Source organism: Eulemur rufifrons, chromosome 26 (assembly GCF_041146395.1).
Source record: "Eulemur rufifrons isolate Redbay chromosome 26, OSU_ERuf_1, whole genome shotgun sequence".
Classification (NCBI taxonomy): domain Eukaryota; kingdom Metazoa; phylum Chordata; class Mammalia; order Primates; family Lemuridae; genus Eulemur; species Eulemur rufifrons.
Genome location: NC_091008.1, coordinates 286,469 through 343,408, shown reverse-complemented (window position 1 = coordinate 343,408; position 56,940 = coordinate 286,469). Strand labels below are relative to the sequence as shown.

The 56,940-nt window shown below is 42.9% G+C and overlaps 1 protein-coding gene across 1 annotated transcript; it reads right to left on the bottom strand.

The window, feature by feature from the left end:
* Window positions 1-6,550: 6,550 nt before the first annotated feature.
* Window positions 6,551-36,171, bottom strand: NDNF (neuron derived neurotrophic factor). Its single transcript, XM_069459182.1, has 4 exons — window positions 36,115-36,171; window positions 13,427-13,615; window positions 9,720-9,844; window positions 6,551-8,047 (listed from the first exon to the last, which is right to left on the bottom strand). The coding sequence occupies exons 2-4, from the start codon at window positions 13,612-13,614 to the stop codon at window positions 6,654-6,656; spliced, it is 1,707 nt and encodes a 568-aa protein (XP_069315283.1). The 5' UTR covers window position 13,615; window positions 36,115-36,171; the 3' UTR covers window positions 6,551-6,653.
* Window positions 36,172-56,940: the final 20,769 nt, after the last annotated feature.

The following is a 56,940-nucleotide window of genomic DNA, read 5'->3' as shown; positions in this document are numbered from 1 at the left end:
TCTATTCTGGCGAAATTCTAGTCCGCTAACCGGCACTCGAGTTCACAACCATGCAGGTGGACACAGAGACGTGCAAACATTTGGAGCCAGATGGAACTGAGTTTAAATTCCAGCTCCACCTTGTATTAACTTTTTGAGCACATTTTATAATTTCTTTGTTCTTTGGATTCCTTGTCTGTTCAATGAGAATACAATGATGTCTTCATCTCATGGTTGTTACGAGGAGTGACTACCTGCATCTCACATGCCTGGCACTCAGGATGTGCTTAACGGTTGCTGGTTTCCCTGCCTTTCCCAAAAGGAATCTTAGAGATCATCACCCTCCTCATTTTACAAATGAGAAAACACAGGTCCACTGAAGTTTTTTAAAAAAAGCCAAACGTCCCATTTCTGCAGTCTATCCATTGCTGTCTTTCTCTTATTAGCTTGCTTAACTTCAGTAAAGAAGAAAAAGTGGCATAAAAAGGATTCTTTTCCTCTTTTCAATATTGGTAAGCCACCAAGAGACCTTTAAAGTAGGAGTGAGTTTCATGAAAGGTAATAAGTAGTCTAAGAACTGTTTTAAATCCTCAGAGATATTAGAAACAGAAGGTCTGTTCTTCCAAGATTTCCATGGCAGAACATAAGTATTCTGTATGCTTTGGCAACAAAAACTCCAGAGCTGAGTGTTTATCTGCGCATTTTAACTCGGGCCTCCCGGAATGCCTGCCCGTGGAGTTGGCAAAGGAGCCGGCCTTCGGTGTTTAGAGCAGTCGGCTCTGCTCAGCACACAGCTGCACTGGAAGGACAGCTCTCTGGGTCAACCGAACTTGCACAAAACGCGATTTCAACGCAAACGCTGTGATTTTTACCCTGCTTTCGTATCTCTGTCTTCTTTTTCCATCCCTGAGGATGACCCAGGCACAGCCCGGGAGAAGCTGTGCTGTGTGCACGGCTCGGCCTCTGTAGCTGAGGAAGCCTGACAGGTCCACTCCGCAGGAAGGAGACATCCCACGCTGCCATTTTAACATGGTCCACCAAAAGCTTCTGTTATTTCTTTAAAAACTTGTTTTTAAAATGACATTTCACCGTAATAAAACTGGTTGAATTTTATTGGGCTATTTAAAACATGTGTATATGCCTGTTTGTCTCTCTCATTCGAAGTTCTTACTATACCCAGGGAAAGCAAGAAGCATCGGCTCCCTGTGGCTGCTGTGATACTCGGACACTCAGCCTCATTTGTGACCACACCAGTTGCTCTCACTCAGTTGCTCAGAAAGCAGCCGGTGCCTGTTGTCATAGCTACGGAACTGTTAAGCCACAATCCGGTTACTTCAGCCATGAGGACCTGCAGAGGCGTGTGGACCGGGCCAGACAAATCAGAACCACTCGCCTGTGGTTCTCCAGGGTAGCACCATGCTTCTAGCAACCGCGTGTTGGTCAGGTACCGTGGAAACGTCCCAGCCTGCCCGGTGACGGTGACTGATGTACTAATCCTGTCGCATAGGCCTGAGTTCATTTTATAGGAAGGGAGGAGACGGAAGAGTCAAACTTCTAACGCCTGTCATGGATTCATGTACTTGCTTCTGTTTGTTATAAACCATTTTTCTCAGAAGCAAAATTCTGTCTGAGTTATAATTAAATTTGTGCATTTTGGGTTTTTGTCAAGTATACCTTAGAACAACTGTATATGTGATTCTGTTCTGCCCTCTTTACACCAGTTGGAAGGATTATACCAAAAGGCAATTACAAACGAGAACTAGATCTTTGCTCATTTCCAAATCATGGCAATTTGGTGGGATATCAATGTCGGCAGGTACACACAGAAGGGAGAGACAGGAACATTTTTAAACTGTCCGTTAAAACTTATCAGTTTCAGATAATGCTGGACTCAAAAACAAAACAACACATTTATCACATCTCTTAGTTGTAAGACGGTTATTTTCTTCTAGATTGTTCTGCCTGGATCTCACCACCCATAACCAGAATGGATCTTCTCTGACCCCTGTTTTGAACCTTTGTTTCAGTTCAAAAAATTATTACCCATGGTGAAGTCTTCAAGCACGGCTACATCCTGAGCGGCTGATGTAGGCCTGGCTCAAAGCCTCTAGACTACATTCCTAGCAAGTTTCAGGAAAACCTTACACTTTCCTGAATGTTCTCCTCTGTAGCACAAAGGGATGATGAGTTACCTTCCGGGACTTCACTCTTATTTCTCTGTTTTAATGGTCTTTCACTAGGACTCAGTGTCCTTCCCTGCCCCGCCCCCCTCCCATCCCCCCTGGGATGGCTGACCCGCCCTGTCTCCCTGAGGACCTGTATAATGGCTACATGACACGGAACTGTGCCTAAGACTTGAACTCTTCAGGCCTGAACCAATTATTTTTCTGTGATGGAGATCGACAGCCTTTTATTACCTTTGCCCTTTGAAAGAATTTTTAAAAACATCTTTGAAAGAGGTCTAAGAGTGATCTGGGCAGCCACTCTGAATGACTTTCTAAACTTTGATTGCTAAGTTTGCTCCACAGAGGTTGGGAAGGAGGAATGTAGAGAGACATGAAGGAAATCTTACCCAGATGCATGACCAATGTCTGTCAGTGGGATACGATTTTAATAGGTCAAGTGTTTCCGTGTACGGTTGCGTGTAGGGCAGAATCCAAAACCTCCGTGAAATCTGGCTGCATCAGATCTCTCACTTCTCTTGACCTCTCCGAGCAAGAAATTAGATGAAACTACACTTCTCTCCACAGTCCACACCCTTGCCCTGCTCTCCTTTTTCCCACTTCCCACTTTCTAAATAAAGGTCCAAATCCAAGCTGCTGTATGTTTTCCTGTCCAGAACCCTCTGGAGAAACACAATGGTGAGTGTGCCCCGATGCCCCCAGGTCCCCTGGGCACCTACAAACGCAGGACAGCTGAGGTCTGGGTGGCCACTCAGCTTGGCCCGGGGGAGGGACCCAAAAGGTCAGTTCCCGGCCCACTTCCTCTCTGTCCCACCGTGTCTACGTGGGGAAGCAAGTGGCTGGGGAGGCTCCAGCTGACCTTCTTGTCCATATAAGATGCTAGTTTTTGTTTTGCTTCTCTCCGCAGCCAACCAGCGAACTGAGACGGAAAAGTACTCTGAGTGAATCGTTGCAGGCTTTCTAGAGTGAAGCAGCGCTCAGAATGACGTCCTAGGTGAATGTTAAACTGGGAGTAAAGGAATCTGTGTTCAAATCTTAATTGAACCTCAATTTCTCATCTGTAAAATGAGATAGAACTAGATGATCTCCAGAACGGAGTGAGAATGTATTGGAAGGGATTGCTGGGCTGGGCTCAGGCCCAGCGAACCCTTGAATTGTATGCAAAACTGTGTGTGTGCATGCATGTATATGCATGTGTATGCATGTATATGCATGTGTATGCATGTATATGCGTGTATATAGTTTCACTGAGAATCACACCATTAAGAATCGTTAACCTTTTCCAAACTCTGAAGTTCACCTGTGTAATTTTTTAAAAATTGAAGTCTCTTCATTTGACTCTTCGGGATACCACAATTGTAATTTTTCACGTTATGAGTAATGAAAATAAATGCTTTCAGCACTAATCCTTCAATACATGTTTAAAAAATCAATCTAAGCATTGATTATGAAGTAATTTTACCAAGAAAATAATCTGCTATAATTTTTTATAGATTCTGAATAGTTTTAGATTTTAAAAAACCAGGGCTTAAATCATTAAAGCAACTGACTAATAATTGTACAGCCTCAAGTCTGTGTGTGCATGCAAACCTAGGTCAGAAATACTTTGTGCCTCTAAAAATAACAAAATGACCAAAACCAAAACATTTCTATCCCCGTAATATCCTGAAATTAAAAACAAAAAAAGAATTTAAAGTGGTACAGCCACCCTGGAGAAATAAATAACTAAAAAATAGACACTCCTACAACCATCATGGCAGATGAAAAAGATTTTCTTGAAAGTTTGAAGTGGTCAGTTATGGGTAATACACATTCTTAGGAAAACCTGATATGGTCTTGGAGAATAAGTTACTTTGAAATATTAAGCAACACAAAAAGTTTACATCTTTTTGAAAAATAATCCACAAGTGACCTTTTAGATCAAGAATTGGTGATTTATATTCTGGTCAGGATTTTGGAGGCTATTTAGCTGTTTCAACTATGAAAATATTTTTCTTCTCATTTCTCTAGTCTTTAATTTCTTTTTTGTACCTGAAAAATAAAGATAGTAAACTAAATGTCCTCAAAGAGCCTTCCGTCCCCAGTGATATACGCCCATATTGGGACTGTAAAGGCCCTGCCCTCAATACAGCTGTCCTGGCACTTAATGTACACGAGGTGGCACTTTCATACTATAATGGCTCCTTTCTAGTTCTTTTGTTGGTTAAGAACAAGGTTTTCTTTTTTTTTGTCCCCACTTTAATTGAATGCTCCTAAAATCTAAACACATTAGTAAATGAGAGAGCTTTATTTTTAACAGCTTTTCCCTTTTCTTTACGAGTGATAAAAGTTTCACAATGTGTATTTCATTTTTTCTACATAATTTTAAAAAGGCAAATTTCACTGGGGCCATGAAAGAATTCTTGCATTTATCCAGACTATGTAGAAACCACCACCATAGTTGGCTAAAAAGTAAAAGCTTGGTTCCACTGACCTGGCCTGGATCCCAGGCATTAAGCAGTATCTGAGAGTTCAGGCTGTCACTTTCCGAAGCTGCAGTAACTCTTTGATTCACTACAGTCCCATCTAGCACCTCGTTCTGCAATAATATATGTGCAAGTATTAATACCACGAGAAAGCCGATTCTCCTTCACAGGCACCACACTCATAACTCAGGATAGAACATCTCTGGGGTGTTGCCAACCTCAGTCTCTCTTTCTAAGTCGGTTAGTTACGTGATCACTGGGTACCTATTATTTATCTTTTAGAAATTTCTTTCGGGTGTCGTTACTGTTTTGCACCGATGGAGTCGGTTTTGTTTAGACATGTTCACACTGAGGAGCTGGATGCTATGCTTTGACGGGGAACATTTAAGGGGGATAAGGCAACAGAGCACGTTTCGTAAGGACCACCACTTACACCACCTTCGCTGTCGCGACTCTGTACCCCACAGGAATGCCACCACATGGAACATGGCGCCAGCATCCAGGGGACAGTAGAGAGGCTATGGGACTACACCTGTCCCCACTTGTAGTCACAGTACTTTATAATCTAGAGTCATAGAGTTTTACAAAGGAACAGCCTCTTACAATGGAAGGCGTCTAACGATGTCATCTTATCCAACTCTGTTGCCACCTAGTTTTATAGATGGGAAAGAGAGGTGATAAGAGGTAACAGGTTTTCTTAAAGTCATATTGTTTTAAGTGATTATAAATTCCAGACTTCTCTGAATCCTGGTCCGATGTTCTCGCGACACTTCATGATTGATGCATAGAACCTATGGAGAAAGAAACTACCTAAAATTGCTCTTTTTATAGTCTCTGATAGATTCTGTCATTACTTGCCTCAATTGTTTCTTACATCTAAATTATTTTTTTAAAAAAAAATCCATGAAAAGTCAACATCACAAATAGAAGACTGTTAATTTTATAAAACAGCAGCTTTTGTAGCTTTCTTGGAGTCGATCGAAGTCCTAACTGGTGGTTGCTACGTGGCTTCAGCTGGAGATTAAAATAAATATTTTGCTAACATTCAAGCAGATGGAAAATACTTGGACTGTCTCAATATTTCCCTGAATATAAATGCTTAAAGTGGGACCCATTTTAGGTTGCTGAGGACGATGTGTTGAACACCTACAGAGTTACAGCGTTGGCCTGTCCTATTCTTTCCCAAAGTCCATCATAACTCTCCCAGTCTCAGCAGAGCTGGCTTCTGGTCAGTGTTGAAATACAGATTTTAACAACTGTTTCTAAAGCCAAAGGAACTTTCGAGAGATGCAGTATTCCTTTTTAACTATTAAAAAAGGGTCCATGTTGGTGCCGAATGACAGAAAGGTGCAGTTTCAGGGACAGATTAGAAATCGAACACACCAAGGTAGCTGCTTGGGAAAACGAACAGTATATAATCTAATATCTTTAATTTTATGTACATGAATATAATGTATGCGACTTTGTACATGAGATACATACAGCATTTAAACATTTGACTCAACAAATAAGAATTTACAAATAGCAATACAGCTGACTAAAGGGCTGTCCACTTAATAATACTTAGGTTAGATCTGTGCTTTAACGGGAAAAGAATTTAATAGTTTACAATCATAGAAACGACATTCAAAACAAGACTTTATAAAATAATTTATATATATTCTAGCATCTATAGAGAGGAATGATTTGCATTTATGGATGTGTGCAAGGAATGGCATATTTTAGACTTTTAGGTAATAAAATAATTTAGGAGCGGTTCATGCAAGTGGTCAAAGCAAGGGACGGCAGTTCTTTCCAGAAGCCTCTCTGACGCCAGCAGCCTCAGACGCACACTCGGTGCCACATCGGAATGAGCCTCCTCCAACAGTGACGTCCACAAACAGCCGTGCACACGCACTGGTGTCCTGCCCCCCAGAGCACAAGCACAGGTCACAACTCCTCTCAGCGGTGGAGCAGTCAGTTCATGCCTAAAGTGATTTCACGTCCCTCCGGGAGGTCCACGCAATGCATCTCTGGAACAGGGTGACTAGCAGAACTTCCTGGTTTTCACCACCTTGCCCTGGTACTTCACAGAATGCCCGCCGTGGCCTACGACATAAACATCCAGCAAGTACGACCTGCCGGGCTGAAGACCTCGGATCGTTTCCGTGGTCACTGCTTTCTGCAGGTTTTGACTGTGGAAATATTTACAGAGGACCTTTTCCGATTTCTTCCTGGTGTCGGGTCCTAGGCATTGGTTTTGCTCTCTTTTCTTCTGGTCTTCGTTGTAGCTCTCGTCCACTTCTTTTTTGTAGATGCAAAATTTATTCCTTTCCTGAGTGCCCAGCCAAGCCACGGTGGCCGAGGAGCAGGTGCGGAGCTTGTCAAAGGCTTTGATGCGGGTGTCTTCGGGAAGGGAGGGAAATGCCTGCTTGCCGGGCCTGGTGGTGGCCAGCATCTTCAACACAGATGCTCCCTTCTTGTTCCCCTTCAGCCGGATGAGATACTTGGCTTTAGGTTTTCCTCTCAGCTGGAACTGCCGGATGCCTTCCACGTTCTGAGACAGAAGGAGCTTCCCATCTCTTCTCACTTGGATCTGGACCGTGTCCAGACAGGAGTGAACAAAGAAGGTGACTTTCTGGTGAGAAGAGACTGGAGCAAACCGCAGAAACTTTGCTCCCTTCCTTTTAACAAATACATCTGCGACTTTCCCATCTTTTAGCTCCACTGTCTTCTGTTTAGCTTCTTCCTTGGTCCTGGCGAAGGTGCCCACGTACGCAGTGCTCGTGTTGCTGTGGCTGTTGACCACAAAGACGTCAAAGTAGTGCTGCGTGTCGGGCTTCAGGTCAGAGACGGTGAAGATGTTCTTGTTTCCTATGCAGATTTTCTGAATGTCTGCCTTGGGCCGCGAGTAGAGCTGACGCCCCAGCTTCGGAGACGGCTTTGCTAGGAAGCTGCGTTCTTTGCCCGAACTATCCGACGGAAACCCAAAGTGGGCAAAGTCAAAGGGGCTGAAGTCCAGACCAGGTTTTGGTGCCAGCATGAAAGCGTCGTCCGCGCTCAGTTTTGCGTCCACAGCACAGAGACTTTTGAAATTGTGCTCTTTGTTGATGACCACGCAGTACTGGATGGGCTGTTTCAGCAGAGAGGCCGTGGGGCTCGGCTTCCAGGCCAGCGTGACCGTGGTGCGCCCCAGGGAGGTGACATCCACTCTCGGGTCGTACGGCAGTTCGGGGTACGGCTGGTCGGACTCTGGCGTCGTGGTGGCATAGACTTTGAAATGTGTGTCTTTCTCTGTGGAAAGAAGCTCTAGCTGATACAAGCCAGACGGGGAGCTAGAAGATATAAAATACTCAACGTCATTGCCTTTGTAGGAGAATAGCTCGGTGCCTTTCTCTGGAATGATCTGCTGCTTCTGCTGCTCCAGAGGCTCCGGGTCACCTGGAAGACACAAGAGAAGCACAGGCTACGGGTCAGCACACACTGTGCTCGCCAGCCTTCAGTCGCGGTTCGAGTTTATCTTACTTTTTCCCATTATAAAAATAATCCATGTTCCTAGCAGAAAACTGGGAAATACAGGAAAATTAACAAGATAAAAAAATTATCCATTAATTCATTATCCAGAGACCGTCCTTTATTAACACTTTGTTTCCATCCAGTCTTTTCCTTTACCCATGTTCTGTGCAATTGATATTATTTTCTCTCATTTTTCTCTGTAACTTAGTAACATTTGTTCCCAAGCATGTCTGTACCTAGATAAACTTCCAGTATTTGAATCCTGTTTTTCTTAGCTAATATTATAACATAAAAATAATCCTGTTAGCCAATTTTTGACCATTATAAATAATGCTCTTATATATGTGTAAAGATTTTCCCAGAATCCAATTTGTGGAAATTTTAGGTCAAAGATTGTCAACTTTTTAGAAATTGTTAGTCCTGTCGATCTGCTTACCAAAAGGATGCTATCAGTCTGCATTTTGATAGGTATCCACTTCACTAATTTCACTATTGTTGGGCAGACTAGAAAATCTGACTAAAATACAGATTCTAAAGCATCAGTAAGAATGTCTAATGTTCAGCATCCAGACTACGTGCCCAGGGGTAACACAGGGAAAGCACTGAAGCCAAACCAGTGTTTTCCGTTTTTGTCACTGTTCACGTCAGATATCACACTGATGTCAGTGTGAAGGTAAGTTTCTAAGCCCAGGTGAAGGATGGCAGCCAGTTGGGGACAAACCTTTTCCAGCCTGTCACTGCAGACCGAAAGTGAGATGTGTGGAAGTTTATATTCCCAAACACAATCATCACACGGCCATGCTAACATCAGGACTCATTTTCTATAGCTCAGTCTCATCACCCCACACAGGACTCCCACCATTTCTCCATGCGGATGCCCACTCTTCCCCGTGAGCACTGGAGCTTGCCAGCATCCTTCCAGGGCGAAGCTCTTAAGTCACCAAGCCTTTGCCTTTCAGCTACGACGCCCTTGACGGGAACAGCCCCGCGCCAGGGCCCACACAGACTCTTTCGTTCCCTTTGTATCTTGTTTCTTCGCTCTCCATCACCTGCATCTTCTTTAAAACCTTAGCCCACTCTGCCTACTGACTGTCTTTTCTGCTAAATGCCTCTCTGCTTCTGTTCCCACCCTTGGAGTTGTGACAGCACAGACTTTGAAATGTGTGTCTTTTCTCTGTCTAGAGGTCAGAGGTCATAACCTTGGCTGCACATTAGTATCACCAGGGGGGACAAAAATCCCAGTGTCCAGCCCACACCCCACGGCAATCAAATCAGCAGCTCTAAGGGCATCAGCAGCAATTCTGAAAGCCCTCGACGTGGTCTGACTGTTCAGGCCAGACTAGAAACCACGGCCACAGAGACTAGTCCAAACCTCCCTTTCCCCTCAGCCCTCAGTCCCCCTGCCTGTCTCTCTTAACTTTTCACTACACCAAGATCAATGTCATCGGACGCTGTCTCCCCATCACCCACTACATCATCTCCACCTCAAAATCGCTGGCTTCACCTGGGCACCCGTGCTGGTTTTCTTATTACCAGAAGGTGTATGTTTCACAAGCCTTTTAACCATCCACTCAGGGGTCTGGCCCCATCTGTGTACCTGAGCCCTCCCCGCTCGTCTCCTCCGGCAGCTCCTGCAGGCTCAGCCTCCACTCCAAGGGCGCGTCGCAGGGCGTCACCGTGACCGACAGCGGAGTGTTGTCTTCTTCAACCACAAAGAAATACCTGTGGGAAAGCGAACTCCATTCAGACCAAATGTTAGTAATTCTTTCTAACATTTACAATCCAGACATAGTGGAAAAATCATTTGGTTTTCATTTTCATAAAACTTTCATAAAATTCCATTTTATTTTCATTTCACAGAGACTGAAACTTGCTGTTTGGCACAAAACGTGATACGTATAGCACTAATCGTGCAAGTCCAGCAGCTCAGGGTTCTGCAGCCAGATTTCTCACCAGCAAACACAGTGTGAAATAATCAAAAGACACTGAACCAAAAGTATTTTCACTTAAAAATCAACCCTCACCAGTGTCTGGGTGTTATTTAACATAGGCCCTGCCGTTGCAAAGTAAGCCACTATCAAGGAAATCTCCAGGTTTGTTGCTGTGTTTTCCATAATTTTGGTGATAAATTTGTACGTTACACTGAGGCTACTCTGACATAGTCACAACTATTTCGAAACATCATCTTCACAGCAACCTAGTTCTGAAATGTACGTTGATCTCTGGCAAAACAACATTGTATTCACATTTTTACATTAGTGACTTTTATTCACAGCTTTGCTATTCTGTATCTTTTTCAATAGCAGTATCTAATCACCATCTGAGAAATATTTTTAAAAAGTAAAGACCACTGTGTCAGTCAGTGGAAAGATACATTTGCCTATCACTTCTCTATCACCAAGAGTTTCTGTTGAATTAATACGTTGATGGTTTTTTAAAATTTAAAAGATTCAAAATATTCTGCTCTATGCTTTCTCCTCAGACTTTGTGATTTCTCAAAAGACTTTTTAAAATGCATGAAATATTGCTTATCTATAAAAATATTAATACTGTATATTCTTACTCCAAGTGACTTAGATGATTTCACTTAATTATATTTCAAAGCCTATAATCTTGCAAATGAGGAAACGGTGATTTTAGTTCTAGCAAGCCCGGAGTTGTTCGCTGATTCCATGGCAAAGAAAAGCAGGTTTTGCCTCCTATAGACTGAACCTCCTGGGCATCTCTTCTCTCTCTGCTCTCTCCGTATCCGAGACCAACACGCTCTCCCAACTGACCACCGCAGCCGTCCGCGCCTGCAGTCTCCCCTGGGGGCAGCCTCTCGCCTTCCCACACTCCCACTCCTGGCGTGCACCATGGGCCTGTGCTCGGAGCATTCCTCATTCATCTGTGCTCACGCCTTGCGTGACCTCACCAGGCTCGTGGCTTTAACCTCCGGTATGTTAATTACCCCCAAACTTAAAACCTCGGCCTGAACTCTGGCCTAAAAATTCCAGTTACAACTATCTTCTTGCCCTCTTCACTTAGCTGTTAAGGGAATTTCACACTTAAGCTATCTAACCCAAATTTCAGATGATTTCCCCCAAGTCAGCTTCTCCTGCAGTCTGTCCCTTCTCAGCAGATGACCACGCCACCCTTGAAGTCACGTAGGACAAACACTGTGGGGTCATTGGTGACTTCCTCTTCCACTTAACAAACTATGAATGAGCAGACAGCTTTGGCCTCACTTTTAAAATATACCCAGAATCTGGCTCTTTGTCCTGCTCCACCTGTTACCACCTGATACGAGCCACCACTACCTCTCGCCTGGGCACTGCAGCAGCCTCCTGAATGAACTTCCTGCTTCCACCTGGACCCCTCAGTTCACTCCCCCCACTCCAGGCAGGCGGAGGGGTCCTAGTGAACCTACGTCAAACACACCACACCCCCTTGCTCAAAACCCTCCAAGAGCTTCTCATTTCCTGCAGGGTAAGAACTTGCAATGTCTTACAAGCAAATATCTAAACCCTTCTCCTCCCCCCCTCCACTCAGCGCCTTGCTCCCTTTGGAACACGCAGACTCCTGCCCCAGCCTCTCACCTGAGATCCTCCTCCTCCTGCCCGCTCATCCCCTCCCCAGCTCTCTCCTCCAGCTCCATCCTGTATAGAACCACTCTGACCCCTGGTGTAAAACATCACCTTCCTGCCCATGAAGCTCCCTTTCACTCCATTTTTCGTCAGACCACTTACCACTACCTGACATGCTATATCTTTTTTTTTTTTTTTTCATCTTCCCCAACTAGAATGATAGCTACGAGAGAGCAGGGCAATCTCAGTACACGTCTGTTGAATGAATTAATGAACAGCTGTTTCCTACACATCTACTTTCACTACCTCTAAATCATTCTTCACACTGCAGCAAGAGTAATCTCCTAAAAAAAAAGTGTAATTTTTAAGACAACTTTTAGAACCAAAACTTACTTAACTTTTCAGGGAGTGGAAAACTAAAGGAGATAAACGATTTGATTGAGTGATATGATTACATAATGTGGAATGCTGTGTTTAAAGAATACTGCAGAAAAAGCAGTACACAAGTACATTCGGGAAATGAAAGTAACTTCCAAAGAAAAATTTTGATTTGATCTGACATACTCAAAAATTTCAAGGGACAAAATAATATGAAAAGCAAACTGTACTCAGTGAAAACTCAGTTAACAGTAAAGGTTAACTTGAAGTGCTAGGACTGCTTTGTATTCCCTTTCCTGTTTGCGCAGACTTGAGTCTTAGCAAGGACTAGCACGGCAAGTTCCTTCTGTGTGATCATCCTTTCATTTTGTGCCTCCCTCTCCTGAATGTCGTCTAAAGACTCATGACAACTCAGCTCCTGGTCCATTGCATTCACTCATATAAATAATGTCACTCGGGCAGTGCTGAAGTGATACCTAAACAACAGTTCACTTCAGTCAAAGTGGGAAAACTCATCCCTGAGCATCGTCCAGACTGACCAGACAGTGGTATCCTTGGGCCAGAAATGGAAGGGATTCCTAGCGTCACCTTCTCTTACTCTTGATCAAAATAGAAAGATGACCCAATGGTGGGAGATACCTCAGTCTTTGGAGAATGGCTTATTGACTGTGTGAGACAGTTTTATCCTTTGGAATGCCAATGTGCCCCAGGTTAAAAGGAGAAATTGGGTTGGAAATATAATTCTCCAAAGAGCAACCATGTGTTCTGCAAGTGTAGAGAGGGGTTTGAGCACTGCAAAATAAGTAACTTTATTTAATTTGTAAAACATATTTTATTTATATGATAGGTCTATAATTTTTAGAAGTCAAAATATTCAGAAACATATGCGAGCCCAATTTGTGGATGTTGGCATAAAGGTGAATGAACAATGCCAGTTTTTCATCACTGGCTTGATTCCCTCGGGATCTGATCAGATTTGTCAAAGAAATATCGTCCATATAAAACTTAATGCAGACCCTTGAAGAATCATATATTCAATTAATTTCATCTTTGTCCTACAGGGGCCTTCTTAGAAATTTCCTACTGTCCTCAAAATAAGAAAATAATCATTCTAAAATGCAAGAAATGCAAGGATTGCCTCCTCTTCCCAAAAGGAGATCACAATCAGCAAGAACCAAACAGCTCCATTTAATGATTAGAAGTTGCATTGCCATTTGTTTTTTTCTTACTTAGAGAAAATAAGTAATGCCATTCATAGGTTGATTTGCAAATTCCCTAAACTAAGTCTAAAAGGTTACTTTCTTTTTTGGAAGCATCCTTTATGAGATTTTTGATAAAGAAAGCACTGCAGGGAGAATACCTTTTAAGCGTATCTCTAAAGAGATAACTGCTGATTTCAGCCCCATCTGGAATTACTGATGAATCATGAAAAAACGCCTTGTCCCGGATCTGCATCTGGAAAAGCTCCTCGTCTCGGGTGGGCAACTTCTGGGTCCTGGAGCCGACGGGCAGGAGGAGCCACAGCAGACACCAGCGGAGCAGCACCATCCTGAGCAGCAGAAGGGATCGTCTGTGTTAGTTCTGCAGGCAAAACTCACTAAAGCGTTCACATTATTTTAGTTTTGATGGAAACTTAGGGACGTGTCACAGATTTTGAATACATGCACATGATCTTGAAGGCAACTCTCCTATTCTTTTTCTTCAAACTGTTTTACGAGGTTGAGAATGAATTCGCCAGAATTTCAGACATTACAGAGATGTTGAAATGGAAGGATGTTTGGCGCCTTAACTTCCCTGGGTATTCGGAGAAAACCCTCACTTCACTGAGGCGGAAGCCGACACAGACATTAATGGATAAAGTTTCATCGATGTGTCAAAGCTTACGCTGAAACGGTGACTTAGGGCGGGTTCTTCCAGCTGCTATAAAAGCCCTGGCGGTGGCTGGCCGGCACCACTGCTCAGCAGTCAAGCTGCTACCTGCTGTCACCTGAACCACTGCCTTCAACACAATTCACAGAAACCCAAGAGCCAGAAAATTATCCCTGTACAGTCATTTTTATTCTTCCTTAAAATTGGACTAAGGATTATACATGTATAGTACTATGCTTATTCCAAGACCAAATTTCACACATCAGAGATTTTTAGAGATTATCAAGTTCAGCTCCCTCATACGTTAAGCAATTCGTCCCAAATCACAAGGTGAGTTACTTGCTGACATCTGGATGTCACAGAGTCCCAGACTCTTGAACACGACACTGACACACACACGCCTACAACATGAGAACGTGGGCTTGGCTCCCACTTGCAGATCAAGTCAGATCTTTGGAAAGGCATGTATTTAGACCCTTTGTGTTAACCTCTAGCGGAGCATTTTCACTGAGTGGCATTTTGGCATTTGCCACTGACTTTCATCAAAACCCTGTAAGTGATTATGGACGGCCCTGCTGCACACGGCCGTGGGGACGTTGTCAGACGCCGGCTTCCACGTGTCTCAGGTGCACAGGTGCTTGGCACGGCAGGAGCCAGGGAAAGGCTGTGCCTTCCGGATCATTCGGTACAAGTTCTCCTCACAGGAAGAGCCATGTATGGAATTGTGTTCCCTCACCTTTTTCACTTTACCTACATCAGGGATTTCAAGCATTACAGAAATATAGTGTTTTCACATTTAAGTACTTTAAATAGTGAGAAAGCCAAATGCAAACATCTGTGATTATTCAAGATGAGGTGGATGCCGGTTTTATTTCTAAATAGACAGTATTACAGATATGAATAATTAAAAATCTCTACTTAAAACATCATTGGACTTTAATTTCATCTTTCTTGGAGTGCTATCAAAAATAGATCGGGACAACTAAAAATATGTTTGAAAGGAATAAAACTGTTTCTTTTTTATAATGAAGATGTGAGGAGTAGTTTTTGCACCGTGAGCTTGCTGAGAAAGTATTACACTTCTTTTTTCCAAATATTTTTCCTGCCCTGTGTCCCCCGAGTCACGTTCGTTCTTCCAGCATCCATGAAACTGTGGCAGACATTTACCAGCTTGCAAGTGGGATACAATCTCACACTCTTCACAGTTCTTGACACTAAGCTTTTCCTTACATATTTTACTGGTTTACCTACTTTATTGGCTCAGGTAGACATTTTAATTTAGGCGACCACCAATAGAGAACAGATTCAACTTTATCTTTTGTTTTATCAAAAGATCGTATTTTCCCAACTAAAATTCTGTCAGGTCACAATTTTTGTTTCTGAAACAGTTTTAACCATCTGCCACGCCAATTATGGACAAAACAGATATTTTTCAGAAAAGTGTTTAAAATTAGTATGGTCCCAAAATGCAAGAATTTATATTGTCTGTTTATGGTTTTCAAGATGTTCTCTATTAATAATAACATTCAACTACGATTGGGGAAAAACTTGGATATTAGGAAGCATTAATCATTTGTTCAATTTGATGAGGTTACAGGCAGAATTTTTTTTAACACGATGTATTTAAAATATGCAGTGACTATAGCTGATCAAAAAACTACTGTGCAGATACATTGTGCATATTTTTACAACTTATATTCACTGATCAAAAATTGAACCTTTACATAAACATTGTTTACACCGTAGTTTTAAGATTTTACAGATTTTTTTCCCTTACTATAAAATATTCTCTCTCAGACATTTAGTTTAAGAATTACTCACTTTAAATAAACATCTGAAAATTCATTCTTAAACATAAGTCTTGGTTAAGTCAGTTGATAAGAACAGACTTCTCTCTAAGATTACGAAAGTGCCCTCTAATGGCATAACTTTTCCTCTCATTTCTTTTTGCTATTTCTAGGTATCCAGAGCTTATTTAGATTTAATGTTCCAATTAAATAACATTAATCCAAATTTCACGTTCAGCACTACTTCTTTTTTCATGGCCATCTGGTGGGTAGTGTAGGAAATGTGTCTGTACAGCAAGAAATCTTGCATCTTTCCAGTATTGAGGCTCTAGTTCAAACACTAGTAGCAAGTTCCTAGGGTAATTCCAAATTATATTTATTTTACTATGCAGCTCCGTCAATTTGGTTGCACAATTATTCACAACCCAGAAAAACTAGGTGGTGTTATCCTATTACTGAGGAGATTAACTTTGTCTCAATCGAAATGTTCTGATGAATCAAGCACACAGACACTAATCTGAAACTCGGACATTGTTCATGTTGCCAAAAGCCTTCTTCACATTTGGCCCATGCCCTCCGATCCTGCCAAAACTGAAATGAGAAAAGAAAAATGACCTAAAGATTTGATACACCTCAATCTTCGCAAAATAGATTATTGTGACATGAGATAGTTTCATTCTTTGGAATGTCCATGTGTCCTAGATTAAAAGGAGAAATTATTTCTGAAATATAATTAGAGATTATTAGTGTGTTTTCTACTTATGAAGGTAGAGATGGGTTTGGGTACTGCAAAGTAAATAAATATATACGTATGTAGACATACATATTTTTTCGGTCAAAATATTTAGAAACACTATGAATCCAATTAGTTGATGCTGGAGTAAAGGTACATGAGTAGTAGTCCCCAAAGAAGCATCATTTCAATATAAAAACAGAATGTGTGCTGCCCCTCTCTGGTAAGCAGATAAGCACTACAGCGTAAGACACATATGTGGAGAACGGTTTTCTTTTCAATATTTGAGGACTTTGATGATGGGAGCTGTTTTCCCCCTCAACTCGCTCAGTTTTAAAAGAAATGCCAATGAATAGATATACAGCATTTGCGTTGTTCTGCAAGGAGTGGGGAGTCGAGCAAATGACGGATAACTAAAAATGTACAAATAATTCCAAGACATAATGTTCACCATCAGTTTCAACTTCTTATTCTATGGAGGAGCCTTCAGTGTAGTTAAATGGTCAAACTGACCTGGCATAGCCTTTTTCCACAAACCTGTGGGGATGCCTGTGAATCGTAAAATGGCCAATGGTAAGCAAAACAAAACATTAAAAGGAGCTTGGATAATTTGCCATTGTATCAATTAAATACCCAGGATGGCCACAAGAAGCACAGTGTACGTAAAAGACAATTAAACTTGCCCCAGGGTACCTGCGGCGGTTTCACCACTGTCATTTTGCAAAATTTATCTGCAATTACGTACGATCAACTAGTCAATTTACCAATCTTGGTTAAACCACAGGTTCACTTAGCGAACATACACATTTATTATTTGAAATTGTATAAATAACGATAATAAGTAAATAAGCCTGGTTAATTTTTTACTACTTAAAAATACATTAAATGGATTTAACCACAAATAACAATTGAGAATCCTGTCTTAGGAGTAAGGAAACATTTCAAACCGCTAGAAAGCTTGCCTTTAATATTTATAGACTGTTGCTTAGTTATGCTAGCTCACCAGTGCAAGGAATTTGCAAATTTAGTAAATGAAAGGTTCCTTTGGGTTTTCATATAATTGTGCAAGGCTCTCTGAATAGAAGGTATGATATATACGAAGTCATTATGACCTTTCTCAGCACTGTAGGCTCCTCAGAACAGCAGCCAACAGTCCTGCCTACCTGCGACAATACGTCAAAGCACATTCCCCCATCCCCTCCCCCCACCAACCACCACGGTCCCGTCAGTCACTTGCAGAAACATGAGCTTATTTGTCAAAGCTCTTATAGACATCACATATTATAAAACTTAAAATCAGATTCATCTGTATAAATACAACACAAAGGACACAATTAAAAAAAAAAAAAACATAGCATCATTAAGATTCACTTAAAAACTACCCAATGTGCCTAATCATGTGGAGGCTACAAAACTGAAATAAATTCACGATGGCCAAAAAGAAGGATGGGAATTCTGATTTACTTGGAGCAAATGCATCTGGAATAAATGAAATCCACTGTTTAATTACAGAGAGTGGAAAGTGCATGATTATAATTTAGTGAGAATAATTTCAAGGAATGGTCCGCCACAGAGATTTCTGTTACTTTCTTTTCCTTTTTAAGTGCAAATATTTAGTCTTTAGAATTTCTAATTTTAAACTCGAGGGCGTTTGTTTTTGTTTGGATCATTCATGCCACATCTGATAATAACTCTGAAGCATTTGATCTAACTGCAAAGAAGAAGAATGTAGCTTTGGTAGCAGGCGGGGTCCCTGGGTCCCCGTGTTTGCCGAGACTTGGCACTTTCCCCTTGGAATGCCCACCATTCGCCAGCTTGGACAAACAGAATCCCTCTAGGCAAAAATGCAGCAATAGAAAAAGCTGGATTCCCAAAAGTTGTTTTATCCTGTTGTCTTTTGCAAACAATGAAAATGTTGACTGAAGTTAGCTGGATGTTCTTAAAAATCCAAAAACCCCCTGATACAGTTAAAAATTTGAGAGAAATATATCGTATTCTGATCTTTCCATATTGAAAAGGGAGAAATAAAGCAGGTAGAAGTAAAGGGCTCTTGGTCTGCCCTAAGGAGTGGTTTCCGGCTCGTGCTAGGTGAGCCCTCATTGCCCCAGGTGAGCCGCGGAAAGACACCGACTTCCACCCAGCCCAGCGAGGGAGAGCTGACCTGACACACAGAACCCATGAGCTAACGCTCTCTAAATGCAGGCTGCCAGTACGTGATGGCGTGATTAGGAAGGGTTTTCGGGTTCATTATGCCAATAATCTGCGGATTGGGGGTTTCCACATGCATTTCAACCGCAATGACTCCAGCCTTCTCCAGCACTTCCCTAAATGGCTGCCAACTTTCATTCTGGAAGGAAATTAAATTAATATAAAAAAACATGAAATTAAAACATGCCAAGGAGCTGGATAAACTTTCCATTCTGTCATCCACTCCTCCCGACCCTCCCGGTGCAGAGTTCACGACAGGGCTGAGGTCAGGGGTCATCCTGTTTCAAAGGCTGGCCAAGCCTGCAGAAGGAGATCACTCGAAAGAGGATCAGACTTTCAAGTAAGTACCTTGGACTCCCACCATAACTCCTGCCCAAAGAACAATGAGTAACAGCAATGGCCAAAACAAATGCACCACAGATAGGAACAGTCTTTAATCCAGAAAGCCAGACCCACTGTATTTAAAGGAAGGAGTAGATCTCCCAAAATGCACCTGATAGGTGATTAGAAGATATCAAAAACAATGTATAAAATAACGCAAAGAAAAACGGGCACAAAATGCTGAATACCTTCTTCCTATCAAAATGCCATGTGACAAATGACGTAGCTGGGATAACTTCCACTGTCTTGGGAGAAACTGGTGACTGCTGGAAAAATGAAAGGCCCTCAGGGAACAATAATATGCTTGGATGCTTTCTTAGTTTGGCAACTAAGCCTTATTTCCTGTTGACCTGCCACAAAATGGAAATGCCTTCCTGTGCAATGTTCCCCAAAGCGGTTCACAAACTGCACACCTCATTCTCTACCGAAACCCAGCTACAACGGAGCATGGCACATGCCACAGCATTTAGCAACAGCACACACCACCCTGGAAGGCAACGCATGAATTGCCATGGCCAACAAACACTGAGTCCTCGCTGTACGTAGCACCTATAAATTAGATTTTTATAGTCATGTTAGCCAAGAATTGAATGACTCCATAGATTCCTTCGGATACCAAGAGCTAAATATGGCCCAAAGAGCTAACATCAAGAGAGTAACAGTTTGCCGAGAAATGACTCCGTACTTTAAACAGAAGTGGGCGATATGAGGGCTCAGAAGAAATATCTTAGCAATTTATAATCTGCTTATAAAGACAAAACTTATATATCCAGGTAGCAGAATCCAATAATGTCAGTATATTCACTCATTCATTATTTTTTCCTTCAAAGTCTGTGTAATGAGTCCCTGCTACACGCCAGGCACGCTTCTGGGGACAGCGATGACCTCATGAGGGGGACATTCTAGTGGGAGTGAGAGACAACACATAAACAGATACACAAATACGAAAACACTGGTAGCTGGTAGCTATGCAAAAATTAAAATAGGCTTGTGTGAAAGAGTGTGTGATTTCTTGGAGGAAATGACATTTATGCTAAGATCTGAATGACAACAGGAAGCCAGTGAAGCAAACGTATGGCAAAGAGCATTCTGGGGAGAGAAACGGCGGGTGCAAAGGCCCTGGGGTGGCACTAAGCTTGGGGTATTAACAAAAGGAAAAGGCATCAGAGAACAGAGTGGGAGAGAGGGAGAGGGAAAGGTAAAGTGCAGACCACATAGAGCCTTGCAACCATATTAAGGAGGCTGGATTATATTCTGAGTGTGATGGAAAGCCCTCGAATCCCAGCAGGGCCATGATACGATCTATGTTTCTTTAAGAATAACTTTGTCTATGGTGTAGAAAATGGATTTCAGGGAAACTGCAGAAATAAAAAACAACCTCATCTTTGTAAAAGCAAAAAGATCAGATGACGGCCACTGCAGTTGTGCAAGGTAGAGATGGTGGTGGCTTGGAGTTTGCAGAGGAGATGGAAACAATGCAGAGACCTGGGATGTGTTTTTCAGATGGCGGCCCAGAGCATGCAGGTGAGCTGTCGGCAGAAAGCGAGGAAAAGAGAGGAATCAAAAATAACACACTGACTATGGGAACACACATACAATAAAGTGATAAGACATAATGGAAGAAATCAGAGAGAAATAAAATTTGTCAGGCAGAATTTCCAGGTGGCATCAAATAAATTACGAATAGCGGGCCATTTTAGATGCCGTTTTACAAACTAGTTATTATACTTAATAAGGTGTCGGAGCAGAGGAGCAAAGAGGAAGGCGGTCTCTCCGTGTGATGAGAAACACAGAGCAGGAAAGGCCAAGGTGGAAAGTAGTAAGATGTGTGGTTAGAAAAATGAAAGTACTGACTCCCATTGTCACGGCGGGACATGGGCTTTGCCAGACGCAGGGAGGGCTGGTGTGACACACTGGAAACAGGCGGCAAGTACATCCCTGCCCCCCAAACCTGCTTCCTGGAACTTACGTTTCAAATGCAAGAATGCACAGTATTAGAGGCCAACTAATCTGTCAAGAGTACCTGGAGGAGGAATAAGTTCAAAGCCATATTTTAGTTCTGGAAAGTGGTAGTTTATAGCAAGTAAGAAGGAAACAGCATAAGAGAGACATACAGAAGTTATGAAGAAAATCTGACAAGAAAGTATTACTATTTGGCATACGTGACTGGGCATATTCATAAGCCGTGTCCAAATAAGATGATTAAAACCCGTGAGCCTTCCGACAAACACACACCTGCCAAAGTCATATAACTTAGGCTTCTAGGCACGTTTTGGGGAAGCAGCAGCATCCGTGGAGGAATCCTAAAGTCAACGGAATAATCGGGACTGCGGGGGGCTGCCCAGGCCTGAGCCACGAAGATGCAGACGGGGAGTTCACGGAGTGGACCAGACAGGCGAGAAACACGGGCTGAAGGAGAAAAGAAGTGACGGGCAGTGTCCTTAGATGGAAGCCACGCTGGGAAGTATCTCACCCTGAAGGAGAAAAATCAACAATCTCTTCATACATTTTATAGTACACACGTTAAGCGCTCATTAAATACGGATGAACTAATGGGCCAAACTGAATAATCACTCTATCTTCTGCCCTGAGATCATTACTGATTTTGTGTGTTAGTGACAGCAAGGATGAAACTGAAAACCAAAACCAGAATACTACAGCAGGAAAAAAAGTTTCTAAAAAACTGCCCAACTTTCCACTCTCCCATCAGCAACAACCTTGAATTTTTATACACTTCCCACCTATCTCGAGTCCTACGTACTGTCCTCTCAAAGGATCTTAAAAATTCAAAAGGCCGTTCTAGGTCTACTTACCACATTAACAAAACAAGGCACTTAAATGATTCAAGCTCGAAGATATTCCTGTTCTTAAGACAAATCTGGTTTTAAAAACTGCCTTGGCGGTTCTGCCAGTTCTGTCTGCTAAACATCTGGGCTGCACCCTCCCTAAAGTCTGGATCAAAGAAATCTTTTATAACCTAGTTCCTAGTGACGTAACAAGCAGCGATACCACCAGGGAGGCAGTGACAGCAGAAGCTTTTCAAAGAGCCGGCATGGCGGGACGGGAGAGCTCACGGCTGACGCGGCAACTGTTGCCAGCAAACAACACGTGTGCAGATCGTGAGCCTGCAGAGCCTGTGCTCGTGGGTTAGAGACATGATGGACAAGCAAACAAGGAAATGCAGTTGATATACTGATTCCAGAGAGCAGTGAGCACCATAAGGAAAACCACACTGGCTGAGAGGCTGGAGGGGAATCACGGAGACAGGGTGGGCTGGGGGAGAAGGAGCTCTTCTAGGCCAAGTGGTCAGAGACAGCCTCTCCGAGGAAGCAACATTTCAGCAGAGACTCGGATAAAAAGTGAGCCCTCCAGAGCCGCAGGATGTTAGAACCAGAGGGGTCGTTTCACAGTTGAGGACACTGAGGACGAGAGAGGGGAAGGACAGGGTCCAGGCCTGGGAAGCTGCCTCACCTGTGGGCTAACCGCAACCATCAGCCGTGAGGAGGGTCACACTGCCAAGCCGCAGGGACCAGGACACGGGCACCGGCTCAGTGTGGCCTGGCAGTGGCGTGCCGTGAGGGACAACCAGCCGGTGCTCGGCCCAGGGAGGATGGCAGAGGCTTGGAGGCTCCTCGTCAGATGAGAGACGTACCAGAGATCCGGCCCAGCTGGTCCTAGTGTCCAGCATGGCTTTCGAGGGATGGAGGCCGAGCTCGGCAAGGCAGAGACTTACCTAGCCAGGCCGTTACACCGAGGGACGGAGCTTGAAAGTGGGGGGGGGGGGGGACGGTGTCCCGACAGAGGAAGGATGCTCCCTACTTTCCCAAGTGACAAACAACAAAAAAAGAGTGCCATAAAATCTCCGGGGAGAGTCTTACCAGGATTGTGGCAGGGTGGTGTTTACTTAGACGATATGTTATCTGAGCTCTCCCTGGACACTGTCAGCAAGTCAACTGGCGTTTACCAAGTGCCCACTGCGAGTCCCCTGGAAGCCCCCGGAGGCCGATAAGGTGGAATCAGAGTCCTCTGGTGAAACCTGAGACTTTGTTTCTTATGGTACTTCATCTTATTTGAATTATATTTTTTTAAGTACATTTTTTCTCGTGCCTATAGAGAAGATCTCCACGAGGCTTACATGACATAAGTTTAGGAGCAGAAATTACTCTTCACCTAACTTTAGGTCACCTATGCAGCTGTTTTTAGTCTCCTAGCATAAAGTAGGCACCAGGTAAATATTTGCTGAATTATACTGCTTTCAAGAAGCTACTAGCAGAGAGCAAAAGCAGTCTGACATACGGTATAAGGATGCCTCTTTTCCTGGTATGGATAAACACGGGGCATTACTCAGGAGGGGCTCCTCCCTCTGAAAACGTGTAAATTTTGACCTGGTTGGGATACATTCTGATCTGAGAGCAGGCATGGTATAGAATAGTGCTTCTCAACCCTTAAGGCGCACACAAATCACCCAGTTTTTCCATTAAAATGCAGGTTCTTGTTCCATGGGTCTGGGGTGGGTCTTGAAAACGGTCCCTTTCTGACAAGCGCCTGGGAGACGTGGACCCGACAGTTCACGGACTGCACTTGGAATAGCCGGGTTATATGGCTTTGCCGCTTCCAACCCTAGTATTCTCATGCATTTTTATTTTCAAACTCCCCAAATACTAAGACCTATCACCTGATAGTAGCAGCACTACGATTTTCACCTCCAGCACTTCGGTTGTTCAAACATTCCGATCTCTAATTTTCATTCATTACCAACGTTTAATATTTAATATTTTAGACATCTATTTAGGGAGAGGAGTGGATGAAATAGAGATTGTCCGTATCCTTTCTTCCTTTTTTTAAGAGAACTATTATTATGGCCACATTATTTCACAGTGATCTCTTTTCTCTACCTTATTTACATAAAAGAGAAGTCCATTCCCTCTGAGTAGTTCGTGTTTCTCTTAAAGCCCAGTAATGGACCAGTGGACCATTCAAGAGACAAGATTCAAAGTTACACCAAAGTTTCTAACTTGTTCACATACTTCACGGAGTTTGGAAAAACACTAATAAATAAAATGCTATCAAGAAGACACCATTCATTACTACCACAGAATAACAAATACCACAGATTAAAAAAGCGATGCTTCATTCCATGGGCCTAATCTCATATTTTCCCAAATAGCTGATGGTTCTTAAGCTTCACCTTCTCCAAGAAGTTTTTCTGATGTGTCAGCACTAAAGCCTGTCTATCACCAAAGAGAATTTGTGGTGGCTTCCAGTGCCAAAGCACATGACATAACCAAAGTAGTAATTTAAAAATAACTATAATAAAGGTAATATGATCTATAGATAGATGAGTGAGTAGATACACCAGGGATCTTAAATAGTTAAAATGGTTAAACCCTTTCCATGCCCTAGAAATATTCTTATTTCCAGAAAAAAAAAAAAAGAAGAAAAAAGGAGAAGGTATACAAGTATGTAGTGGTTATGTTTTAGCAAAAAGAAATAATTTAAAATTCAAATATGTATTTATTCTACCAGCCCTCTTATCTAAGCACCGCCCCCCCCCCAAAAACAAACAAAGACACATCTTTGGAAAGATTAGATAATATTCTCCAAAGACACTGGTTCCTAACAATCTAGTAATTTGGAGAACCCAGCAGAAAGCATAGTTAACACATCACTTCCCTTTTTATTCCCTCTCATTCTCTCCTAGCTCATGTGTCTCAAGGTCTCAGGTGAGCTCTTCCCACATCTTAGCTTCCTGTCAATTCAGGATTGAATGTTCTTGCCAACACCTGAATTTAATTTTTGGTCTGCTCTTCACTCTTTTCCATCCTCTACTATCAAGCAATTTTTATTTTTTTCATTCATTCATTCAAATTTTGGTACAGGTAAAAGGCTGTCAAAGCAAAACAAAAAAAGATCACTTAGAGTAAGAAGATCTGAGTTGAAGAAGTCCTTATCAAACCATTATCGCATTATCTGCTTTTGTACTTTGAGTGAGTCTTTTAATCTCTTTCAATCTCAATTACCTCATCTACAAAATGAAGACAATTATTCCCAGGATTGTTATAAGATTAAATGAAATAATGATGTGAGTGCTCTTTTAAAACTAAAAAGGTTCTATTTATCTTCAAATGGTGTAGGCCAGTTTCTCAAACTGGTTGCAAAATTTTATTCAACAGCAAAAGACATGTTTCGACTTGCTCTTAAAACGGAGATAGGAGTTCCAGCATCAGATTATTCTATCCTTATTCACCTAACCGCTAAGGTGAGAGGTTAGGACCCTATTCAAGTAGAGACTGACTAGAAAGAACAACAAAGGAAAGGCCACGATGTTGGATTTTTAAAAACAATCACATCAACAACAGTCAACTCTTAATATTTTTTAGCTTTGCTACACTGTATCTGAAGACATCAGTGTTGTTTAATAAGCAGAACTGGATTAGAACTGGTTCAAAGGTGAGCCCGCTCAGGCTCCTTAGGCGCTTTCTAGTGAAGGATTTCAGAGGCACGTGTTGAGATTAACGCACGGAGGATCAGCATCAGCTCCTGGGTTGTTCTGCATTATTATCTCTGGATTAAGAGATGATGAAAGAAAAGGACACTTTCAAAAGGCAGACGGTGAAGACAGACCCCACAGTCATTTTTAATAATGCGTTTACAGCAAATTATGATGAAATGATACAAGCAATATAAACCTACAGCAATTACAGAGATGACAAACCACAAACACTGACCTAGTGTGGGAATTCAGACCCACAATTATATCATCCTTCTCCCCGCAAGGAAGTAAGATACACAGTTAGGTGTGGTTTGTTTTGTTTTGTTTTTTTTAAAAGAAGCGCTAAGGAAAAAGTTGCAGCTGGTGAGTGTTGGGGTCCATAGTGTTCCATGGTCGTTACACAAAATAGAGGCTGCTGCCAAGAGAAAAAGAGGTTTTAAAACTGCCTGGTTGTTGTCATTGCTTTGCAAATGTGTGAATAAACTTTAAATGTAGAGATTTTTTTTTTTTTTAAATTACAGATTGAATTTGGTGGCTGGAGTATTAATACAGGTGTATAAATACTTTTACGGTCTGAACTTATTTTTTCTTATATTTTAAAGGGCTTTAAGCTTTTAGAATATTTGGAATATCCTTGTATATATGTCTATGATAGTTCCCCTTATGTCACTGAAACATACAGTTTCATTCAATATTTTGAAATAATCCATTTTAAAAATCTTAGGCTGATCTAACTTCACCTCTTACCTCTCGAGAATGCCATATAATTAATGGAATAATGTAATAACTGTGTAGGTGAATTACCACTAATTATTACTAATTTCAAAAGGGATTCTGCAACTCATTGATTTTTCAGTGATACAGCTACCACACGTAATTGGAATATGTTTAAATATCATGGGTTATGGGTCTGTAATAAACTTATAACTTACTTTTTTAATCCCCAATTTTCTTATTAGGCTCTACTTACTGACGAAAATGTTTTTATTTTTTCTTTTATCAGGTAACTTGTTTCCAAGGTATGGTAAAGGCTCTATTACATGTGTGTGCAGAAAGAGAGAGAGCTCAAACTCAACACACAGCATATCCTAGAACATTTTAACACCCAGATTTGAATGGCTGGTCAGTCGGACTAATCAAGAGGGCTAAAGAAAGAAAAAGGGATTTGATTTCAAGAGATGATCTCATAGCTATAAGTAGGCTTAAGAAAGCAAACTGATAATCGAGCTTGCCTTTTATGATTGGAGCAGAATTTGTGCGAATGGCGGCAGGGGCTGTGGGGAGGCCTGGGGAGGTTTACGTCAGAACCTACACACATTCCAAGATGGAAACTCTATTATACTTTCCATGATTTCTCTACTGAAAAAGACTAACCTTCTGGAAGGACAGATGTGAGGCATTGTCTGTTTATCACTGGTAGCCCTTAGCGCCATTTAGAACTAGAGTGTTTTTACTCTCAAAGAGAAATTGTTTCTGCTTCACCCTTAAATAATGATTTAAAAGTGGAAAAGTTTAATGGTTTCCTCTAAAAATTCTCTATTAGCTAACTATTACCTAAAAACAAACAGTGCACAGGAAGCCTAGAATTATGGTCTTGTGGATGAAGGCTACATAAATGATACTCAGAATCATTAAATTGCAAAAAACATTCTAAGCAAATTGGGTCCATGCAAATGAATTTGGCAATTAATCTCAACTTAAAATTTTTAGAAATTTTCATCAATTTTGCTTCTGAAACCAAAAACTTATGACTTTATTTAAAAAGTTTCTGCAAGTTTAGGTAAGTCTCTTCACTAAAATGTAGTGCCAGGTTTCTCAGGAGGAGGAGGACACAACATCTTCCTCACTGGCTTGCTCTGAGGATTAAGGAAAATGATGGATGTGGAAGACCTATAACAATCGATGGTTATATAAAGTTACAATATTATTAAAAGTCATTTCCATTTCTGTTATAAAATTCAAAGCACAGAAACAACTTTAACATCAGTTAATAACTAACTTAACTGAAAAGCAATAAGATTTCAAAGAAAAACTTTAAAATGTAACACAGCTGATATGGTTTGGATGTTTGGCTCCTCCAAATCTCACGATAAAATCTGACCCCCGGTGTTGGATGGGGGGCCCGATGGGGGGTGCCTGGGTCCTGTGCTGGTCCCCTCAGGAGTGGCCTGGTGCCCTCTTGGCAATAATGAGTAAGGTCTCCCTTTATGAATTCCCGAGAGAGCTGGTTGTGTCTAGGAGCCTGGCGCCTCCTCCTCCCTCTCTTGCCATGTGACACACCTGCTCCCCCTCACCTTCCGCCTTGACGGGAAGCTACCTGAAGCCCCCCTGAAGCCCCCACCAGGAGCAGCTGCTGGTGCAATGCTTCTTGTACAGCCTGAAGAAGCAGGAGCCCAATAAACCTCTTCTCTTTATAAATTACCCAGCCTCAGGGATTCCTTTATAACAACGCAAAATGGACTAATATGATGATATACATGAAAAGCGCTGGGAAGCATTTTTTGAACTCTCAGAATACTGAAATTTTCAGAACATAGTGGCATATAATATCTATTGATAACAGAGGAATTATGAAATGCTCATTATACAAATAACTAAGAATACTCCCGACAACAGTGACTAGTTTATGTGGGAAATTTTTCAGCTTCCTGCTCAACTCCTTTCAAGACCTCTCATTCTATAATGTATTATCTATACTGTGGTCTTCAAACCTCTTAGAACTGTGATTTAAAAATATATATATCAATATGGAATGTATAAAATACTTAAAGGCAATCTATACTGGGATGAGTATCATAATTATAATCAATGAAATTGTACATTTCGAATCTTTTTCAGGTTAATATCAGTGGTGTTTTGTGAACAGGGCTAATAAGACTGTCACTATTGTTATTATTATTACTACTTTATTTTTTCTAGATGGGACCTTGCCATGTTGCCCAGGCTGGAGCACAGTGGCCATTCACAGTTGCGATCATAAGGCAACACAGCCTTGAACTGCTGGGCTCAAGCAACTCTCCTGCCTCTGCCTCCCAAGTGATGGGGTCTATAGGCACGTGCCATCACGCCCAGCAGAATGTCATTATTTGTACTTCAGAGAAGCTGTCACCATTTCCATTTTTTGTTGTTCCACGACTATCTGATATGCTGAGTAAGACTGTGCCTTTGTTAGTTTGTTTATTAATAGTCATACAACTTAATTTCATTATTTATACATAAAAGTGAATATAAATATTAATAGATCTTCTGCTATTTCCTTCTTACACTATAATGAGGCATCTTGTCCACCACAATGAAACAAAGAGGACACTCCCTTTCAGAGACCTTTGTTTTACAAGGCTGGTGCTGTCAGAAGCTGGATACCTACTCCGTATGATTTCAGAGGCAATGGGAAATTTCCACCACAATTGTTTAAAAAGAGTACCTCATATCTTTCATTGTATCGTACTTAAAAGACAAGTTTTTAAATGCAAATATTCACTGGGCCTAACCTTGCAAAGTTAACCTCAAATGCACTTTCTATTTCCTGGACATCAAAATTTTAAATCTTTAATTCACACCAAGGCATAATGAGGATGGGTTACATGATTTGTGGGGCCCAGGGCAAGACCTCTTGTTCAAAAATTAGGAATTTTGTCAAGATAGTGACACCAGAGCATTCAGTCAAGCCCCAGGTCCCTCTAAGAGTGGCTCATGAAGCTGACCCAGGACATAACTTATACTTTTATAATATAAAAAACTGAGAATTATCAGGGGAAGAGAATAAAGAGCAGGTATATACTAAAGGTGGACTGTCCCAAAAAGTAGAGCCTAGAGGATATAAATATATGTATACACATACATACATACACACATGCACATATATATAGATATATCACCCCTCTCTAAAATTTTGTCTTAAGCTGGCCTCATGCCTATCTGGCTTTATCTAGCTATTAACATATCCTGGTAATATGTTAGCTGATATCAGTTTATCCGTTTCCCATGGCAGGGCTATTTTCATATTTATAGGGGACAATAAAAAAATTACTTTAAAAGTAAAGGAAAAATCATTTTTCAGGTAGTCTTTTAGTACCCTGAGAAGCCCAGGTAACATTTGGGGGCAGGGTGGCTTCCCTGGTATCTCCCAGGCCATCTCTCCTGTGACCCACCTGTTACTTCATCTGCTAGTATGGTGAATCTTGCTCCTGCGATCATTAATTAGAGGGGCACAGTTTTGTCTCCATTTAGAGGTAGTTTTATTTTTCCATAAAAAAGTATGTGCTATTTTCATAGCACATTTTCACAAACTTTGACAGATCACCCATAGAACTAACAATATCAGAGACTCAGGGAAGCAAAGAGATAAACAATTGCTGTCCTTTTCCAGTTTGCCAGGTGTTCTAGCTAGCAAACTCTGTTACCACTGTTGGCAACAAATGCCTCTTCAATTACAGGATCCAATTACTTGTGAATCCAAATTTGAAGCTTTTAATAGTATCAATGAATTTTAGTGAATGCTATAATTTAATATGAAATTATAACATTGAGGGCTATCAACATACACATAATATTTAGATCTACATCATGATATTTATATATACATGCTAGTGTTATTATGCATAAAAAGGTATCTATATGTTTTCTAATGTATTTTTTTTAACAAAATTACTCAAATGGATCAAATATGTTTATGTTTGTGTGGGTTTTTTTATATGACTGATAATTCAACAAGAAATGTATTTCATCACTGGATAAAATGCATAATGTTCCACTTGGCAATGCCTACAAGCTTAGTGTACAGATGAATTAAACTCAGTCATCAAAGCCATCTCCAAGTTGTATGTGGATTACTATGGTTTACTTTTCACTACAATGTGCTGTCAATTGTAACCATCTACATTCCAGTAGGCACCTAACACCACAGCATCTAACTTGAAGAAAGCAATCCAAAGCAAATCAGGCCCTTTTACACTAGCTTTTCTCTCTTAAACACAATATCGGTATTTTCAAGAAAGTACCACAATGCCACCCCCTCATTTTGTTTGCCAACTGTCTGGATACAGTATTGTCTGTGTTGCATATACTAACTTGTTCATAGTTCCTCTATTATAATTTGTAAAAATAGTCATGGTGATTTCAAGAACAAGATATCACACTTTACAGGTATTTCTAATCATGAGTTCAGATTTTACTGCTTATTTGCAAAAACATTAAATTTCCATCTCATATTTTATGTACATCTGTATATGTAAGGACATTGCTTCAGAAAAGAAGATATAGTTATGGTGATTTTTAGTTGTTGATAAAAAATACATTTGAGTATAGTCCAATTTTTGGCTATGTCTTCAGATTGTGGAATATATGTTCTCTGAGCACACAGCTGGAAGAAGAGGGTGTTTACCTTGATATCCTCTTAGAGAGAAGAAACACTGACAGAAACTTGTACAGTCTCCATTTATTTCAGCTCGTCACCACTATTTGTGGTATCAGCTGAAATCATTCCCATTAGACATGCATGGATGTTGTTAACTCCATTTTTGTAATTTGGTTATTACATTTAAACGTCTCCATCCTGCCAAGAGAGTGTCTAAAGAGTTCCGCTCAAATGAGTTGACTTCTAATCATCTATAATCATGTTTTTATCAAGTTCTTTCCAAACTTCATATAACCCCATTATTTCTAAAAATGTTTTTATTTTCTCACAACTATAAAAAGGAAACAAATTATTTCAAAAGAAGAATTAAAAGAGACATTTGGTAAATTAACTATTTATACTACTACCTCCATCCATATTTTTTTAGATTCATTTCAGTTTTCATAAGTGAAACTAAAAATACTTCAGATAACTATAGGAAACATTAAATATGTGTCATGTTCAAATTTGGTACAGGAAAAAATTAACAAATGAAAACCAAGACTCATTCACTAATTTACTAAAATAAATCAGCTTCCAAAGGATCCGGAAATTATTGAAGGAATAATGACACGTAATCTTGGAAGTTTCTATACTTTTCTTATAAACATGAGGTCTCTGGACTTTAAAGTGAAGTTTAAATCAAATCTAACTCAATAAGTTCCCTGAAAAAAATTGACATTGTAATAGGACCCAATACCCCTGTTCTGTGGTCAAATCTGTCTCTTCATTCCAAAAGGAAAAATCTACAGAAACGTATTGCTAGCTGGCTTTTTACTCCATATTGATCAAATTCTCTATCCTTAATTTTTAAAATGTAAAGCAAGCAACTCCTTTTTTTATTTGTGAGGGGATTAATAGCATATATTTCATGTTTTCCAAATATTTTAAAGGACTAAAATTCATGTATTTGTTGGTGTGCAGTTTTTAGTAAAATACCAAAAGGAAACAAAGGTGTGGATATTACATCCTTGGGTTATGTGTTTAGGAAGTAAGCAGCCAAGAATCCTGCTTTTGGCACTGGCTGGGGCACTCATGAGCTATGGAACAGCAAATGCCAGGTGTCATTTCAGAAGTTGCAAGAAATACAGGAAATACATGCATCCAAGCAAACACAGACTCAAACTGAAATGGTGTGGTTTTTTCCCAAAAATATAACTGAATTTATAGTCAACATACCACTATATGATACAATAAAATATTAGCATTTTTATTTTTCCATGTCATACTCTGTCATTTGTTTTAATGACAATGAAGTATGTATTGTTCTTCCTGGGTGGAAATAAACATGGAAGCGTGACGGCATGCAGGCATGCATCCTAGATGTCATTTAATTTTGCACTTGTAATACAATGGAAAAATAAAGCAGAATTTATCCTGACTTCAAGGCACGAAATGCAAAGTATTTTTAAAAGGAGTATTTAGTAGATACTGGAGGACTTTGACTTTAAAATCAGTTTTCAAGGCAAAACTCCTAGAAAGGAGTATATATCAGTAGTTACCAGGAATTGGGTTAAGGGCAGAGGACGACATCAAAGAGGTATAGCGTGAGAGAATTTTTAGAGTGATAGAATTATCTATAGCATAACTATGATGGTGGACACATCATTCTTCACATTTGTCAAAACTCACAGAACCTACACCACAAAGAATGAATTTTACTGTACATAAATTAAAAATAAAATACAAAATAATTTTTAAAAAATAAAAATTTAAAATAAAATCAGCTTTCAAAGCAAAGATTTGGTGTGGTTTACTATTTATTATTCAGCTATGCTGTGGCTTCTACTAAATGACTATGAACCAACAGGGGAAGAATAAATTACGTTCTTCAGAATAATCCTTCCAAATAAACATTTATAAGGTCGAGCTGTTATTTCAAGGTCAAATGAATTAGCTGGATTATTTTTGTTGGTTATGCTTGCCTGTGACCCACAGATGACTACGGGATATACTTTCTTCCTAATCATTAGCTCGTGGCGACTGACTCTGGCAGGGTTCAATCCACGACCAGCTGCTGCTGTGGGCGCCTGGCTCCCCCAAGCTAAGGCTGACAAGAAGACAGAAAAAGTGGGAGCGAGCACCGGTTGGTCACTGGTATCAACCTCCTTATCACGGAGAAACTCAGGAAGGGAGATTAAAATCGTTTTAATCAGCACGTAGTATGTGCAATTCACACACTGCTCCCAGGCTTTCTGATAATTCAGGTGCAATCATTCCATTTCCAATATCTGCTCATCCATCGTATCAACATAATATGTTCTAACAACAATGGCAAGAAAAACACTCAGTTTTAAAATAAAAATGCTGACCTCTGGATAGGCTGAACAGAACTGCTATAGAAATAAATACAGGAAGATAACAACACATACACTTCATTTCTACACCCCCCTTCATTTTAAAACAGTTTGTTAGAGTTTTAGAACATATTTTTCCCCCTACCAGAGAGTCTCCTTGGTGAGTCCAAGTGAGAAAACTGAACTCTGAATCGCCAAGGTTCATAAAGCCAATCGAAAAAGCCTCTTGCCGTGATCGCATAGTGGTTAGGACTCTGAGCTGTTAAAAAGTCTTTGCATGAAGTCATCTGAGGACCGACCCACTGTGGCTACTTCCAACGCACCATACCCGCTGCACGACACTGCAAAGGCTGTGACATCAGTTTTGACTCTTTAACGTTCATACTTTATCACATGAACGTCAAACAGACCCAGGACAAATAAACTGAGGATAGGGGCTTCCCTTAGTCTTAGAAGAGTACTTTCCAATTATATATTTTGTTAACATCTTAAGAGATAAAAGCTGTATCTGCAAGTGATTAAAAGATGTTTTATATTCATGGTTTGATTTCTGCTCAAATAAATGCGTAATTTAAACCACACATAACTCATAGCAATTTAGGCCTATTACAGAGTTCTAGCTTCTTTTTTATGATACTTACTAATTAAAACAGAGTGTTACTGCCATGCTGAGCCTGAGTCTTTGACATACAGGCTTAATGAATAAAATGTCCTGACACACAAATGAAAACAACGATGCAGGCAAGGCTGCAAGCTGTTATGTTTCAAGCGTGTGGTAAAGATTAAGGACATTCACCAAAGTTAAGAACTGTGCAGAGAAGGGACTCGAAATTTCCTTCCTTAAAGAAAGAAGTAAAGGATTTTTGAGAGAAATCTGAAATAGTCCTAATTTCGCTAACTTCTTGGCCCCTCGTTCCCAGTTGTCCCCTCACCCCCTCCAGGAATTTAAACTCATAAGCGTCACTTTTGAAGAATAAGGGGTATTTTAATATCATCCTGAACATAGGTTTAGATTGAAAATGGGAATTGGGACCATAATTAATTACGTTGCCAAGATGTTTAAACTTTAAGCAGACAGACTGAGGCAAATGACATTTCATAAAGAGTACAACCTTCTAAAAGTTCAAGGATTAAAAGTCTGGTAAAATGACAGCACCTTTCTGACATGTGATTCATCCCATATGCAGAAGCAGCGTGAGGAATTAATGCCGTTTTGGCGTTTTCACTTTCTGAAACCACCGTCGTGAGAGACTGACGTGCAATCGAGTATAGACACGAGTCCTCGGCGAGGGTTATGTATGGCCTTCTTGTCACGCTCAGTGAACGGTGATGAACGATCACAAACGCCGCTCGCCCTCGCTCCCCTCTGCTCCACACACACAGCGTCCTCCGTCACTTCTTCCAGGAAAACACAACAGTTGGATCCACCAAACCCTCCGCAACTGCCCCCTCGGAAAGGAGGTTTTCTCTCCCCTTCTGGGCGCCCGGGGAGGGCTCTGCGTGTCTGCAGGGGCGGAGAGCGGAGCAGGCCCCATTTATTTCCACCGACGACTCCCCGGTCCCCCGGCGCTCGGGGAGGGGGCAGGGGGACGGGGAGGGGGCAGGGAGACGGGGGAGGGGGCGGGGGGGGAGAGGAGGAGGAGGGGGGGAGGGGGAGAGGGAGGGAGGAAGAGCGGAGATTCCCTCCTTCGGAGGAGAAAGAGGGTGCAGGACGCGAGGAGGAGGAGGACGGGTGCGGGGGAGGAGAGAGCCGCGTGTCCGCCGAGACCCTCTAAACGGAATCGCAGATCGTCCCCTGCCGTCCGGCGGCACCGTCAGATCAGCCGCGAACGGACCCACCAACCCCACGAAGTGGCTAAAAACTCTGCAAAACGCACACACAGACGTTTGCTCAGGTTCATTTCCCGCTCCAGGTCTCGGTTTCCGGGAGCCGCTCGTGCCCGGAGCCAGGGTGGGCAGCGCCCCCGCGGGGGCCGCGCCGGGCGCAGGGGCAGCTCGGCGCCAGCGGGCGGGGCCGGTGCGGGGCCGATGCGGGGCGGTGCGGGACCGGTGCGGGACGCTCGCCCCTGCCCGGGCCGGGTGCGGGGAGGAAGGGCGCGCGAGCAGACGACACCGCACCCCACCTCGAGCAGCTCGCGACGTGCCCCAGGGAAACAGCCGGGACCCGGAGCCGCGGGCTCGGCCCCGCGTGTCCCCGCCAGGAGGAAAGGTGGCGCGGCCAGCGCGCCCCGACCCGCGCACGGACGGCCGAGGCCGCGACGCCGGGGCGCCCCGGCTGCGGCGGGAGGGTCCCACCGGGGGCGGCTTTGCCCTCGGAGCAGAAGTGCGAGCCGGCCCCAGGCCACCCGCTCGGCCCGGGCAAGTTCCTCTGACGCCGCCGCCCACGGCGCCGGGCACGACGCGGACCCGCAGCGGGGTCCGCCGCGCGAGGCCGACCGAGCCCCCCGGGCCGCCGTCGGGAGCCGCGCGCCGCCCGACCTCGCGCCTTTCGCCCCACGCGGCCGCCCCCCGCGGGACCCCGGCCCCGCAGACCTTCCCGCGGGCCTGGAGCGGGAGGCACGGCCCTCCCGGCGGGCGGGGGTGAAGGGTCCGCGGCTTCCCGGACCCCGCCGCACCCCGGGTCCCGGTCCCCGCGCCTTCCCCGCCAGCGCGACGTCCGCCCGCCGCCTACCGTTTCTCGGGCCGCCCAGCCACGAAGGCAGCCTGAAAAGCCGAGGGAAACCCGCTCCGCACGCCGCCTGCCCGCAGCTCTCGGGATCCGCGCCCTCGGGAGCCTCGCCGGGCCCTTCCGACTCGGGGGGCCGCGCCCCGACCCCCGTCCCGCAGGAGCCCGCGAGCGCGAACGCCCGTGTGCCGGGCCGGTCTGCGTTCCTGTCGCCGCTTACCTCAGAGATCCGTTTGTTCTCCCAGGGGGAGGCGGAGAGCGCCCGCCCTGAGGTGCGGTGCGAACAGCCCACGTCCCCGACCGGCCGAGATGCCCAGCGCCGGGGGCCGGGAACCACGGAGACCGGGGGGCGGGGGCGGAGCAGGGAAAAGCGAGAAATCCCGTCGGCCGAAGCGTCCCAACTTCGCGGCCGGCACAGCAAACTTCAAAGGCGGGCAAGGGCGGGCGGCGGGCGGCCGCCGAAGTTGCCGCGAAGTGAAGCCGGGAGCCGCGCGGGCCGGGGAGTCCCGGGCAGAGCTGGGGAGCGGCGGGAGGTCCTTTTAAAAGGCGGGGAGCGTGCGGGGACCGGGCGGCGGGACGATGCCGGGCGGCGGGCCGGGCTGGCGCGGCGGGAGCGCGGGCGGCGGCGGGCGCGCGGCTCGGTTCGCTCCGCAGTCTGGCGGCTCCGAGCGGGGAGTGTGTGTTCGCTCCGAGTGTCACCGCTGAGCCCGGAGCCTCCCCCTCCCAGCCCCGGCCGCTCCGCGCCCGCCCCTCCCCCCGTCCCTCCTTCCCTCTCCCGCTGCGCGCCAGCGCGCACGCACACGCGCGCACACACCCCTCTCTCTCGCTCACACGCGCGCACACACTCCTCTCGCTCACACACACGCGCGCACACACTTCTCTCACACGCGTGCGCGCGCACACACACTTCTCTCTCTCACATACTTCTCACACACACATTCTCACCCACCTCACACACAACCCCACACACATTCTCTCACACACACCACACACACCTCACACACCTCACACACTTCTCTCACACATTCTCACACACACCTCTGTCACACACAAACCTCTCTCACACATACACAACTTCTGTGACACCTCACACACACACATACTCTCTCACACACACACTGGGACACCCCACCCAGCGATCGGCGCTCCCCACACGCGACCCCCGCAGGCAGCTTCGCGGGGACACACGCCGTCCCTGCTCCCTGCCGCCACCCGGGGAGGAGGAGAGGGAGGCGCCACCGCAGCGAAGCTGCAAACCCCGGGAGAGGAGCGCGCAGGGCCGCGGCAGTGTCAGGGCGACCGGGGTGCACGACAGAGGGGGCTCCGGGGCGGGTTTGGGGGCGGAGTGGGGAGACGCGTCCCGTCCAGGCGGCCGGAGGTCGGGGTGGGAGGCGCTTTCCACGCCGCTGCCGGCCCCGCAGCCCTCACGCGGGGAGCGCTGCGGGCCGGCCCGGCCTCCCCCGGCTGCAAACTCGGCGGCTGTTGTAACAATTGAGCAGCGGCCCTGCAGGGCCAGCGAGACCCAGCAGAGCGCGCGAGGCCATCAGGGCCGGCTAGGTAATTACGGTAAGACGTCACCTAATTAGCAACCCGGCCTGAGCAGGACGACGCGGGGCCGGGGCACCCAGTGATTCCGCGATCTCATTTTTGCAACCGCGAACCTAGTTTGCAGCAAACCTGGGTTTCAGACTCTAGTGTGTAGAGCTGTAAGTTCTAAGAATATGCAATCTTTGAAACACAGCGTCGGTATTGAAAACATGAAAACCCTTGCCCCCTTCTCACTGCCACGGTGAAGGGAAGATAAATAAGATGAAAACCAGCCTTTCCGAGACAACATTAAGAACCGTGGTCTTCTGTTAAACACCTGGTAACAGAGGCCCGTCCAGTGCGGCTCCTGGGTGAGAACACGGCACAAGGCGGGTTTATAAACCGCTTATATGACAGGAAATCGTTGTGTAGACGCCACAGGACGTTTAAACGTTAAAAGGAACATTCCAGATCACTGAGCAAGCTTGACGTTTGCAGATGAGACGACTGTTAGGTGGCAAAGGGGGGACCCCTCCATCTCAGCTCAGAACAGAGAAGGGGCTGCTGGCACTGATGAGACACGACCAGGTCGTTCGGGTCACGAACACACACTTATTAAGCTCCTACTGTGTGCCAGGTGTGTCCAAGGTGTGCAGGTTTCGGGGTGAGACATGGCGCCCACCTTTGGGGGACTCCCAGCCTGGTGAGGAGACGGAGGCACAAATGAAAATGCGATCAGCACCACAATCAATGCTCGCACCTGGTCCTTCCGGCACCCCGAAAAGGAGGCAGAGAACCCCCTTTCCCAGCTGTTCCTGGCAGGGATCCTCGTCCAGCTTCTGACGGCAGGGAAGGAACGCCAGGCAAACGGGTGAGGGAGGGGTGGGCATTCCAGAACCAGAGAGAAGCAAGAGAAGAGATCAGGAAGGTGTCAGAGAGCTCAGTGTGTCCCAGGAAGGAAGAAGTCAGGGGTGGCTGGACGGCAGGTGACGCAAGCAGGGCCAGGGCCCGCCAGATTCTGCTGGCCTGACGAGCCAGAACTTTCTGGAAGGTGGTAAGTGGTTGGGAAACTGTTGAAGGTTGTAAGCAAGGTCGGATCTTAAGGTTTTTATGTGTCATCACGTAACATGTTTTAGAACGTTTCCTCTGGCGTTAGGGTGCCAAACAGGAGAGAGGTAACAGGGAGAAGGTTATTTCCAGAGGAAGAAATTAGGTCTGAACTAAGACAGCAGAAACGCCATTTGGGAGGCTGGGACAGCTCTAGAGAGATGTAGGAAATAGGATAGACAGGCCTCAGTGATGGATTGGATATAGAGGCCGATGGCGAGGAGGCCCCAGTGATGGACTGGGTATAGAGGCCGATGGCGAGGAGGCCCCAGTGATGGACTGGGTATAGAGGCCGATGGCGAGGCGGCCCCAGTGATGGACTGGGTATAGAGGCCGATGGCGAGGAGGCCCCAGTGATGGACTGGGTATAGAGGCCGATGGCGAGGAGGCCCCAGTGATGGACTGGGTATAGAGGCCGATGGCGAGGAGGCCCCAGTGATGGACTGGGTATAGAGGCCGATGGCGAGGAGGCCCCAGTGATGGACTGGGTATAGAGGCCGATGGCGAGGAGGCCCCAGTGATGGACTGGGTATAGAGGCCGATGGCGAGGCGGCCCCAGTGATGGACTGGGTATAGAGGCCGATGGCGAGGAGGCCCCAGTGATGGACTGGGTATAGAGGCCGATGGCGAGGAGGCCCCAGTGATGGACTGGGTATAGAGGCCGATGGCGAGGAGGCCCCAGTGATGGACTGGGTATAGAGGCCGATGGCGAGGAGGCCCCAGTGATGGACTGGGTATAGAGGCCGATGGCGAGGAGGCCCCAGTGATGGACTGGGTATAGAGGCCGATGGCGAGGAGGCCCCAGTGATGGACTGGGTATAGAGGCCGATGGCGAGGAGGCCCCAGTGATGGACTGGGTATAGAGGCCGATGGCGAGGAGGCCCCAGTGATGGACTGGGTATAGAGGCCGATGGCGAGGAGGCCCCAGTGATGGATTGGGTATAGAGGCCGATGGCGAGGAGGTGCAGTCGAGACTCACTCCCAGTTTTCTGGCCAGGGCAACAGGGCAGGAGGTGGTGCCCATTAGCCAAGAGAAACAACACACGGAAGGAGCAGTTTCGGGAGGAATATAACAAGTTCTACTGCAGACTTGTGGAAGGGACGCCTGTGTGACATCCGAGTGCAGCTCCATGCACACAGCCAGAAGGAAGTTCCCGGGAGAGAAGGTCCAAGCCGCAAGGATACAGACAGAGTCATCAGCATGCAGGTGTGTTGCAAAGCCAGGGAGAGGAGGAAGGCAGGCGGGAAGAGGAGACTTAGGACGGAATGTGGCAGAACACCGATGTTTTAGGCATGGGTAGAAGAAGAGGACCCTGCAAAAGAAAAAGATGAAGACCACGGAGGAAGGAGCAGGGTTGATGAAGCCAAGGGAAGACAAGCCTGGTGACCGGGGTAAACTGTGGAAGACACATCGAGACAACCAGACTGAAAAGCGATTGCGCCTCTTCACAGAACGTCTCTGTGATCTTGACCCAAGCAATTGTAGTCTATGTTGTAGGTGTAAAACCGCCATTAGGAAGAAACTGAGTCCTAATGACGTTAAAGTGACTTGTCATTAATACATCCAGCCAAATAATGACAGATGTGAGTCTGTCAAAAAGTTCTGCGGACCCTGTGAAGGATATTCTTATGAAAGTTCCAGAAAATACCTGTGTTTTGAACATCACAATTTGCAAATATCAATATACCCTGTCTTCTCAAAAAAGATATGCCCATAGTAAAACCAACGGCATTGTGCATATTTATATTTTTAATTATGTAAGTATTTTCAGTGTGTCCTGAGAGATTTGGGCAACATGCCATATTAGACAGAGCATGCATTATTTAGCCAGACAGACTTGTATTTAATTCTAGACTCTGATAATTATTTACTGTGGGACAAAACCTCTCTGAACATCAAGTTTTTTTTTTTTTCAAATATAAAAATGGAACAAATTATAGCTGACTTACAGATGTTTTGTGAGTATTGGGTAGCATAACACATTAAAGTGTTTGGAAGATATTTATTTACTTATATTTGAATTTATTTTTAAATTATGAAATTCATAAATATTCAGTAAACTGGGAAAAAAGTCCAAAACAATTATAAAATTGAGAGTATAATTTAAGTCTATTTAGGAGAACTCCTAATGCAAGCGTATGTCTTAAGGCCCTCAAAGTGGGACCCATAGACCCCTGAGGGCTCCTGAGATCCTTTCAAGGGAGATCTGCAAGGCCAAAGCCATTTTCATATTGATCTAAGATATTCATTTGCCTTCTTTTACTGTGTTGAATTTGCACTAATGATACAAAAGCAATGGTAGGTGAAACTTCTAGCACCTTAGCATGTTCAAGGCAGTGGCATCAAACAGTCCTAGAAATTACTGTGTATTTTATTGTCACAAATGTCAGTTCCACTTAAGAATGTCTTTAAAGAAGCAGTAAAAAATTATTCATTTGATGAAATTTCAACCCTTGACTATGTGTGGTGCTGGACATTGTGGCCTATAATCCCAGGATTTTGGGAGGAGGAGATGGGAGGATTATTGGAGGCCAAGAGTTCAAGACCAACCTGGACAACATAGCAAGACTCCATCTCTAAAAAAAAATTAATTAGCCAGACATGGTGGCATGCACCTGTGGTCCTAGCTATTCTGGGAGGTTGAAACAGGAGGATCCCGTCAGTCCAGGAGCTCAAGGTTACAGTGAGTCATGATTGTCCCACTGCACTCCAGCCTGGGTGACAGAGTGAGGCCCTGTCTCTAAAAAGATAAAAATAAAAATAATAAAAAAGGGAAAAATGGGAAGCACAAATGAAGCTCTTCTGCTACATACCAAAGTATAGTGTTTGTCCTGAACCAAAATACTTGTGTGTTTTATGAGCTATGAGCTAAACTAGTTCTTTATTTTATGAAACATATTTTTACTTGAAAGAACAACTGACAGACAAACTATGGTTATTCAGACTTGGATATTTGGCAGACAGATTTTTACAAATGAATAAAATGAGCCTTTCACTTCAAGGTAAACAACCCACAACATTTATTTTCAATTAGAAGTTTGAGCTTTCAAGTAAAAAATTAGAATTTAGAAAACTTATGTCTGCCACCATGAGCTGGACAGTTTCCCTGATACTTAGTCTTTCTAATAAGACTATGATCATTTAAATTAATATGGTTTTAGATTCTGTACAGTGAATTATATTAATATGTAGAAGACCTGCATAAATCAGTGAACCAGTATTTTCCAAATGACTAATAACACATGATATTATAAATTTGTCCACAAGTTAAGATCCATTTAAAGTGCAAAATAGACAAATGGATTTTGATATAACATAGTATGAAAAGGTAACTGATATGGTTTCATATTCCACATTGCAATCATAAGGTTTAAGAAACTACCACTTGTTGAGTTTTGGTGTAGCATCAAAGAAGAATGAATATCCAGAATTATTTGAAAAGATGATGAAAATGCTTCTTCATTTTTCAACTGTATATCTTAGTGAATCTGAATTTTCCTCATTTACTTCAAACAACAACAAAAAAACCCCAAATTGAGACAGATTGAATACAGACATCATATTAGAATCCATCTGTCTTCTATTAAGCCAGACATTAAAGAGATTTACAAAATTGTAAAACAATACCACTATTTCTCACTAACCTATTCTGGAAAACATAGTTATTTTTCAGAAAATGATGTTATTTGTGTTAGCATGTAGTAGGTTTACTATAGTTATTTTTAAGTGGGTTCATAAATATTTTAAAGATTTCTGTTGTAATTCATAGTATGTTGAATATGGATAGAAATGACCCATAAAAACAAAAGTTCCTTGGAATCCTTAATAATTTCAGACTGCAAAGCTGTCCTGAGGACTGCTGTCATGAAAATAGGTTGACAGATCATCAAAAGCTTGTCACGATATTCTGCCTAGAGCAGGGCTATCACCTCAACTGTATTTGTACAATTCTCATTTTACACAAATGTGAGTAGGTCCTTCTATACATAAACTTAATTCTATAGAGTGTTACAGTCGACATCTCTACTCTGGGGACTGGGACAAAAGAACTAATGGAAAGCATCCTCCAAATCCTGATGCTTGTATAAAACAGTGCCACGCCCCTGGCCGCACCAGCGCTGGTCGTTCCTCCGTCTGTGGTTGGGTTTCAATCCCTTCCTGACCGCACTGTCGCCACGGGTTGGGGGCGTCACACAGTTCAGGAGCTGGTTCTCTAGAGTCCCTTAAAAATTAATGATTACCTCTAATGTGGTGACTCTTACACACTTAATCGATGTGAAGCTGAAACGTCAAGTCTTAGTCACCTGTTATTCCTCCTAAGGGCATTTATTGATTCACTTAATTAAACATTTGTTGAGCACCTCTTAGGTGCCAGGCACTATGCCACCTGCTGGGAACAAAAGAATAAACAAGGCCCTGGCTCTGAGCACCCTGCAGTTTAGTGAAGAACTAGGTAGTCACCGAGTGATATGACGAGGGCGTAACAGGGCACCATACCAGTCAGTCGGCAGGGTGAGAGTGGGGCATCGGGGAAGGATTCCCAGAGAAAGTGACATCTAAGTAGAGACAGGAAGGACGGGTCAGTCACCTTGGGTTAAAGGACGGGGGTGTGAAGGAAGAAGGACTAGCGTGGACTATTCTGTAATGAGGAAATGTTACACAATTGGCCATTACTATAAAAAAAAAATCTTAATTTTAAAATACATAAGATCAACCTATTTTCCTTGAGTTTTAGTTTGTTTAATAAGTAGAACGGACTGTTTTAAAATTCTTATGGTACATTTAAATACATGTAATTTAAATCAGAATTGCTACTATCTTACAAAAGAAATCACTGGATTAAAATAAAAGATTAAAAACTCCAAATGCAATTTGCACAGATTTCCAAAGATTAACTTAAAACATGGAAAAAAAATTAATTCTTAACTTTGTTCAAGGTCCTGAGCTCAGTGCTGAGATACAAAGAACATAATATTTGCCCAGGAAAAGTCTGTGAGATGAGTTTAGACATATTTTCTTTCCTTCCTTTAGACATTCAGTAAATATTTATTGAATACCTATTTCCTTCCAGACCCTGAGCATTCATTATTAAAAAGACAGATGTCACCCCTACCCTCAGAGAGCGCACACAGGAAGTGACAAGTTAGTTGGCTTTCAGGTATTGTACACAGCGTCAGACACCAGAAGACAACTGCCAAGGGAGTGGTAAGATTACAGGGTATCACTTACCACTGAGAAAGGTTTGAAACGACAGAGAAGAGGTAAGAGCATCAAAAACACAGAAGTGGCACCAGGAAAGGTTCACAGGGAGGAAATACCAAGGTGCATTTAAAAGACAGTGAGTAGAGTAATTTGGCTGGGATGGATTTTGCTAATGGAATTAATAGAACTAAAAATTGAATATGTAGGTTGGGCATATTGGAGAGAAGGTGTTAGAAGAGGAAGTCTGGGCTTTACCCTCTTGGCAATGGGTAAACGCCTAAATTCACAAAGGAACAAAGCAAACACCCTTTGTCACATGTAAGAAGGACGCTGGTAGTTTGTAAAAGAGGCGTTCTTCTGATGGCAATTAATGGGTTCCTCTGACATAAAAATCCCTGACTTCTTTCACTTCACAGTATGTATTCACCCATCCATCCCATTTTCTGTGAGCATTTAACTAATTGCTGTATTATATTTTATCAATTCCGTGATGGAAAAACTAAGTGTTCTTAATGTCAACCCAGAAAACGTGCCTTGAGAGCCTCCGGTGCGCTAGAAGAAGGAATCCACCGATGACTCTGAGCCTCAGCCTATGGCATCCCACAGGGGTCTCTGACCACATCTGTCCTCGGGCCCTGTGCCCGGCCAGCCGCGTGGCGGCAGCCGCCGGCAGCGCGAGCCCAAGCGAGCGGCAGTGTTGTGAGGGTGCCAAAGCTACACGCACGCAAATATACAGAGACGAGAAACACGGTGGGCCAGCCCAGAGTATGAAAGGGGCTGAAAGAAACAGGGGTAGAGATGTATTCTTAGATACAACAGGAGTCTAAGATTATGTGATTAATACGTTCCCGTAATTTGGGTTCATTTAATAATTGCTTTATTTTCTCCATCCCATGGCTTGTTTAGGCACAGCCACAGAAGCAAACTCTTTCATGTGAGCAATTTGGCCCCAGTCCCTGACGGTTACATGCCAGTGATATCATACTGGCCTAAGGCCACACAGACTTGAAGCCTGGTTATTTTTCAGACGTTGCGAAGCTGAATGGCACCAGATGTCGTGGAAAGAACACAGGCTTCCCGGTCAGAGGTCTTGGGTACAGTTTCCTGCGCTGACACTTGATGACTTTGTGACTATGTGAGCTTGGAACGTTATTTAATCTTTGACGCTCTGTTTTCTCATCTGTAAAATGGGGATAACAAAATTTCCCTGATAGGGTTTATTATCAGATTAAACTATTTTGCTTATGTAAAGCGCCTGATATGTAATAGGCACTAAATAATTGTCTGGATAATAGTGGCCAGTTCTTATTCCCTGGATTCAATTTCTCTTAAAATGCACAAGACATTCGTCTCTACCTAATCAGAAAACCATTTGTCAGTGAAAAAAAGAAAATTAATGGAATCATTCAGACCCTGTTCATAAGGATGAACAAACAAAATGATTAATTTCAGGTCTGACAAAATGTACCCAATTCAATACTCTTCCCTTTACAAATTTTATCTGATTTATTCCTAAAACATCTAGTGAAAAAGACATAACTGTTTGCTCTTCACAGATAAGGAAACTGAGGTTTAGGGCCATCAGTGGCTGGCCAGGGTCTGAGCCCCCTTCTGTCAGACTCCAAAGCCTGTGCTCTTAACCAACGCAGGCCTTCCTGAGATGTTACCGGAAGCCTCTCTCTTTTCTTTCTTTTTAGTGCTGTCATGTTAATGGGCATTTTTTAAAAAAGGGATTTTACCACGTAATTTGATTTGTTGGTGCCCTATAAGAGCAAATCTGACCACATGTACTGTTTTCACAAAAGTGTACCTATTCATCAGTTCTAGCCACAAACCTCTCAAGTCAGAAGCCTTGAAGATTAAACCAGGGGGAGGTGGAATAGTCCAAAGTGATTTAACTGCTTGAATCTTCTCTTTTATTTGAAAACCTTTTAAACTCTGTCACTGACACAGTATGAGTCCTTTCCTAAAAACATTTAACAAACTAGCCAGTCTATGAAAAGCAGTGTGGATGGGAGGACAAACACAATTTTTAAAAATCTCAATGTGTGTATCTCATAAAAAGTAGCATATGATTATATATACCTTTGATTCAACCAGCTTCCGTTACAAGTAACTCGCTAACGCTAGAACTTAGTTGCTTCAAAAACGGAGGGAGCATCTCCGTATTAACATCTTGGCTGTTTAATCCCTGTTATTGATTGAGTGGCTTCTCCGCGACTGCTACTGTCACTGCTTACTGGAACCACAAGAGACACCTTCAGTAGGTGTTATCATGATTCCCACTGTGAGATGAGGCTACCAAGGCCACCCAAACTTGTCATATTTCTTGACAAGAAGAAATATGAACCCAGGAAGTGCTTCTGGATATTACACTTACTCTTCCCCTTTTGGAATGGATTCAAGGTAGTCACCAATGTGGAGAATAAACCAAAGAAATAAATAATAAGCCAAGTCCAGTCCTCTCACCATCCATTTTAAACTATTTCCTAGTAGTTTGGCATATAAAAAAATTTCCCTTTGAGAAAATAAAACTTTAATAGGATAGCATTATTTTAGAATTATGTTAAGATATTCAGCATGTGTTATCAGACTCAAATATATTAAATTCCTTATTGGATTAGACCAGTTAATGCTGGATTGTGTCACATTTCTACTTTTAAACACCACATCTAGGAAAGAAATGTGTTAATATTTACTTCATTGTGCCAAAGCAGATTCTATTGTAAAACTAGATCAAATATGAATCGCTACCCTATATAACTCAAAATCTGTATGTGGAACATAATGAGAAACAGGGATTGTTCTTATTTTCTGAGTGTAACTACTCAACTCTCATTATGCTCTGTTGAAGAAAAAAATTGCATTATTTTGGGTCATTTAAAAGAAGTAGAGCCATTTTTTCTGGATAATAAATTATAACTGAACCACTGAAATTATTTTGGGAAAACAGTTTCCATACCAATAGAGTCTAATGTAACTCGGAAAACTCTTGGAGTTATAAAAGAAAAATTTGATTTTCCCTAATGTAAGCTTAGATTTATCCAGCCTAAATTTTCTTCATCCCTTCAATGTAATCCTTATGTGTCATTTTCTCTTCCAAAAAACAGAACCGAATATAGAGCCTTGAATTTTTCTCTTTTGTTTTCCTGGCCTTTTATCAGTGGCTCTCTCTGTTCCTGAAGTCAGACCTTTTTATTAATGTGGTAATCAGACAGTGTTCTATCATTGCTAATCCTCCAACCTAAACTATTCGGTGAAAAGCTGAGGGAATTCCTATTTTGAAGAAACTGTAAATATAGGGGTTGGACGTTTTCCTGCAATTAGGAGAGACTAACATAATGAAAATTCAAATAAGTTTGGAACTCAGAGGTCACTTGAAACACTAAACTCAAAAGAGCTCATTTGTACATCTGTCAAAACATGGTAAAATCATTCTGATTTTGTAAGGACTTTTCAAAGACCTTATCTGTGTGGGAAATTGCATGCTGACCCGTGAGGAATATGTAATTTGTGTTAAACACAGAGTCTCATTCAAGGACTAAAGATAATCTTATATCCAATCAATTCCAGTCCAGAATTTTTGTAACTTATTTTGAGCAAGAACGTTCTTAAGGGAATAAGTCATACAAATCAAGCAGGACCTCAATGCAGAAAGAACTTCAAAAGCTCCAGGAAGGTCTGACTCTCTTCATCTTTCCATCAGTGAACTCATTTACAAACCTCAGTGCAGCAGGGCACAAGGCAGGGGAGGAAACACACTAAAATGAAGAATAAAGGTAGAAAACGAGGAGAGAAATGGGTGAAGAGAAGAGGAGACAGTGGTTAAGAATTTAAACTAGTGATGAGAAAATAAAGATAGGTGAAATGGTTAGGGAAAGTCAGCAGAATGCAGGGAGGCAGTGGATATAACAAATGGGAGGACAATAATGAGGGGCAAGTGCAAGTTCATTAGAAGAGCCCAGAAGTCCAAGAGAAAAGGGGCGATACATAACTCAGCACCAAAGCTGGAAGTAGGAAGTATGGAGAAAAATCTCGTTTTTTTCTCTTTTTCTCAAAGGCAGAAGTGACAGAGAAGAGCACAGAACAGTGTGATGAAAATGCTTTGCGATGTTCTACTAGAACACATATGGAACACCGTAAAGCCAATATTTACGTAATGAGAAAACAAAACGGAGTAGTGCAGTGACGCTGACTGCAGGGAACGTTGGCATATTTCCAGAATTTCCATCTTGCCACCAGTCAGGAGTTAGGAAAACCAAGAGTTGCAGATTTTCATAGGCAAGCTGTCTGAAAGGGAAGACAACAGAAAGCTGAAGCAGGGAGGATCTTGAAGTTAGAGGGATCCTTTTGGTAAAAGGAGAGAACGTAAATTGGATTTTGTGTTTGCACCAAGTGGGGTTTGAACGAATTTTCCTTAAAGCAGAGTTTCCCCAAAGTTTTCCATATTTAAACCCCGCATCTATTATTACGTACTTGATTGATTTGTTTAAGCTGCGGAACAACTTTTTACTAAACAGCTTATTTAAAAAGGAAGTTAACAATCTAAACAGTAATGTCTGCTTTATGTGCTGGTTATTGTTTTTTCTTCTCATACACATTAAAATAAACGAAATATTTGCTATGGAACCACCTACGATAATATTGCGTGCCGTTGCTGCTTTGCGTGGGACAGTCTCAGGCCACGAGGAAGGCAGGAGGGACACTGTCTGATCTCCCACAGTGGCAGGAAGCCCCTGAAAGACGCTACGGGGCCAAACTGCAGAAGAGCAATGGCAGCGAATCCCAAGGTCGGGAATGGGGCAGGGCTGCAGAAAGGGGGAGAGATGAACTGTCACTGTCACCTCTGTCTTCTTTTGTTGGTCGAAGCAACTCACAAAGCTGGTCCAGATTCAAGAGGTGAGGAACTGGTCTCTCCCTCTGGTGGGAGGAACAGCAAAAAATTTGTGGTCACTTTTAACTCACGACGGCTCATACATAATCACAAAATAAAGTCCATAGATGACAAGCCCACAGCTAACTTTATGCTCAGTGGTGACAAGCTGAAGATTTTCCTTTAAGATCAGAAACAAGACGAGGATGCCCACTCCTGCCACTTCTATCCAGAGCAATTAGGCAAGAAAATAAATAAATGGCATCCAAATCAGAAACGAAGAAGTTAAATTGTTTCTGTTTGCAGATGGCTTTATCTAATATATAGACAACCATAAAGACTTTAGCAAAAAAAAAAAAAAAAAAAAATCCTAGAAGTAATAAATGAATTCAGTAAAGTTGCAAAATTTAAAATCAACTTAACAAAAATCAGTAGCGTTTCTATACCTTAAGAGCAATCTTTCCAAAAAAGAAATCAAGAAAACAATGCCATTTACAATAGCGACAAAAACAAATACTTAGGGATAAATTTAAGGAGGTAAAATATCTGTACACTGAATATTATATAAAACCCAGATTAAAAAATTGAAAAAGACACAAATAAATGGAAAAATATACCATGTTGATGAATCGGAAGAATTAATGTTGTTTAAATATCTACAGTACCCAAAATGATCTACAGATTCAATGCAATCTGTGTCAAAACTCCAATGACATTTTTTACAGAAATTAAAAAATCAATTCTAAAATTGATATAGAACCACAAAAGATCCCAAATAGCCAAAGTGATCTTAGGCAAAAAGAAAAAATCTGGAGGCATCATACTATCTGATTCTAAACTATACTACAAAGCTATGTAATAAAAACAACATGGTATGACATGAAAACGTAAAGACAGACCACGGTAACAGAATAGAAAGCTCAGAAATAAATCTATGCATTTATGGTCAGTTGATTTTCTACAAAGTTGCCAGGAACACACAATGGGAAAAGGACAGTTTCTTCAATAAATGGTGTTGGGAAAACTGGATATTCATATGTAGAAGAATGAAACAGGACCCTTATATCATACCACATACAAAAATCAACTCAAAATGGATTAAAAACTTACATGTATGACTTGAAACCACAAGATTACTAGAGGAAAACAGGGAAAAATCTTTTTGTCATTGGTCTGGGCAATGATTTTTTGGATATAAAGCACAGGCAACAACAGTAAAAATAGGCAAATGGGATCACACCAACCAACAGGCTTCTGCACAGCAAAGGAAACAGCCAACAGAGTGCAGAGACAGCCTATGGAATGGGGGAAAATGTCTGCACACCATGTATCTGAGAGAGAGTTAAAATCCAAAATATATAAGGGATTTAAACAACTTAGTAGCAAGAAAACAAATAACCTGATTAAAAAAATGGGCAAAGGGCTTGAAGACATTTCTCAAAGAAAGACATACGAATGGCTAAGAGATATGTGAAAACAATGTTCAACATCATTAATCATCAGGGAAATGCAAATCAAATTCACAATGATATATCACCTCACACTTGTTAGAGTGCCTATTATCAAAAAGACCGAGGATGACAAGTGTTGGCAAGTACGGGGAGCAAAGGGAGCCCTTATACACTATCGGTGGGAACGTAAACCAGTATACAGCCATTATGGAAAAAAGTATAAAGGTTCCTCAAAACATTAAAAATGGATTAGAGACTCTCTAATATGAAAACCACACACTTAACATAAATGTAGACTTTTCACCTAACAAATCTGGAAGAGCTTTGTAATATTAACACTTTTAGTTAGTCTATTCAATATTCACATGAATACGATAGCACAATAAATATCACACATATAAATCAGCCAAACATGAAGACTGTTTCAAGTCCACTTGTTTCAAGCAAATGCAGTGGAAAATTATTGTATGTGCAACTAAGTTAAAAGCAAGTTCGCGTAGAAGAAAAAAGTAAAGCAATTGATTGTCAGTGGATTCCAGCTTCAGCTGGAATGTGTGAGAACAGGGACCATTTAGCTGTTAGGACTGAGAGCTGAAGACACAGCAATTTTGTGTCTCATCAGGCCCTGTGCTCCCCGGGGGGATTGTGTGCCGAGAATGATGGCTTTCTCAGACTTATGACAGAGCCCTTCTCAGTGACCGAGTGACTCCTAACAGTAAACACAGTTAGAAGTGTAAGCAGGCCAACCGGAGCCGTCAGCCCTGGGTGTTGCTGGCTTCAGAGGTGTTAAGTGGAAACTCGGGGCTGGAAGAAAGTGGTGGTGGGGGGGGGATTTGGAAAGTTTTACAAAAAGTTACATAATCACTTGCACATAAATAGAAGACCTCTGGGAGAACAAACAAGAAAATGATAACGTCTGCGGTCCCTGGGGAGGATCTGAGCGGCTGGGGGACAGGACGGAGAGGAAGACTTGCCTTTCACTGTGTGCCCATTTGCACTTCTTGAATTTTGCACAGTTTATACATTACCTATGCAAAATAACAGTAAACTAGCCAGATGTTTAATCCCTATTTGTCTTGTCCTTTTCGGTTTCCAAATGGCTTTCACTTCTGTAATTGAGAGGCAAACATGGCAAGTGCTTGTTTTCTACATGAATTAACTGAGGACAGAGGTCTCTGCTTTTTCCCTTCATCACGCAATCAATTAAAGCTCAGGTTAACACAGGTTTTCTGCCTTCCAATCCAGTGGTCTTCCCATCGTATCGTGCTTCCTTGGGTGAGCTGAGGGCCGCAAAACAGACTGGGTAGGAAGAGCAATCTGCCCCTACGAGGCAGGACTGACAGGCCAGGCTGTGGGCCCCGCGGCTCTCTAGGTCTGGTGGCAAGACTGCTACCGCAGCCACAGCAAGCAGTCTGCAGACAAAAACCAGGCCCCAGCTCCACGCCACGTGAATTAAATAAATACGTACTAGATGATGATGATCCAGGCATTATTTGCAATCTTTGCCAAGGATTTCCTACTTCGCCAAGACAGTAATTATCCACATTTTGCAGAGGAGGAAATTGAGGTGGAGAAAGATTACATAAGCAATACATTAGATGAAAAAATCCTAAAGCCAGAACATGTCTTCATTTCATCTTTCCCAAAACCCATTCTTTTTTCAAGGCACTGGGCTGGCCGCTCTGGCGGATACGTTGATGAGCAAGAGAGCAGCTGTCTCAGAAACAGAGGTGAGCACTGTGGCGTCCGGAGAGAACGGTGGGGCAGAGAGAAGGTAACCACTTATGACGTCCGTAGGAACCTAACTATTATAAAAGAAGTCTGAGCAAAATGCCATAAGGACTTACAGGAGGAAGCAATCTCGCCTCACTTAGATGAGCTTTTCATGAAAGAGCTGGGATGAGAAATAGGCATTGACAATTCACTGGGAATTGGAGATATAAAGTGCATCTGTGTGAGCTTTTTGATGGCTAGCCAGTGTCTAAAGCATAAACTATATTTAAAAAAAAAAAAATTGGCCGTTGGCTCCTCTGGGTCAGGTCTTTAGGTTGCAGGAGCACATTGGGCACCAACGGCTAAGATGCTGGTGACTAAAGCCCCTCAGGGAGACGGTGTAAAAAACAAAAACAATTTGTTGAATGAATGCACATAAAGGAAACACAGAAAGACCACTCCGACCCCCAATTTCCTATCGTTTTGTCTTGGCTGAGCTCTGAGTTACTATTAATCTTACTGCAGTGATTATTTAGTGCTTGACTGTGGTAAAAATCCGACACTGTTAAGACACGTACGAATGCCAGAGTAACTCTGCTGTATCTGCCTGCTCTCTCCGAGTCCAAGGGTGGCCTTAGGTTGGCTGAATGGCAGAATCCAGAATCCTGCCACCAAATCTCCCCTGCCCTTGGTCTAGAGTAGTTTTCAAACTGAGCTCTGGAGATTGTTTCGGACCTTTGAAAGGGCATTAGGAGTTCCACAAACAATGAAGATTTTAATTGCCTGAAAAACCCATTTATTGATTTTATCTGTTCTGTGTACTTACTGTGGTGCCAGATAAGATTCCATTAATTTTTTTTAATCCCAGCTAGAAAACATACGTCGTTGGAATACATTCTCAGCATTGCTCTACTTGGAATTTCTGAGCCAGGCTGAGGGTGTGTCGCACAAGCTGCAAACGAAGGGAAGTGAGGTGGTCCACAACACCACCGTGCGATGGGAAGAACACCAGGTAGGACGGTGTGCAAGCGTGTTCTACTGCGACCCTGTTAACCAGAGGGGAGCTTTGCCACTGTGTGGGGGAGGGACCTTAAAATGCTACTCTACCCTCTAGACTCTGCTCTTCCCATCTATAAGAAAGTTGAGGCCGGGAGCGGTGGCTCACGCCTGTAATCCCAGCACTCTGGGAGGCCGAGGCGGGAGGATCGCTCGAGGTCAGGAGTTCGAGACCAGCCTGAGCAAGAGCGAGACCCCGTCTCTACTAAAAATAGAAAGAAATTATCTGGACAACTAACAATATATAGAAAAAATTAGCCGGGCATGGTGGCGCATGCCTGTAGTCCCAGCTACTCGGGAGGCTGAGGCAGGAGGATCGCTTGAGCCCAGGAGTTTGAGGTTGCTGTGAGCGAGGCTGACACCACTCTAGCCCGGGCAACAGAGTGACACTCTGTCTCAAAAAAAAAAACAAAAAAGTAATACTGCAATGCTTTTTCATAAAATGCTTCTTAACATCACTTTCATGACTGAAGTGTTGGGGAATATTCTGGCATTCCACAGTCTATATTCACAAGAATGGGTGTATTTAGAATCTGCCAGTCTATCAGCTTTACTCTGGGAAGATGATAAAAATATTTAACTAGCAGTACATATATCAGTCACTTCTATGTGCCAACACTGTCTTCGGCACTGTGGTTATGGTTGTGCACAACCTAGACACACTCCCTGTTTACCAATTCATGAGCATACAGGTACCTAAACAGGCAAAAACAATTAGGTAGGATCTGAACGGTGTAGGATGCGATCAGAAGTCCACAGGATGGATACTAGGCCCAGGTGCAGGAAGTTAGTAGAGATTTTCTGGAGGAAGACATGCAAGCTGAGAGGCTTGATAGATGACAATGAGTCAGCCTTGCAAAGCAGTTGAGAGGTGGGAATGAGGGTGATCTAGACATAAAAAACAGCACATGCAAAGGGCCAGCGGTGAGAGACACCGTGGCATGTGGAGGGAACTTGAAGAGGCCAGAGGAGCTGGAATGTCAGGTCTGAAGGGGCTGTGACCCCACGAGGCCAGAGGCGGAAGCAGTGGTCGGGTCCTGCACCCCACAGTCGACTGCCTTCGTCTTACAAGTCATTAGGCTGACTGACGTGTTCAATCAGGGGAATAATCAGATTTGCATTTGTCACGTTTCCTTTACCTTCAGTGTAGAGTAAATGGAGAAAGCAAGACTGGAGGCGGAGCCCCAAGTTAGAAGGCCATGGCAGAAATCCAGGTGAGAAAACTGGGTAGTGGGAGAGAGGCTGGGAAACGGGGAGCACAGTCCACAGCCTGTGGATGATGGAACTGGCAGGGGTCAGTGTTTGACTAAAATATGCAGAACAAGGGAGAGGGAAAAGCCAGGGAAGACACCCTGGCTTCTGACTTGGGAAACCTGATGAATAATGTTGCCTTTTAATGCGATGAGGAACAAAACACACGCAATAGATCGGCTGAAAGGAAGAACTGTGATGAACCTGGTTTGGTACACGTTGTACTTGCATTCATATGGACCGCGCAAAAAGAAACGTGTAGCAGGCTGTATTTTGTAGGCACAAAGCTCAGAAGAGAAATTTGGGCTGGAACTAAAATGAGATACACAAGTCCCCGGCCTGATGGCGTCTGGAGCTGTGGGTTAGACGACCATTCCGGAAAAGCGTGTAGAGTCAGAACAGAATCCAAGGATGAAACACTGACCAAGCCCGTAATTTAAGAGACGGACTGGGACGTAAGAAAATACCCAGGAACACAAGGAGTCACAGAAGCGCAAGGGAAGAGGGTGATGTAGGAGGAAAGAATGATCAATAGCGTTAGATAATGTAGAAAGGCCAAATAAGGGAAGGTTTAAGAAGTGCCTGTTGGATTTAACGTGCTGTCCCTTACGGGAACAGTTCTACCTGAGTGATGGCGATGGAAGCCAGACTGCATAGGGAAGAGAAAGAGTGGAGCTGCGGCCGTGGTGGCAGCGTGTGTGGGAAACCCTCGACAGAGATTTGGCTGTTACAGGAGAAGAGAGAGGGGACGCCAGCTCAAAGAGCGTGCCAGGTTGACACGGTCTCAGAAGAGACTTGAGCATGCTTCTATGCCAATGGGAAGAAGCCAGCAGAGAGAACCGTGACTGGGAGGAGACCCTAGGGCAGGGGGAATGAAGATGGAAGGTGGGGTGGGAGCCAGCCGCTGTCAGAAAAAGGCAACCCCTCCCGGTGACAGAAGGAAGGAGTGACGATGGTCCAGACGGTCACAGGCTGGTAACAGGAGCTCCTGTGATCAGGGCTTTCAAGACGCAAAGGTGAGCATGGCAGGATCCGGGTCCTCCTTCCGTGTGGGAGAGAGAAAAACCACACGCAGATGACTCTGTTATGCAGTGCAAAGTGATAAATGATACGAGAGACACAAGTCAAAGGCAAGGAATGGGAGTTCAGAGACTGGAAAGGTTGTTTCTCATTGGTAGGGAGTAGAATCACCTCAGGGAGGCGAAACCTAAGATGTGTCTTAAAGTATGTGAAGAATTTGGAGACGCAAGTGGTTGCATAGCAAGAGAATAATTTTAGCAAAGGGAAAATATCAATAAGTGAAGGTGGTGTTTAGGGAATGAGTGGCTAAAATTTGAATTAAATGTAAGACATGTGGAGGAATAGGCAATAAATCTCAAAATATAAGTTGGAGCTGTATTGAGGAAAGCCATGCATATCAGACGGAAGAGTTTGCACTTGTTTTCAGTAGGCAGAAAGAAGTTATGGAAGAATGCTTTATAATGCTTAAAAAGTAGAGCATTTGGGAATCAAATTAAGAAGGTACGACAGCATACAAAAATAAAGGCATGGAAAATGTTGAATGCTTCAAAAGGTATGCTAGGCATTCAATAAATATTGATCAATAAATGGAGGAGGAGTTGGATGGATGAACGAAGGAACACACAATCATTCTAACACTGGACTCAGGGTTTACATAATCTTACAATGACTGCCTAAATAACACAAGCAGGCTGACTTCAGTTTCACCTCCACTGTCTATGCCAAACATCAACAGCGTGATCTCATTTATGTAACAAATTGGCCCACGCTCCTTTAGTAGACTAGTTTAGTTGTCTAGCTTTAGAACTGGAAAGTGAGCTTCTAGACTTTTCAAAGTACAAACATTTTGTAAGTAAAATTACAGAGTTTGAACTACTTTTGTAGTTATACTTACAATGTTAAATCAAAACCTAGTGTTTGAAACTTCATTCTGACAAATGACTGAAAGGGAGAATGCAAAGTTGCTATGTTAGTTTTTGAGAGCCTTGATGTATTTGCTAAATTTTGCTGAGTAAATATGTAAGAACATTTACTCTGAAAACTTAAAAAAATATTTTTTAAGAAAGTATTATAACTATTCCAATTTAATTTTAAAATCTCTCCTCCACAGTATTTTCAATGACATCATGGTGACTCAGATGTGCTTTATAAAATACATTTTCTATGATATTTCCAATTATTACCACGAAGACTTTTCTGAGGGGCTGACTGACTTCCTCTTATCAGTTGTTGAAAGTACACACTTGAGGGGCAACATATGGAGGAAGCTTGTCATTAAGTTGGAGGTTTGAAGCCTCCAACTAAAATGCTTTTGTACAGCGTAAGTTTGCTTCCTCAGGATTGTAGTTCCTAAAGATAATGTTAACCATCAGTTCCAAAGTCATACTTAATTATAAAACATAATATGCTATAAGAGGTTGAGTAAATACTGTAAAAAATGTCACAAACATTATAGTAAGAGAACAAAAAATTGATCAAGAAGCTGCATTAAGTACACGAAAACAATGGAAAAAATCGTAACAAATTTCAGTTAATAAAGAGATTTTTATACTTATGTCAGCAACTGCAAATAAGAAAGGAGTGCAATTTGCAACTTTACTATGCCATTTGCATTAGCAAATAGTAAAATGCCACTTTAAATACAGTTGTGTATACTGGGCAAGAGTGCGTGAATACACAATGATATTGTTTCCTTGAGAATTGGAAAGATATGCCTAATAGACACATTTAATCTGTGTGTGTGTTTTTCTCACCTGAGGGTTTTATTATCTTTTTGTTAAGCACTTTAGATTTAGGGTTTTTATTTAAACCTCTATGAATTTTTTATTTCTGACTCATTGAGCA

What these genes read in the sequence shown, in the direction of transcription:
- NDNF (XM_069459182.1), bottom strand. Translation starts at nt 13,614, where the DNA reads ATGGTGCTGCTCCGCTGGTGTCTGCTGTGGCTCCTCCTGCCCGTCGGC. An exon ending in TTTAGAGATACGCTTAAAAG is followed by an intron (nt 9,845 to 13,426) that starts GTATTCTCCCTG and finishes GCTTTCCCACAG; the next exon opens with GTATTTCTTTGTGGTTGAAG. An exon ending in GACGAGCGGGGAGGGCTCAG is followed by an intron (nt 8,048 to 9,719) that starts GTACACAGATGG and finishes TGTGTCTTCCAG; the next exon opens with GTGACCCGGAGCCTCTGGAG.